The following is a 60,948-nucleotide window of genomic DNA, read 5'->3' on the forward strand; positions in this document are numbered from 1 at the left end:
AATGTTTACACATAGTATTGGTTATTGAGAAATATGCATACGTTTTCAGGGGGGATTTTTCTGGTACTGAGGGGGGGGGTGGTTTGTGGGTTACGTGGGAGGATCTGTCCATGGAGGAAGTTTTTAAGGGGGAAGGGACATTGCTGTGAAGGGGGTACCGGGGGGATGGGTTGTCATCCTTAAAGACCTAATTTCCAAAACTTTCAACTACGCTGAATAAAATGGCTATCTCAAAATTTTAATTTGATGTGTTTGGAGAAAAGGTGGGCGTGAGAGGGGGGTTAGTTGCTCTCAAATCCTTTTTGACTACTAAAAAGGGCACTAGCCCTTTGAATTTCCAATCGAATGAGCCCTTTTTCAAGTTTCTACGACAAAGATTCCAATAAAGACCTTATATACCCCAGGGCAAAATTTATAACCCTTGCACTGAAGACTGTGGGGGGAGTGTCCTGCTAAAAGATATAATTTCTTGAACTTTAAACTGCGTGGAACAAAATAGCTATCTAAAAATTTTGATTGGATATGCTTGGGGAAATGGTGGGCGACAGAGGGGGGCTAGTTGCCCTCAAATCCCTTTCAACTATTAAAAAGGACACTAGACCTTTGAATTCCCAATCGAATGAACCCTTTTTCAAGTTTCTACGACAAAGATTTCAATGAAAACTTACAACCTTTGCCCTGAAGACTGTAGGGGGAGTGTCCTGCTCAAAGGTATAATTTCCTGAAGTTTAACTGCGTGGAACAAAATGGCTATCTTAAAATTTTGATTGGAAGTGTTTGGGGAAATGGTACGCGTGGAAGGGGTGTTAGTTGCCTTTCAATTACTTTCGACTATTATAAAGGGCACTAGCCATTTTAATTTCTAATCGAATGAGCCCTTTTTGAAGTTTCTACGACAAGGCGTTCTATAAAAACCTTATATGCCCCCAGTGAATAATTTACAACCTTGCCCTGAATTCTATGGGGGAGGGTCCTCCTCAAAAAAATAATTTCTATCTGGAAATCAACTATGCTGAACAAAATGTCTATCTCAAAATAAAAAGGGCACTACCCCTTTAAATTTCCAATCGAATGAGCCTTTCTTGAAGTTTTTACGACAACGCCTTCTATAAAAACCTTATATGCTTCCAGGGCATAACTTACAACCCTTGCACTGAAGGCTTTGGGGGAGTGTCCTCCTCAGAAACATAATTTCTATCTGGAAATCAACTACGCTGAACAAAATGGGTATCTCAAAATTTGTATTGGATGTTTTTTTGGAAGTGGTGGGTGTTCAAGGGGTGTTAGTTGCCTTCCAATCACTTTCAACTTTTAAAAAGGGCACAAGCCACTCCAATTTCCAATTAAATGAACCCTTTTCGAAGTTTCTACGACAATTTCTTCGATACGACGTGCCCTGCTCTAAAGGAAAAAAAAATAATAAATGACACTTTGTGCCAACATCGTTCTTATATGCCCTCAGGGCATAACTTAAAACTCTTGCCCCGAGGGTTTTGGGGGAGTATCCTCCCCGAAAACATAATTTTTATCTGGAAATCAACTACGCTGAATAAAATGGCTATTTCAAAATTTTGATTGGATGTGTTTGGGAGAATGATGGGCCTGGGGGGGGGGGGAGCTAGTTGCCCTCCATTAACTTTTGACTATTAAAAACGGCATTATCCATTTCAATTTCTAACCGAATGAGCCATTTTTTAAGTTTCTACGACAATGCGTTCTATAAAAACCTTGTATGCCCCCAGGGCATAACTTACAACCCTTGGCCTGAAGGCTATGGAGGCGTGTCCTCCTCAAAAAAATTATATCTTTAGATCAACTACGCTGAACAAAATGGCTATCGTTAGTTACCTTCCAATCACTTTCGACTATTAAAAAGGGCACAAGCCACTCCCATTTCCAATTGAATGAGCTCTTTTCGAAGTTTCTACTACAACTTCTTCGATAGGAAGTGCCCTGCTCTAAGGGGAAAAAAATAATAAATGATACATTGTGCCAACACCATTCTTATATGCCCTCAGGGCATAATTTAAAACCCTTGCCCCGAGGGTTGTGGGGGGGGGTGTCTTCTTCAAAAACATATTGTCTATCTGGAAATCAACTACGCTGAACAAAGGGGCTATCTCAAAATTGTATTTGCATATATTTGGGAAACTGATAGGAGTGGGGGGGGGCTATTCGCCCTCCAATAACTTTCGACGATTAAAGAAGGCACTAGCTCTTTGAATTTCAAATCGAATGAGCATTTTTTGAAGTTTCTACGACAACGCCTTTTGTAAAAACCTTATATGCCCCCAGGGTATAACTGAAAACCCTTGCCCTGAGGGCTGTGGTGAAGTGTCCTCCTCAAAAAATAATATCTATGTAAAAATCAACTACGCTGAATAACATGGCTCTCTCAAAATTTTTATTGGATGTGTTTCGGGAAATGGTGGGCGTGGAAGGGGTGTTAGTTGCCTCGCAATCACTTTCGACTATTATAAAGGGCACAAGCCACTCCAGTTTCCAATTGAATGACCCCTTTTCGAAGTTTCTACGACAATTTCTTCGATACGAAGTGCCCTGCTCTAAAGGAAAAAAATAATATAAATGATACATTATGCCAAGATCGTTCTTATATTCCCTCAGGGCATAACTTAAAACCCTTGCCCCGAGGTTTTGGGAGAGTTTCCTCTCCAAAAACGAAATTTTTTATCTGGAAATCAACTACGCTGAACAAAATAGCTATCTCAAAGTTTTGATTGGATGTGTTTGGGAGAATGATGGGCGTGGGGGGGGGGCTAGTTGCCCTCCAATCAATTTTTACTATTAAAAAGGGCACGAGTCACTCCAATTTCCAATCTAATGAGCCCTTTTCGAAGTTTCTACGACAACTCCTTTGATACGAAGTGCCCGGGTATGGAGAAAGAAGAAGAAGAAGAAAAAAATAATAATAGATTGTGCCCACATCGTTCTTTACTTAGGCAGCGCTATCGCGCAGCCTATGATTCTTGATGAAATACTTTATATAATTCTGAAACGTTGATATCACATAACAAAATTGGGGGTTTTAACAAAAACTAGATCGACTCAAAATCTTCTGCCTCAGTCGATTTTCTTTCAGTCGCACTCACCGCAGGAGCTCTACCAAGTGCAACCATCCCTACTCGTTTAACTAGTGTTACAACGTCTCAACTTAGCAGTAGCAACCGTCCCTACTCGTTTAACTACTGTTACAGTGTCTCGTTTATCAAAATTTCGGTTTCTAGAATTTTGGTTGCTACGAGCTATTGAGTCGCGTTGGTTCCTTCTTACAGTTTGTTACTATGAACTGTTTGATGAGTATAATAAGCAATTTTTTTGTGATGAGTATAATAAGCAATCTATTGATATCAAAATTGCGTTTTTTAGAATTTCGGTTACTATTGAGTCGAGTCACTCCTTACTTTAAGATTAATGGGGAAAAAATTGGAATTTCACCCCACGGAAGCGTATTCTTTTTCAATATTTTCTCAAATTCAATAATTTTTGATGATGTAAAAGCCTCGGTAGCTCAATCGGTAGAGCGTAGGTTTCATAATCGTAGAATCATGAGTTCGATCCTAAAATAAAGCATATGAGGATTTAATTTACTGTGGGCTAGAATTCTTTCTTAATTATTAAGTACAGTTATGTTGCCTATACATGTTAGTATAGGCAAGAGTTCGTTCTTTATTTTAAAATTATAATTAAACAGATTATATTGTTCATTTTATATCTTTTATAATAGACCCCCCCCCAGCGTCGTATTTTCCACAAATGCATCCGGTAGAAATTTTAATATAGCTATTTGTTCAAAAATGATCCAAAGATCATATGGTCTCTGGGGTTGACAGAATCCCCCAGAGTCTGGGGGTAAGGGTCGTAAATTATGCCAAAGGGGCATATAAGATTTTTATGAAAGGAGTGGTTGTTTGAACTTTAGAAGAGGCTCATTTGATTGTAAATAAATAGTTCTGGTTCTCTTTTAAGAGTCAAGTGCTATGGAGAGCAACTAGCCCCCCTCCCTGAAATCCTCTTTTTCCGAAACGCATTCAATTGAAATTGTGAGATAGCCATTTTTTTGTTACCAATACTCCAAAAATCATATAACAATGTCTTTAGGGTAGGCACAATCCCCCAGAGCCCATGGGCAAGGGTTGTATGTTTTTCACCGGGGTATATAAGGTTCTTATGGAATGGTTGGTCATACAAGCTTTTGATCGGATGGAGCTCATTTCATTGAAAGTTGGAAGTTGTAGTGCCCTTTTTGAGAGCAAAAAATGAATGGATGCCAATCAGTCCCCCCCCCCAAACCTATCATTCCCCAAAACATATCCGATCAAAATACTACAAGGGCTATTCAGCCTTGTTGAAAGGTCCAGTAATTATGTCTTTGGGGACATCAACCTCCCCCCAGTCCTCAGGACAAGGGCTATAGGCTAGGCAATTCGTGCAATGTTTACACATAGTATTATGTTATTGAGAAAGACATGCATGTTTGAACTTTACTTTCCAAGAAGACGAAGGGCATTCAGCTGAGCCTTTCAGAGAATGTTGAGAGGTGTATTGAACTAAATCAAAACACGTTATGTGTATAAGGATTGTCAAAAGTTTATAACGCAGAAATAACTGAGTACATTAATTTGGAAAATTCAGGAAATGATAAGGGATATGATAAAAAAGACAATATTTGCATTCTACCAAAACTACTGCAACTACCACCAATAATACTACCAGACTACTCCATTTACAGTACAGAGGTGAAATTCCATCTATACTGGTATATGTATTTGAACTTTACTTCTCAAGAAGACAAAGGGCATTCAGGTGAGACTTTCAGAGAATGTTGAGGGGAGTTTTGAGCTAAATCCAAAAACGTTATGTGTATACGGAATGTCAAAAGGGTGCAACACAAGAATAACTGAATGTATAATAATTTTGAAAATTCAGGAAATAATAAGGGAGATGATTAAAAAGGCAATATTTGCATGCTACCACTACTACTACCAAACTACTCCATTTACAGTAATAAGGGACAATTTGAACTAAACCAAAAGACGCTATGTGCATGCACATCGTCTACATAGCGTATCTCAAGAATTGATTTGGGGTTTAAGTTGGAACTTTCAGAGAATACTTAAAGGGCAAGATTATCTCACCGAAAGGCAGTATTTGCACACTACTGCTAATACTACTGTTACTGCAACATTTACTACAACTACTACTGCTACTTCAATTGCAACTACTTGTTGCAGGGCTAAGAGCATTTACAGGAACATTTCCAGAAAATTTCGAGTGCGGGGAGGGGTCGTCATCCTCAAAGAAATAATTTTCGGACCTTTCAATTACATTGAACAAAATTACTATCTCAAAATTTTGATCGGATGTGTTTGGGGAAATAGTGGGTGTAGGACCCTTTCTATATATATACCTTATATGCCTCCAGGGTATAACTTCCAACCCTTGCACTGAGGGCTGTGGGGAGGGGGGGTTGCCTTACTCAAAGAGATAATTTCCAGACCTTTCAACTACGTTGAACAAAATAATTTCGGACACCACACTGCCTTTCCATAACACTAAATAAAAGTTCAAATAGGGATAAAATCCTTTTAATAGACAGTGATGGTGATAACAGTGTTGAAATTCACAAAAATACCAGATATTTCGTTAACATATGCAGTGACCGTCATCAGTTTTATTACTCATCACGGTTACTGCATATGTGACCGAAATAGCCGGTATTTTTGAGAATTTCTATCACTGTTATCATCATCACTGTCTATTAAAAGGATTTTATCCCTATTTGAACGTTTATTTACGTTGAACAAAATGGCTATCTCAAAATTTTGATTGAATGTGTTTGGGGAAATGGTGGGTGTGGAAGGGGTGTTATTTGTTATTTGCCCTCCAATCACTTTCAACTATTACAAAGGGACTAACCCATTCAATTTACAATCAAATGAGCCCTTTTTTTAGTTTATACGATACCTCCTTCTATACGAACCCTGGTCTAAAAAAAAAAATTAATATATTGTGCCCACATCGCTCTACTGTGCTGCCTATGATTATATTAGGCTGCGAAATATAGTTTTGTGGATGGATATAAAACCATCGGAATGAACAAGTTCATTGTATGAACTTGTTCATACAATGGGGCAACAAATGGGGCGTTAAATGGGGCTTAGAAAAGTTTCTCTAGTGTCTCTATTCAGGGTGATCTTTAGGTGAATGCGCTTTTCTATTTCAACTGCCTCCCTGAAAACTTGCATGAGACCTTGAAAAGGGGCAACAATAAAGATTATAAAACAAAATCAAATGATGTGGGTTGTCATAGGCGTATCGAGCCTAGGCCGAACCAAAAGTCTCAGGCCTTTAGCTTAGCCGCATGGCTTTGTCGATTGAGGACCTTGTTCCAATAACCTTTCCCCCAATTGCTGTTGGGTTCTCCTAACGCAGAAAGTGTCATAAGAATAGGAAATTCTATAAACTCTTCTTTGCGATTTTTTTTGTTTTGTCATGATTAGCCAGTATAGTCTCAGAAAATATTTGTTACTATCGACCTGAGTCACTCTGACTCCAAGTTTCTTTAAAACGAACTGTTTTATTATTATATGCCTTCACTTCTGCTCGTGTCAAGTTTTAATAAGGCTCTCCACTTTTTTTGAAAAATTTCTGTTCTGAGAAGTTTTTTTTTAATTATTCACAAAAAAAAAGTCCGGGTGACAAAGGAAAATGGGCAATGGGGGAAATGGGCAAAAAACCTTGATCTTGGCCCTTTTTTCACAAAACCAAAACCTTGCTGGCCCAGTCATGTTTCGTTTCGAATCACGTTTCATTTCCCAGTAACATTTTTATCACCCCATTTGCACACATAGAGTTTTATCATCCTGTTTGCCCACATATATCCCTGTCACCTTGTTTTGTGCAAATATAAATTTATCACCCTTTGATACCCTGTTTGTTTTCAGTTTGATTTGGTGTAACGACCACTTCTATGTAATTTCCTTTATTATGAAACGATACAAATACGAATGTTGAACCTAGTGTTTGTTTTTAGTCTTAATTAAGTATTGAAGCTGTTAAGAGCAGTGTCCAACTGGTTCAGTTATATTTCCTATGTACAAATCAAGGCTTTACCCAGAGGGAGGGGGATTAGCGTTGTTTGACCCCCCCGCCCGAAATGTTTGTCTGACTCGTAAAAAAGTACCATAAATGGATATAAACAAATTTTTTATGCGTTTTTTTATTTTTTTTTGTGTACCCCCCCCCTGAAAAAAAATCTCTGAGTGCCCCCCCCCCCCGGGATAATCCTGGGTACATCCTTAGTAAAAATAAACATCCTGTCTTTACACTTATTATGGACTTGAGTATTTTGGCCTGCGAACTGGTATGCCTACTTATATTGTAAGCACCATTTTTTTTTTTTTTTTTTTTTTTTTTTTTTTTCTATCTTTCCCCCAAGGTTATACGATTTTGGTAAAAAAAAAATGGTCTTCAGATAAACCTCCCCCCACTAACAACATTTTTTTTTTTTTTTTGTAAGCACCATTGGGTCATCTGGCCAACCATAAAAAAAAGCTTACAGATAATTAAGTTGTAATCTGACTGAAATTCGAAAAAACTGAGGTTAATAAAAGTTTAAATTCTTCAGATGTATATGCTCCAAATTTCAAAAAGAGGTAAAAGTGGGACACATTAGTCTTAGAGGTATATGTGGTAACTTCGGTTCGTTTAAAGTTCGACTTGATTATTCATTTTTATTTGTTCGTTTTGGAATTCATTTGTTCCTTCATAGTAATTCGATTTGATTATTTGACTTTAATTTTTGTTCAGATAAGGCTTGATTGATTTGTTCACATTAATGCCAGTTCCTTTTACCCTTCACTTATTATAAGACCTTATTTCTGCTCAATTTAAATTTTAATGCGAAGTTTAATTTCCACTAATTTTTTTTAGTGAACTAATACCAACGGTAACAACAGTAACACATCCCCTGAGAAATGATGTGTCCGAATAGCTATCCTTGATAAAAGTAATAATTATAACCTTAAGGTCCTTTTTTTTACTTTTAAGACCGCCCTAACACTACCCAAAATAAATGTTAAGGAATGAATTTTTCAGGACACTTATCATTGCCAAAGACTTTTTATACAACAATAAATTTGAACATATACAACAAGGGTTTAAGACTATGGCACCCCCCTGCACTTTAGAGAAGCTTTTGTAAAGAGCAATTCTTTGTCAATTGAACCCAAAACAATAAAAAAATGACAAGATGAGAAAAAACTCGAAAAGAAGAAAAACAAGAATATTTCCTGCTAGTGAAAATACAATGCAAATATTTCGGCCTAGACCTCGACTCAACCTCAGTGCAAAAACAGTGCAAACGCGATTAGCTTTTAAAAAGACATTAAATAAAAAAAACAAGTTTTTAATTAAAAGTAAGGAGCGACATTAAAACTTGAAACGAACAGAAATTATTCCGTATATGAAAGGGGCTGTCCCTTACTCAACGCCTCGCTCTTTACGCTAAAGTTTTTATTGCTTTAAAAAATAAAGTTGTGTGACAGAGTCAAACTTTAGCATAAAGAGCGAGGTGTTGAGGAGGGGACAGCCCCCTTCATATACGGAATAATTTCTGTTCGTTTTAAGTTTTAATGTCGCTCGTTACTTTCAGTTTAAAAAAAACTAATTTTTTTTATTTAATTTCTGAACGTTTTTGAATTAACGCAGCTTTGATTTTGGCTCACCGTACATGATTAAAACAAAATTTGCATATTAATTTTACTTTTTTGGGTAAATAGCTTTCTCGAAATTTTGTTCTGACGTAACTTACGAATAAACTTATGTAACGAACTCCTATGTTCGTGGGTTTTTATTACGTATACTAGGGAGTTTGCCTCCTAGTCAATACCTCGCTCTTTACGCTAAAGTTCAAACTTTGTTCGAATCACAAACCCCTGAATCACAAAGGTCGGTTAATTAAAATTGTCGACCGTAACCTCGACCGTAACCCCCTCCTCCGAGCCCCCTACCAGAAAAAACCCTCCTGAAACGTCTGTATACTTCCCATTGACCAATACTATATGTAAACAATGGGCAACGTTCATAACTTGCAGCCCTTCCCCTGGGAACTGTGGGGGATTAAATCCTCCTCAAAGACATATTTCTATGATTTTTGACTACGCTGAACAAAATATTTATCTCAAAATTTTGATTGGATGACTTCGGGGAAAAAATGATCGTGAGAGGGGGCCAAGTTGCCCTCCGATTTTTTGGTCACTTAAAAAGGGCACTAGAAATTTTAATTTCCGTTTGAATGAGTTCTCTCAAGATATTCTAGGAATATTGGATCGATGCGATTACCCCTGAAAAAAAAAAAAAAAAAAAAAAAAAAAAAAAAAAAACACGCATCCGTGATCTTTCTTCTGGCAAAAAAACACAACATTCCATATATTTGCAGATAGGTGCTTGAAACTTCTATAGTAGGGTTCTCAGATACGCCGAATCTGATGATGTGAACTTCATTAAAGTTCTATGACTTTTAGGGGTTGTTTCCCCCTTTTTTCGAAAACAAGGCAAATTTTCTCAGGCGTGTAACATTTGATGGGTAAGACTAAAATTAATGAAACTTATATATTTGAAATCAGAATAAAAATCTGATTCTATTTATGTATCTATTGGTATCAAAATTCCGATTTTTAGAGTTTTGGTTACTATTGAGCAGGGTCGCTCCTTACTAACAGTTCGTTACCATAACGAACTGTTTGATTAAATAAGATCTACTCTGACTTAATGTTATGAATTGCCATATAATAACAAATTTTTTATTCAGTTAGCTTTTCAAAGGTAAATATAAAAGGTCTACTTTTATTTTAGTGGTTGTTTTTTTACGCTTTGTTTTATTTACTTTAGTGGTTTTTATGTTTTTTTCATTTTCATGTTTTTTCACTAAAGACAGTATAGCGGAGGTTTTGACTGAAATATTTGCCTTGTATTTTCATTATACACCGGCTGGAAATACCTTCCTTTTTCGTATTTTCGAGTTTTTTCTCATTATATCATGCTTAGTCAGTGTGGTCTCAAAAATTACTTACACAAAAAAAAGGGATTTCAATAATAAATAATTAAATCCTTACTCAAATTCCGAATATGTAAACTTTATTAATTTTAAGTGTAACCATCAAAAGCTATTAGTGTAAGAATACATGCAGAATTTTGGGAAAAAGGGGAAAACAGCCCAAATGACAACTCATCAATTTATCACAAAGGAGGGGGGGGGGTCATTTTTCCTATACGTAGGGGCGTACCAACCATGCTCGAAATTAAAGTTTTAATTAATCTCATATATTTCACCAGAAAGGGAAACTTTTAAGGAGTTCCAACTGTTTTCGAGAATCCAACATTTGCCTCAATTAACATCATTAATATGCTCATGGGCTAAGAAACTATAGCGAGAGGTAATTACAATGCAATAACTGTATTTGCTCCAATTATCTTATAAAATGTGAAATAAATTAGGTCCATAATAGTCGTTCCTTCCAGTTACAGGAATTCAGTTTAAGCCACAGGGTTTGTCAAGAAGGTAGTAACTGAGCGACGAGCCTGAAAAAATAAGTTCAAAGTGAAAAATCACCAACAAATTAACATAAAAAAGCTAATTTATTTAATTAAATAATTTATTTAATGCTCGGCTAATTTATAAATAGTCTAATAAACTTACAGAAATGAATTGTAAAAAAAATTAAGAAAATAATTGTAAGCCATGTAGAATTTTCAAAAGAAAAATATACAGTAGAGTGTTCAGTATAACTATACAATCATTAAAGTATTCTCAGTACAAGTAGAAAGAAAAGGAAAAATCAAAACAACTTGAAACTAAAAACAATATAAGTGTAAATGAAACAAAAACAAAACAAGGAGACTAAAACCTAATAATAAGCAGGAAAATTATAATCAAGAGAAATAAATTTCCATAATATGGTTAACCAGAAAGTAGTCAAAATAAAGTGAAAATCCAATTATAATTCAGATACTTTGGACAAATCCAGAATATATATTCAGATTTGACTTGAGTAACTCATTGGTATATTGGATTTTGCTTAGTTTTGGTTACTTATTGCACTGAACAGAAGTAATTCTTATTCCTATTAAATTTTGTTTTATTTTGATCATTTTCTAACAGTGGCGTCAGTTCACGAAATCTTTTGGGGTTGGGGGGAGGGAGTATTTTTCAATATCTGAGGGGGGCTGTTTTGTAGTTTTCCCAATGGCAATACCAAAGAAAAGCATTTTCAGTGAAAATACCCCCCCCTCTCAGTTTTCTTCAAATCTAGAGGAGACTAAAAATCTAGGGGGTCGAGTCTCCATACGCCCCTCCCATTTGATGCCACTGCTTTCTATATTGTTTTTTTTAGCTTGTTTTTAATTTTTCCTTTAGATATTTGTTTAATATCTATTTTTGTTTTATTCTCTTTTAGCTCATATTTTTTTTTTGTTAAAAGTCATTTTAATCTACGTTTAACTTCTTCATTTTTACTTTGGATGAATGGCTCGGTCTACAAGCAAAATAATAGCATCCTGTTTTTTTGTTATAGTAAATCTAATATTCAAGTAAATCTTTTTTCTAATATTAGATTTTAAATTAAATGAAAATCCCATATCAATTCAGGTACTTCGGGTAAATCCAGAATATAGATTCAAACATGACTTGAGTAACTCATTGGTATATTGCATTTTGTTTAGTCATGGTTACTTATTGCATTGAAGAGAAGTAATCCTTATCCCCATAGGTAGGTTTTGTTTTCAATTTTGATTTATTTTCATCGTTTTCTACCAGTGGCGTCAGTTCATAAAAACTTGCGAAGGGGGAGGGAATTACTTTTAAATACCTAGGGCCCCTCCCATCTCCACCCCAATTTTTAGGCTAAATATAAGGGGACTAAAAATCTAGAGGAAACAGCCCTTCACACTCTCCTTTCATTTGACGTCACTGCTTTCTGCGATGAGCATTTTAGCTTGATTTTAATTTTCCTTCATACATTTGGCTTTTACCTCTTTTTTTAAATTTATTCTATTTTAGTTCACATTGTTTTTATTTAAAAGTTTTTATTTACATTTTTATTCACTGAGGTTGAAAATGGCAGGATCTACAGGCAAAATAATTGCATCCTGTTTTTTTTCTAGTATTTCATCCGACCTAAGATTTTTTATATCTTATTCTAGATTTTTTATTATGTTAATAGATTTTTATTATGTTAATATGTTAATAGATTTTTTATTATGTTATTTCCTTGTACTCTAATGTGACTTTGTAAAAATCAAATTTATTATTAGCTTTTCAAATTCATTACTGTACTTACTGAATTAAGATGTATGGTTATTATCATTTATTAAGTAAAGATATTTGTGCTACTGAAACTGCACTGTAGCTCAGAAAAAAGAAAACAACAAAAAATAACTTAATTTTAATTTATTTTATGTCGGACCTTAATTGTAGTTCAAAAATTATTGCATACAACCAGGAATTTGCTGAAAATATTTTTCCTTTCTTAAAGCGCTTCTTATTGATTATAAAATATTTAGAGCTATTGTATGCAAGTACGGATCACATAATAAAATAAAGACATATATACCTATTGTATTCTTCTGATAAAGTAGGTCTTTTAGTTTCGATCCAATGCAAAGCAAAATAATAAAAAAGACGAAAACATGAATACAATTAATATTCCTTTTAAAAATTTATAATAAAACTAATTATTTTTACGAATATTGCTATATGGCATTAGTGTATTTTTTCTTTGAGACAACTCGAAATTCAATATTAACTTTCAAACAATCAGAAGTGATTCCTTTTCCATGTATTTAATTTAAATTTTTGATCAGCAGAATCTTTAAATTACTTGTCAAAATAATTGACGTAAATAATACTTAAAAAACTCATGAAGAACCTACCCTCTGTCCTTGCTCAATGGTGGCAATCATTACATCGAAGGCCTTTTTCCAAGCTGATTCAGCCAATGGAGTAAATTCGGCACCAAGATCGGCTTTCATGAGTGGAATAAAGTGCTCAGCGAAATCCTATTGAGAATAAACAAACTATTCAATTTATCCATTGTCAAATTAAGGAACAAAAGTGGTGTTAAAATCAATTTAAATTATTTATTAAATTAAAAATTATCTTTTATCATAAATATTATCTTATATAATAAATATAATAAAAATTATCTGAGATAATAAAAATTATCTTACCTATTAAATATGAACAAACTATACTCTTTATCTATCATCAAATTAATAAACGTAAATGATGTTAAAATAAATCAAAATAATTTATTCATATCAACTGAATAAACTGATTAGTTCAAACCAGCCAAAATTAAAATTAACTAAAATTAAACTATCATACAAATAGATCAATGATCAAGTTGATAATTTTTAATTGGTAAACATACAATCAAGTGAATTAACAAAGACTAACCGATTGAATCATTGTTTTTGTTTCTGATAGTTTTTTTTGCTTACCGCTATAACTCGGCAATTAACACTTTTACCATAAATGTTAATCAATACAAAACTATTATTTAAATTAGCAAGCAGAAAGCAACAAGTCTCTAAATGACCAAAAATCCTAGAAATAATCAAAGTAATCATCACTAATGACCCAAATCACTAAATAAATGCTTGCAATTTTAATATAATTTCTAAAAAATTTTGGATCTGACGGTAGCGCCGTCAATCTGCAAAAATTTAAGAAGGGAGGCTCAATCTGTTTTAATGTCTGAAAATAGGCTGAAATTGCCGTTTTTGGCATTTCTTTTGATAATAATACCAAAAACGACGTTTATATTTAAAATAACGGGAACAAAAGTATATTAAAGATTATGGGAGAGCGAAAAAATATTGAAGATATTTAACTACTAATAACTAAATTATTTGAAACACAAGATCTGACAGCATTGGCTTATATTCACGAAAGTTTATGGAGGGGGGGGGGTCAAATGTGTTTTTAAATGTCTGAAAACTGGCTAAAACTATCGTTCTTTTCATTTTTTTCAATAAAATACCAAGGAGTAAATTAAAATAACTTAAAATACCTTTTTGATTTAAAATACCCTAAACAAAGGTACTTCTCAAAATCTAGGGCGAGGTGAAAAGTCTAGGGGGTACAAGGCCCCCTATCCCCCTCAATTTATGCCACTGTGTAACAGATCGTGGAAGCAAACTTGGTCTTAAAAGCGACACATAGTATGACAAGCACACCCTCTAGAACAGGAAGAATTCTATTCAAACAGAATTCCTAAGGTTTGGATCTTCGATGCTCTAACATCGAAAGATGGGGTGCAAACACTCCAAGTGTCACTGACAGTGTATAGTGCTAAGCGACTTGATTAAAAGGCAGATGCATGATAAAATAGGATAATTGATTTAATTCGCCTTCAAAACTATATGACTAATGCTGAAATTTCTCTATTAGAGATGATTAATCAGTACTTTTGTATTTTAAAGCATCACTTTCCAATCTGTATGAAAAAGTTCTTGCTGTGGAAAATCTTTTCAGATTAATAACGCTAGTTTAATTTTAGCTGGTAGATCCTCTGGTAACATAACTCTACTCTGTTTACCATCCCCTCTACTATATGATGTCGGAAAAGACAAGTCTGCAGGAGTTTAGAGTAGGCTAAAAAAGGAGCAAAACCATCAAGTTCTAGATGGCGATATTGATCTTTGTTTTTGACACAAGAACAATTTCTCAATTTTAAAACTTTGCCATAGTCTCTGGTTTGTCCAAAAATGTTATACCTACCAGGCTTAGATACAAAAGTTTTTAATTTATGAGTTTTTTCTATGGCTTAATCTACTGATAACATAACTCTACTTTGTTTACCATCCCCTCTACTATAAGGTGTCAGAAAAGACAAGTCTGCAGGAGTTTAGAGTAGGCTAAAAAAGGAGCAAAACCATCAAGTTCTAGATGGCGTTATTGATATTTGTTTTCGACACTAGCGCAATTTTTCAATTTTAAAAGTTTGCCACAGTCTCTGTATTCTCCAAAAATATTATACCTACCAGGCTTAGATACAAAAGTTTTTTAATTAATGAATTTTTTTCTATGGCTTTTTTATAATGAATTTTTTATTGCTATTAAGTAATTAAAATTACTTAAATGATGCATCGTCTTTTTGTTTTTATTTTCATTGCGTTATCAAATATTTCCATCCATATTTTTTTCTTTTCTTCAGAATAACGAATGCTTGCTTACTTACTTTTTATCATTTGGTTTTCATGGAGATATAAAAACATACTAATTAGTAGAAATATAACGAAGATCTAAGGGAAATGTCAAAGAAATATCAAGGCCTGTATTTCCTTGCATGTCAAAATAATATTCAAAAAATTTAACTAGGAAAAAATGACAAATAATGGTACGATTCTTCCTAATTCAACCTAATTCTTTTTGAATTTTCTAAATTAGAATTCTTTCAAACATTCTTTCAAACTTTTTACCCTATGCAACTTTTTGTAATTTAGCATATCGCAACGTTAACGTGTTTAACATCATAATTTAACATATATGCTTAACGCATGTAATTATAAGGTCCATTGAACTATTAACGTCCTATTCCGCATTTTGAAGCAATTTTTTTCATTTTAAATTATTTATTTATTTATTTTCTAACCCGTCCCTACAAAAAAAGCAAGAAGACGGAGTGTAACATAATACACAAAAAAAGAAAAGAGGAAAAAAAGACATAACAACACAGAACAAATACTTAAAAGCACAACATCGACACTACTGCCGCAGGAGGGACGACCACTCGTGCGACAGCCTTGCATTAAAATTACCAATCTGTTTTATAACGGCCTGACATAGTTCTGTAGCTTTATAATGAAGGCTAATATATGAGTTACACGTCATCAAAGGTAGTCTCAACAGATACTTTGCATAACGAAAGTAAGTAGTACCGAATTTGCTTAATGTTTGATTTCTGAAGCATTCTCCAAAGAGGTGCAATATACAGAATTTGCGGCAGCGCAGTAGCGTTATATAACCTAGCTAAAATCACGCGATTAAAGCGGAGTTAATTTGCCACAATGTTACCATATGACGCCAAAATACGCTTTTGAAGGTGGCTAACTATGAGCAATCGGGTAGTTCGCACGGAAGCCCTGACAGGAAGGCCCAAATAAGTTAATAAAGACACTGGCTTAACGGTAATATCACCAAGTCTAATAGATACATCAGTCGAATCTTTCCAATTAAAAAGAACAGTCTCAGACTTAGCTGCATTGAAACTAAGACCAATTTTCCGGTATTCATCATTTAACATTTTAAAATTCTCCTCGAGGCGCGCAATGGTCCGACAAGGCATAAACACGTCATCAGCACAACGAACTACACTTAGATTCAAACCGCGGGTTATGCGTGAACATTCAATTTGCGATTGTGGCTCTATTATTGCATTATTGAAAAAATCAGGTGAAACAATAGATCCCTGTATCATTCCCATATAAACCGGTAAGACAAAATAAATATCACTCATACCAGGAAAATAAATACGGACCACGAAATTACCATATAAATCCCGATACTCACCATCACCAAAGGGTTGACCCAGCTCCTATCGCCAAAGGGTTGACCTCCCTCTTATATGCCGAATGCAAAATATATTCGTGAACGAGCGAATCAAATGTACGGTGCACATCGCAGCTACCAAGAACTAGAGATTCACCAGCTGCTTCAGCATCCAAAAGTTTAGCACATAGAGCTGACAGGACATGACCCCACCCTAGTCCCTTCTGAAAGCCAAATTGTCCCGAAGGAACGTAACATTTTGACCGAATTTCATCGTAAGTTAGCAACTCAAATAACTTATAAAAACATTCGACACAGTAATGGGTCTATACGAACTGCAAAGGTGGGGAGGTTTACCTCGCTTTAACACGGGGATCAGTTTACCTTCGCAAATAGATTTTGGCACTATTCCAGAGGAGAATATTATTTGGTACAGTAAGCTCAGGTGGTCATTCAGAAGATCACTACTAAAATCAAGAGCAGCCCCGCAGATACCATCAGTACCCTTACTGAATTTCTTCTTCAAGTTCATTACAGCAGAGATAACCATACTTCGTGTTACAACAAAACCACTATTTGTATAGCATTGTAAACTGCAGTTAAGCTTTTCAGCTTAACTGCAGTCAAGCTTTTCAGCTTAACTGCAGTTTACAATGCTATACAAATAGTGGTTTTGTTGTGACACGAAGTATGGTTATCTCTGCTGTAATAAACTTGAAGAAGAAATTCAGTAAGGGTACTGATGGTATCTGCGGGGCTGCTCTTGATTTTAGTAGTGATCTTCTGAATGACCACCTGAGCTTACTGTACCAAATAATATTCTCCTCTAGAATAGTACCAAAATCTTTTTGCGAAGGTAAACTGATCCCCGTGTTAAAGCGAGGTAAATCTCCCCACCTTTGCAGTTCGTATAGACCCATTACTGTGTCGAATGTTTTTATAAGTTATTTGAGTTGCTAACTTACGTTGAAATTCGGTCAAAATGTTACGTTCCTTCGGGACAATTTGGCTTTCAGAAGGGACTAGGGTGTGGTCATGTCCTGTCAGCTCTATTTGCTTGAGATTGGAAAAGGGAGGTGCAAACTCTCAGTGGTAATGGTCTTCCTAGAGATCTTCACCAGGAACATAATCCGGCGTAGCATAACGTTTGGGTTGCAGGGCATGTTTCCACAAGGCATCAGGATTTTGGTTCACGCTTTCAGAAAAATTTGTTATGTAATCGCTCCTGTGCTTGTTTAGAGCTATGGCAAATACACGGTTTGCGTGTTTCCAGACACAGTTAACCCACCCTGTTCGTGGTCTGTCACAATCAAGCCAGACTTGGAACCAAAACTTAGATTTCATGACACGCAGATTTCAGTTCGGAGTTCCGGGACCAACCTTGAATTCGCGTTACACGCCTGATTTTCACTGTCGGCACAGCAGCTTTTATGCCGAATTTAGTGGCATGGAAAATAAGAGCACAATAAATGTCCATAAGCACACGAGTAACATCACGAGAAATAACTTCAGAATTTTTTAAAAGAATGAAAGGGATCTTAATCATGCGAAGAATTGTATCACAGACCAATTGGAAAGATGATGCGTCTGTCTTTTCCGACTCTTCTTTGAAAACCAAACTGGAATATTGGCTGTTGGGGCAGCAGCAGAAATTTTACGTTGACAGTTATCAGAAAATGGTCAGAAATGTATGTTGAAGACAGGACTTTCACTTGGTTTTGGGACAGATTTCCTGATGGTAAAACGTGATTGATATTGGTAGTGGCCCCAGTATGATGAAGATAAGTTGCGTCACGATTTTTCATTAGAACTTCCAGATCACTGATAAGCTGCAGGATAACATTTGATCGACTTGAGGTCAAGTCACAATTAAAATCACCGATCATGAGCCTTTTGGGCATAGCATTGCGGGTAACACATTTTGCAAGACGTTTGGCCGCGAGAGCAAAGCATTTTTCAGATTTTTTGGACTTGTAATCAGTCGGAAGGTAAGTGTTAAAAACGGTTAGATTCGCAATTTGAATAGCGATATGATTGGTTGAAGTGATTTCTAAGTTTACAATGCTGACTAAACATCTTGTATGTTTAGTCTTTGGATAAATTGACTAAACATCTTGGATTTAAGACCTCAAGAGATCTTAAATACAAATACGGATCAAAATCCACTAAAGGCATTTGGAACTTTGGAAATCCTCACAAAAATAACAAGAGTTGATTCTCCAGCTAGCAAAAATCGTAAGACAGCCATGGAAACAATAAGTCATATAATAGAGAAATGTCCAGTCCAGATTAGGCGTCAGTTGGAGATCATACACTGGATATTAAGCTGGGGGACTTAGCTAAGGACGGTAATGTCTGACGGCTGTCAAAATTTATGCTAAGAATGCTAAAATTGTATGGTATCCCCCCTAACAATCTCTAAATACTTAATTACTCTTCATCTACGTCAAATTTGTTAGCTTGCATATAGGCGTTATCTATGGATGGAATGATAAACATCACACCAACCGATTCCTAAATTTACTTCGTTTCAAGAAACAATGAAAGATTGAAGAATGTAAATTACAAAAAATGAAAGTCTTGCTTTTCCATATTAAAATTTCAATTGGAACGAAAACATACCTTAAAGTGCACCCTGTTAACTTTGCGAGGTACATGATCTTTGCCAAGCTGAGCAAGTGACTGCCCAAGCTCAATGGAATTTCTGAGGCTTCCAACCAGAGTATCAAGTTGAGCCATAACATTCCTGGCGTGAGTGTTTAATTCAGGAGATCCTTCAAGGCCAGTGATTTCATATTCAGCAAGATTGCTGAATAGTGGTTGGTAACCGTGGTCAGTGAACAGCCTAAAAGAAGTAAAACACTGTATTTGGGTAGATCGTCACTTTTTAGATATGACGGCGTTTTACCAAATGTGCTACTACCTCGTACTGTGTATAAAATTGGATTTGCGACTGTACTCATAAAAATGACGGACGTTTGAGAGGGGGCAAGATCTACGGTGATTTAGTCTAATATGGGTGCTAAATTATTTGTCAGGTACTGTTAAACTAAACAATGGTTTAGTTTGTTAAAAATGTCAAAGGTTTCAAATGTTAAATGAAACCTTTCATTAAATGAAAGGTTTCAAACATTAAATTAAATACAAAGGTGTCAAACATTTAGTGTATAGTCCAGGCAGTGGTGGTTCGGGCCTCTCTTGACAAAATCTTGATTAGCGCTTGCGCCGTCCCCGATGTCTCTTAAAATTGTCAGACCAAATTTTAACAAAATCTAAAATTAATTTGTCTGTGGTTATACAGAAGAAAAAGTTTAAATAAATGGAATTGTAAATGGAAAAATAGATTTTAAAACGAATAGATTTATAAATCTAAATTTTTATAAAAATAATGAATAAAATCTTGGACTTACTGTTTGAAAACCATTGCTCCTTTTCCCATAAGATCAGGCTTGGCAAGAGCCCAAGTTCCCTGAATAGCTTGGATGTCGGCAGCAGAGAAAGCAATCTGTGGATTTACCTCCTTAAGGCCGAGTAGACCTTGGTCAATTACACCAATAATACGGTCGAGTCCCTTCCTCCAGGCTGCGACGGCTTCAGGCCTCAATTGAGCTTTTAGCTCATGCTGCATAACTGGAATCAGAGCTTCTGAGAAGGCCTAGAATTAACAAAGTTTTATTAGTTTTATAAATGAAGAAATAATACTACGTCAAATGGCAATGGTAACTGAGTGCCACAATTATGGGAACCCCTTGATCTAGTTATAACGGTATTCGGTCATATTATGGGTTCTAAGGTTCTAAGGTATGGGTCCATAGCCATATATATCATGATATTGTAAATCAAATGCTGGAAGGATTGTTACAAGATACTAAGACATATAGGAGTTATGTTATTGATGTTAAAAGTAAAAATCACCATTCGATGGTCTCTTCAGTTAATTCAATGATGACATTCAGGAAGGGTAATTACCTTCCCAGCTGCTGCAATGTTACTAGATTCAAGAATAAATTCAAAAGAAACTTTCAAAGAACAAATGGATATGAGACAGGAGAATTGGGCAATGTAGGAAATGGACGTTCCAATTTAGAAAAATGGTTTGGCAAGTAGCAGAATATGTCTTAAGGAATAAAGTTATAAGCACAGCTAAGAATATTAGTGAAAAAGCTTAAAGCTTGGTAGAAGACAGAGGAATTTGTTTAAGATGTCTCTTAGGGTTTAGATGTTACGTAATTAAGTGGAAAGTAAGGGAAACAGAGAAGCCATTAAAGTATGAATTAATTAGACGTTTCATAGAGGTCATGGAAAAAGTCACCAGGATCTGAATGATGCAGCCCGACTGCACAATAGTAAGATATTCTTTGGACTTGTTAAAGATTTGAGAGAAAATAGCTATTTTGGATATATCTAAATTAAAAACAGGAACTGGGCTTCAATTAGTGATAAAGAAATTGTTGACAAGAGATTGGTAGAACATTTTAAGAATATCTTTGATAAAACTATAGTAAATAACGTAGACAATAATAATATATGTTTGATAATTTGAAAGTAAAGGAAGATTTATATTGCAAGGAGGAGTTAGTGACCGGTCGTAAAGGATCGAAAGAGCATAAGGCTTTGGGTGATGATTACCCTGTAATTAGTTTCTGGAATATGGAGTTTCGAAGTTATGGGCAAGTTCATATGCATTATGAATATAGTTTAAGAAAAAGGTGAAACGCCCAGTGATTTTAGGAAAATTTTGACTAAAAACCTTTACAAGAAAGATACAAAGAGTGATTGCTGTTATTACGGAGGCATTATAAGTAAAAATTGCTCTCCTAGACTTTGATTACACGGATGATTTGAGTTACCTAGACAAATTGGTTTTCGAATAGTTTTTAAGTTGGAGTTTTTGAGAGTCCAGGGCTCAAGAATAGGCCTGGTAATAATGTTAAGAAGACTAAGTCACTAGGAATAGAGGAGGTTAAGTCACTAGGAAAGGCTAGAAATAGATTTCAATTAACGAGAAAATCAAGTGGATAGCTTCACTTACATGGGTAGAATTATCGGTAAATATGGTGGATGCGGTTAAGATGTGAAATTTAGAATAGCCGAGGCGAAGGGTGTTTCTTCCCATTTCAGAATATTTTGGAAGAATAGGATGACAAGTCCTTGAACTAAAGTTAGAAAATGGGAAGCTATTGAAATGAAAGTGGTTAAGTAGGGTTCTGGAACCAGAGTGCTTTGAAAGGCTGAGGAAGTATTGATCAAGAAAAATTTTGGAAGAATGGGAATAATTTGAAGAATTATACTAAAATCCTCATTATGCAGAATCCATGCAATGATAAATTAATGTGTTTCTGAATCGTAATGTGAAATATGGAAAAAAATTTAGAAACATTTGCATTGAATCTTCAGCACCTTTAATCAAAATACAATCAAGGAGGTGATAAATACGAACAAGACAAAATATAAACAAAAATTTTCAATGTGAATATTAATAAAATAAAAATCAAATTATGGGGTGTTTTTTTTTCGTGAGAGTAAGCTATAAAAGTTAATTCCTACCTGGAAATGACGGCGCTCAACATTTCTAGCAATATGATCAGCACCAACGTTCCTCAAGTAGGCCATAAGGGTCTTTGGTTTGCCCAGTATTTGAATGACGTGGTCAAATGCCCTCATAACTTTAATTATGTGTGTACCAAAGGCAGGGCTGTCATCCAACTTAGTAAGTGGAGTATCTCCGAAGCCAGTACGGGTGAAGAGGATTTGATAATCTGGGTGCTTGGTAAATACCCTGCAAAAATATATTTTGTTTTATGTTTTTTTTCATAATCAAACAATTCGTGGTAACGAACTGCAAGTAAGAAGCGACCCGGCTCAATAATAACCGAAACTCTAAAAAAAGGAATTTTGATACAAATAGATACATCAAAAGAATCAGATTTTCATGCTGATTGCAAATATATAAGTTTCATCAGTTTAGTCTATAATCAAATAATTAAAATTAAAAAATTCAAGTTTTTTTTAATTGAAAGTAAGGAGCGACATTAAAACTTTAAACGAACAGAAATTATTCCGTATATTAAAGGGACTGTCCCCTCCTTAATGCCTCACTCTTTACGCTAAATTTTGACTCTTTCTCACAACTCTATTTTTTAAAACAATAAAAAACTTTAGCGTAAAGAGTGAGGCGTTGAGGAGGGGACAGACCCTTTCATATATGGAATAATTTCTGTTCGTTTTAAGTTTTAATGTTGCTCCTTACTTTCAGTAAAAAAAACAACTATTTTTTATTTAATTATTTTTATGTAGCCAACCGTGCAGAAATCATAAAGATTTAAGCTACAAGCCTGACTTTCAAGTGAGATTTGAAGCGATCTGAGGTATTCAGCGAGAGTGACTTAAAGCCACAGCATGTCAAAATAGGCATTAGGGGTATAATTTTATGGAAGTGGGTCCTTTCGAAGCAAGGTAGGGGGATCCATCTCTCCCCGTTTTGGGAAGTATGATCAAACTCACTTCCTAAAGGCTCCGTTATCTTAGGGTTTATTATTAAATTTGAAAGATCATTTACTGGTATTTATTTTTTACTAGTATCTGGAAAGAATCAGGGTCACCTGATTTTAGAGCAGTTTCGACATTGGGCCAAAGCTATCCAATGCCACAATGATACTTTTTTTTATATTTTGGTGTCATGTTTTAAATTAAAATATTTCTTGTTGCTTTAAATGGTTTAGGAGAGACAAAAAGATTGCAAATTAAATAATCAAGAATATTTTTTATGCAAATTTTCATTTTAAAACCAAAACAATGCCACTGAAATCTTTCTTAGCAATAAAAAACTTTTGGTCGTGTTATTGGGAAAAGGGGTAGCTGTGTGATTTCATTTTGAGTTACATAAATAGTGAATATTTCCAATTATTGCGGACAATTTTTCCCACTTCAGGAGAGACAGTGTAAACATGGAACCCCACTGGGAACGGTCTCAATCCATATTAGCTCTACTTTTGAGACTACCTGATTAAAACATACTTATATTTTATCTGCTATCTTTGCTAATTTGTACACTTCTCCCAGTCCTAATAAAAAGACACTATGTAAATTTTTAATTATGTTTAGTTTTGACACACTTCTTCAAGAATTAGAATTTAGTAGTCCATGATCTGTCAAATGAATATTCCCGCAATTACAAATTGTATGTAAAATTAAAGAATATTTCTGCAGTAGGCTCAATATGACTAAACTATTTTATAGTTTAACACCAAAACTTTCTAGTGACATTTAAAAACTATTTCTACAGATAACGGAACTTAGACATAATTTATTTTTGTTTAATTATTCTCTGAGATGTTTGATTTTGCGGCTAAAATTACAATCTTCTTGTCTGGAGTATTAACTGGGTCAGAATTAAAAGAACTTTTATTTTCTAGAAGATATAGAACTAGAATAATTACAGGAATTTGAAGAATCAAAATATTGGGAAAGCTAATAAACTATTTGTCTTTTGTAGAAACACTCAGTAGAAGCAACTATTTCAAATCCTAATCAACTGCATTCAGGTTTGATACCAATATGCCGCATACTTTATAATTATATATAAAATAATTTAATGCTTTTATAGTTTATACTTATATCTCGTACTTTATAATTATACCTGGTCTTATACTTTAATAAAGTAATTGCTTAAAATTAAAATTGCATACATTCTCATTGTCACAATATTGAAAAGCTAGCATAAGCATCTTACACAAATAAAAATGAACATAAGCAGACCAGAGAAAAACGAGGAAGGTAAACATTTGTCAATATTATAAGTCACCATAAAAAAGCTAACGAAAAAAAATAATTACAGCCATAAGAAAATAGCTTAAAAGGGTTAAAAAAAAAAATCAAATCAGTCGCTATAAAAATTAGCAACGAAGCAGAGTGCAAAAAAGCTTACGCCCCTAATCGTCAACATTATTGGGCTAGAATACGGTTTAAACTCACAGTTCCCTGTGTCCCCAGCTCCATGTATTAGAAAGGAAGGGGAGATTGTCCTTAAGTGGAGGGAGGAAAAGGTGGTGAAGATTAAAATTCAGACATTAAGACATGAAGGATGACAGATTGCCCAAGATCGCCTTTGTCTGGCAACCATCTATAGCCAAATAAAAGCAAGTCACCACCAAATGGGATGGGGGGATGTCATAAAGAGAGATATAAGGGAATCGGTAACTTTTTGGGAGTGTGTAAGGAGGGAGGCTTTGATAAGTTGGGATGGAGGAGGAGCATGCCAAGCTGTGTCGGCTTCAGGTGGCTTGGTGTTGTACTGAGTTGTTAGTAGTAGTATTTTTAAGTTAGTTGCTTTGTCTTTCCTGACTGTTATACACCGGACTGCTAGAAAAAGTTTTTATTCTTTGTTGATCCTCATTAATATTTTCATTTTGTAGTTGCTATAGTTTCAATCTATAGTCTATCCAAAAAAGCTTACTTTGTGAAAATTTTTCGGCCAAGGCCCAGAAGATCTGGTTTCAAGAGATCCCAAGATTCCTGTACAAGTACTTTCTCTGCATCAGTGATGCCAGTGACAGGATCCTGTTTGTAGCTCTGTTGAAGTCCTTCCTCAATGTATTCCACGATGACATCATAAGCTTTATGCCATGACTTGGAGGCGAAGCTTGAGAACCTTTGACCTAGGTCATTCTCGAGGAGACGGACGAGAACATTTCCGAAGCTCTAAAAATATAAGTTTAACATGGGAAATATTGTAAATTCATTAGAATTAGCTTGACGTTCATTGTGATCAAATTAAACATATCCTGATAAAAATATAAAGCCATTATATCTTAGGGTCAAGGACTACGGCCACGGCCCTTAGGTATTAGGTCCATGGATTGGAGGTAAATCTTGAGAAACTTGGACAGAAGCTGTTCTTCAGTAGACGGACGAGAGCTTTTCCGAAATTAAAAAAATATAATACCAACATGGAAAACATGATAAATTCATAAGAATAATCTTGACGTTCATCTGAGTAAAAGGCTTTGTTTTATCTTAATTTTAGAAAAGTTTGTTTTGCAACTTTGTCAGGAAACCAAAACAGCTTGTGATGATGAGAAATCGAAATGGTGAGAAAACTCAAAATTTATTGTCTGAATCCTTATTCAGAGAAAACGGGATACACTTTTCTTCAGAAATTTGCTTAGAAAAAGCCTGACAAAAATGGCTTATTAGATTTTTTTCAGTTATATAATATGAATGAAAATAAATTCAGATTTCTTCCAGATCATAGGGTAGTATATTTGACGACACTTTGCTGCTATCAATGTACTAGCAGTGTACTATCAATTCATTTCAATACCATTCAATACCAATACAATTCAATTCAATACCATTCCAGATGGTAAATATTTTACCACCAGGTAATGGTATATTCATATGACAAATGTTAGAAAAATTAATATTTACCTTGAACATGGGCTTGTTCACTTTTAAGACAATGTGATCTTCACCCAGTTGTCGGGCAAGGAGGGCGAGGTTTGCTGGCTCATCAAGCGTTTGAACGAGCTCATCGAGCTTAGTAGTTACAGAGATGGCATGCTTGCCAACAGCTGGGGTGTCCTCCAGTTTATCAAGAGGAACATCACTGAACTTGGGGAAGACTGCCTGATAAGCTGGGAAGGCTTCGAAAAGGCTGAAAAATTAAATTTAAAACTTTAGCTTTACAGTAAGATACACCCCAACCCACCCTCTTCCTCTCTTATTGCCTTTCTTCTCTTTTATATTAATTATTTAAAGGTTATAATTTAAATTAAATAATTATTTAACTTGATTTAAATTATTTAAATTAATTTAATCTTACTATTTCAATATCTAAAAAGGAATTGTTTAACCTCACCATTTATAATCAATTTTTCTACAAGAATACTGGTTTTTGGAAATGAGAAGCTCAACAACAGCAACTAGAAGGATAACGCTCAAGTCATTTTTACCACGCATAGTTACTCATTTTTACCATTCATATTCACCCCGCAAAGTCCTGTAGTTACTTTTAGCAAAGTAAAATTCAACTTGTTAGGGTTTTTCTATTTTTTCTGGACAAACAGAGTCTAAAACACTTCCGAAGCTTTGATATAAAGCATCGTCACTGTTTCGGTTCTGTTTTCAAAGTACTTGTTGCTCTTCTTTTTATAAAAAAACACTATGTATGTTAGGTATACACATAAAATATAATATATACAACATAGCAAATATGCTAAATGTTATACAAATGTTCTGCTTATACAAAAAAGCCCAACTGTCAGTGGGACTAGCAGCTTAAATTCCTATTCACCCCCACCCCTTAGGGTTTAAAGCTTGGGGGTACTGTTATACCCGCCCCCCTAAGCTTACTCTTTTTAGAACTTCATATACAATTTGATTACCACCCTCGGAAGTACCCCTTTGAATTGGATTCGGAACTTTACAGAAGTAAGATTCAGGATGTTTAGCTCAATTTTTGATGTTTTTTTCGAGTTAAAAATAATTTCGAAATATGCGGTAGCCTAATTGTAGCAAGAATGCTATCATCTTTTCTTCGCAACGGTTCTTCAAGTTAGTTTGTAATACTAATAGTGTACCAAGTTGCTTAGCTAGTATTATTATTTTTCCAACTAATTAGTTTATTTTCGCTGTGACGTTTATCAACCAGGATCCGACGGAGATCAAATTTTATAGTTGATGGCAAAGAGCCAAAAAGAAAAAAACAACAAAACAATAACTTTAATTAAAAATCCAAAACGTTTACTTAAATGCTTTAGAATTTTCGGCTTTAATATAATTTTATGTTTTATCTATTGTAAAAAATTTATTTGTAAGAAATCCATATATCAAGAAAATAAATGTGTATGAAGTCAAATTTGTTTGAAAATTACTGCCTACTCTTCCATTAACTAATTAAGGTAACTAATTAACTAATTAAGGTAATAACTAATTCAGTAGCTTCACATGTATCATTATAGTTTGAGTTTTTATCATTGTCCTTCATACTGCTCATGGGCTAGATAGACAAACAGCGATATCTTGACGGTGACATCGACATTTTGATGTCGGCAGGCGTTATTACAGTCTACATTTTCATCCCTATTCTTAATGCCATTAATTGGCTAAATATATAGACCGCCCCTTCTTGAGAGTGACATTGGCATCTAGAAACCCCAAAGTTTTTGATTTACGAAGTATATTATGTATTAAATTTTAGATTTGCTTGCTTACCTTTTGAAAATGCGCATACCGACTCCCATGAGGTCAGGTTTAACCAGATTCCAAGTTTGCTTAACAACTGCAACTTCTCTAGCTGAAAGACCTATAAGAAAGAAATTTTGAAATCATATCCGACTTCAGCAGTCACCATAACATCGCTTAACAATCGGATCCCTATTACTTACAAATCCTCCTGGATATCCCCCCTTACTCGAGGCATATCCTTTGGCTACTTCCCAAGAAAACTGCGAAATTTAATATTCTTTTTATAATATATTCTTAACCTTTGCTTGCGTCACGTATTCTTTTTTATTTCAACCTATCAATTATTTTGTTTTTGTTTTTTCCAGAAAAGTTATTTTGTTTTGCTAGTTGAGCGTAATTGCAATTAGGAAGTTATTTTCTAAAGGTACATAGCCTAACATTCTTAATATCAGAAGGTCGATGTGTTTGGTTTGATTTACTTAACACCCAACACCTTTGAAAAAAAACTCTATTTGAGGCATTCAACCTTTTCACCCCTTAGATAGATGGGCAGAAATTGTTGCTGGAATATACAGTAGAATTATTCTAATGATGAAATATTTCTTGATTCGGAAATTTGCTCGAAATACGCGATCCACTCATTTCATGGTAGACGCAGTGATCAGGATTGAGATAACTCATGATTCATGGTAGGTACTTAATCACCAAGACAAAGGTTCTAATTTCTTAATTTAGGTGGTTACTGGGATGATTCTACTTTCTTAGGTTAAACTATTGCAGTTCCTCCTTTTATACGTTCCTAGATTGAACTTTGTGCTTCTACTATCCACAGTATAGCTACATTTTTGCAACAACATTAAGCAAAAACTCAAATCTCCTATGATTTTGTCAAGAAGGGTGAATCCTAATCCCCCCTTTTTCAAAAACATCCTTAAAAAAACTATTTAAAATAGTATTGACTCGCTGATATTTTCGTCATAGAGCAGTCATCTCAAAAATTGTTATAACGTTTGAAAATATTTTGTCATAAAAAAATAAAAGAAAAGAACTATCTCGTTACCAGCTACTGTAAACATAGGCAATAGCCCCACTTTTTAGAATAAGAACTGAGACTTAAGAATAAGACTTAAAATTGGTTCTCCTGGACAGCGCAGTGCATAGGACATCGACAAAGCCTCTGTACACATCTCACATGCTTGTTACGGCGAGGAAAAATTCCACCTGTGGTTGGAGTGACGGCTGCGCACATCGGAAATCATGGTCGTAAGTGCGTCTAAGCGTATTTTCTGGTTCCCCTTTCTGTCGACTTCAACATGGCTGCCATTGCTGCAGGATCCTTGGCTCCTTAAAGTGAAGGACGTCTCCACGATAGCCAATGTCTTTGGAATCACAGCCTAATTTTTGCCGAGAAACAAATTGGTCACACCACTTTCCACTGAGAATGAATGCTAGTGGAAGGTTGAAAGGCTTTCACTATCCAAATCGGGAATGTTACCCTTAAAATAAAACAAGATTAATAATTCATATTATTATTATCATTAATACCATTACATCCTTTTATTATCAGGCGAAAAACGTGTCCACGATAACCGCTGTCTTTGGAATCACGGCCTAATTTTTGCCGATTATTTTCGTTTTTTTCATTTCATTTTTCCAAATATTTACCAAAAAGAAAAAAAAAAGGCTGAAACACTTTGAACTTACCAGTAATGGGGTTAATCCTTTCGAGCTGTAGAAGACCTTCTTCAATGACACCATGCATCAACTTGAAACCCTTATTCAAAGATTCGCGACCAAGAACGGTTAACTGATTCGGTGCAATGTCTTCAGCAACGGACAAAAAGGCAGTGGCGAAGTTATCGAAGTGAGCACGAGTCATACCAAGACGGGTGTGGAAAAGACCAAGGTCCTAGACAAATTGAAATAGTCAGACGAGATTAGTATATATACATATATATATATATATATATATATATATATATATATATATATATATATATATATATATATATATATATATATATATATATATATATATATATATATATATATATATATATATATATATATATATATATATATATATATATATATATATGTATATATATATTTACCAGCAACATAAACCGTGTGAATATTTACCTATTTTAAAAATATAAATGATGGCTGTATCCAATATATACAATATAAACAAGTAAATGATCACTATTAATGGTTTCTATAGAGAATGGGAGGAGGCCTGGAAGACCTAAGATCTTAAAAAAAACATATTTGTTCAGAAGAGATTTAAAAGTTTTCTTGTAAAACAACTTAGTTCCCTACATCCACTTCCAGAATAAATTATGAAAGCGTCTTTTGCCATGCTCTTTAGAATAGTCTTTTTGGAAGCTTTTGTATGCTGCAGTGATATGATACAAATTTGTGATCAAATTAAAACTTTTAGGATTCAAGATCAAGTAAATTTGATAATTTAATTTTTACCTATCCCTGAAAAAATTCAGGTATTGGGTTCAATCCTCGTACCTCATCCGAAATATCTAAGCCTAAGTTTGCTAAGACTTGTTAGGTAATTGTTGCCCGGCAAACTATGCAACTAAATGGGGGGGGGGGGGGGTGAGGCAGGGGAGGCTAATGTCTAAATGTATTTTTATGCCCCTCTACCTAGATTACGTAATTTTTTTGTGTGTGTTTAAAAAATGAAAAACCTGACCAATTTCCCTACCTTCTAGAAATTGAAAATAAATTCACCCCCTCATAGTTTTGCGAATAAGCACCACTGCCAAATACCAATGTAAATCGTGTCTAGTAATTATTTAAGATAAAAAAAAATATACCTTTAGTTGACGGATAAGATGTTCGTTATCATCAAGAGTACTAATGACGATATCGAAAGCTGAAAGCACTCTGTGAAGATGGGCTTTAAATGGGGCGTTCTCGTTAATATTGTCTACGTTGCCAAATCGTCCGGTGAACAAAAGCTTGTACTCTGGGTGAGCAGTGAAAAGTCTAGAAGCAAATGATTGTTTAAATACCGTTTATGGTGTGAGTATGTGTACATTTACATTTTTGAGGATGGCTGGGGTTCCTCCAAACTTTAAAAATGGTACCAAACATACCCTGTACAAGGTAAAATAAAGAAAACTAACTTCGCAATATAGTCTTAAGTTAATTTAAACCAAATTAAAGTTAAATTAAAGTTAAAATTAATTAAAGTTATAACGAGCTAATCTTTATTAGTCCTTTTAAAACTCTGTAGTATTCAATCAGACAAAAATAAAACAAGCATTGTTGATAAATTTATGTGATTTATCAACTTTTATAAATTTAATCGTAAAAAAACCCTCCTTTACAATATAACGAATGTAACGATAAAATATAATAGTCTACATTTGTTTATAATTATATTTACAAGTATTTGTCTTTTCTCATATCTTATCGCATATTAGTCCTGATGAGAAAGAGAGATATGATTTTTTTTTTCTGGACAACAATATTTCCAAAGATATAATAATAAAAAGAAAATAAAGACATGATTGAAAAAATATATCATTTAACAAATGTTTAAAAAACATACTTTTAAATATTACCAAAAAGGAAAATTCTCACATTTGGGTGGTAAAAAAAAAGAAAAGGAACTCAAATCAGCCACATTAGTAGTGCAAAGGATTCACTGCACTATTTATTTATTATTTACTTATTATTTATTTATTATTTATTTACTTATTATACATATTACATTATGATTCGCAGTCTGATTTAATAAACAAACCTATTAGAAAACTAAATGTCAAAAAAGGGAAGTACAATGTTTATTGTACTTCTATACAAGATGAATCAGATATTCCCATCCTAAATGAAAGTGAAAAAAATACTTTGACTAGAAGAATCATCAAAACAAAAAATATACGTCATTCAGAAGGAAATATACAGCTGTTTAACTTGCCTATCAAATCAAAAAAAGGAGAAAAATAAATAAGCCTTTGAAACAAAACATACCTATTATAGTTGAACAACTAACTAAAGTCTTTGGCAAGACATGAAAAAACACGCAAATGTTTTTTTTCTAATCATCAGAATTACATTGGAGAAGAAGAATTTAACTCAGGTTAATTTAGAAAAAAATTAAGTAATTTCTCTAGTCCGTGCAAACCCATTCTTTTTTCTCTTTCAAATTTCAAAAGTTGGTATATTGAAATATTTTTTACTCCGATTAAAGGAATCACTTTGACGGGAAAAAATTTCGTCATCTAAAAAGAAATTTATTGTTTGTTAACGGTTCTATCAAATTAAAAATAAAATAAATACTTATCCCTTTGATACCAAACAAGTTTTTTATAGGTATGTCAGAAAAAAATAAGTACATTCTCTAGTCCATGCAAACGGAATTGAAATATTTTTTTTTTACTCCGATTAAAGGAATCACTTGACGGGAAAAAATTTCGTCATCTAAAAAGAAATTTATTGTTTGTTAACGGTTCTATCAAATTAAAAATAAAATAAATACTTATCCCTTTGATACCAAACAGGTTTTTTATAGGTATGTCAGAAAAAAATAAGTACATTCTCTAGTCCATGCAAACGGAATTGAAATATTTTTTTTTTACTCCGATTAAAGGAATCACTTTCACGGGAAAAAATGTCGTCATCTAAAAAGAAATTTATTGTTTGTTAACGGTTCTATCAAATTAAAAATAAAATAAATACTTATCCCTTTGATACCAAACAGGTTTTTTATAGGTATGTCAGAAAAAAAAAGTACATTCTCTAGTCCATGCAAACGGAATTGAAATATTTTTTTTTACTCCGATTAAAGGAATCACTTGACGGGAAAAAATGTCGTCATCTAAAAAGAAATTTATTGTTTGTTAACGGTTCTATCAAATTAAAAATAAAATAAATACTTATCCCTTTGATACCAAACAGGTTTTTTATAGGTATGTCAGAAAAAAATAAGTACATTCTCTAGTCCATGCAAACGGAATTGAAATATTTTTTTTACTCCGATTAAAGGAATCACTTTGACGGGAAAAAATGTCGTTATCTAAAAAGAAATTTATTGTTTGTTAACGGTTCTATCAAATTAAAAATAAAATAAATACTTATCCCCAAACAGGTCTTTATAGGTATACCAGTAGCAAAAATTCTTCATAAAGACATGTTGATATAAGTTGGAGACAGGGATTTAATTGCGCTTAAGATTTATTTACTAGCTTCTAGATTCTGAAAAATACCTTATTTTGGCATTTTGTAAAATACGATTTTCGGGTATTTTCATTGAAAAAGAAATTGCCCATTTATCAAAAGTTGGTATAATGAAACAGTTGTTACCCCGATTAAAGGAATCACTTAGACAAAAAAAATCTCTTCATCTCAAAAAATAAAATAAATTAGAGTTAATTAATAGTCCTATTAAATCAAAAATAAAATAAATACATAGCCCTTTGATGCCAGGCAGGTTTTTTATAAGTATATCAATAGCGAAAAGTCTTCAGTAGGACACAGTGATGCCGATTGAGGGCAGAGGGATAATCACTCCCTAAGTTTATTGACTACCCCCTAGATTTTGAAAAATATCTTTTAAATATCTTATCTTATATCTAAAAATATCTTAGATTTTGAAAATACCTTATTTTGGCATTTTTTAAATACGATTTTTGAGTATTTTCATTGAAAAAGAAATTGCCCATTTATCAAAAGTTGGTATAATGAAACAGTTGTTACGCCGATTAAAGGAATCACTTAGACAAAAAAAATCTCTTCATCTAAAAAAAATAAAATAAATTAGAGTTAATTAATAGTCCTATTAAATCAAAAATAAAATAAATACATAGCCCTTTGATACCAAGCAGGTTTTTTATAAGTACATCAATAGCGAGAAGTCTTCAGTAGGACACAGTGATGCCGATTGAGGGCAAGGGGATAATCACTCCCTAAGTTTATTGACTACCCCCTAGATTTTGAAAAATATCTTATTTTTGCATTTTCGAAAATACATATTTGGATTTTTAATTAATGAAAGAAGAAAAATAATTGTTCCTCTGAATTTTTGAAAAATGCATTTTGCTTCGCAAATCCTCCCTGTATTTTCGTTAATTTCGTCTACCGGTAAGACAAAAAAAAAAAAAAAAAAAAAAAAAAAAAAAAAAAAAAAAAACCTTGTGAAAATTTTGACTGCAAGGTTTTGAAGTCCAGTAGAGCGAAGGTTGCTCCAAATATCCTGAACGGACTGTTTTTCCAATGCGCTTAGGGTGTTAGAGTCGACTTGACCAAGTTGGAAGAGTCCTTGCTCGATGACACCAGTGGCGAAGTTCAAAACTTTCTCCAAACCATTTCTACCAGTTTCGCTCAATTCGGACGAAATTTCGGCAATGTATAGCTCAACAAATTGCTGTAAAGTAAATGCGTAAATTTAAACTAAAAACTAAATAGTGACTGTGGCATATTTATTTGTTCCTTTCAGATTATTTTAAAGCATATAGTTCATTTTACTCGTTCCCGCCAACCCTCTTTCTATGTTTATCTGAATGCTCATGAGCGTTAAGAAATTTTGGTGTAAAAACGTACTTTTTGAGATCCAATCACACTCCCCCACCTTCACAAATAGCCCCCGGCCTTCTTCGACAAATTTTTATGTGTAATTAAACAACAATGTAAATAATTCTATCACGGCTTAAATATTTAAACTTAGTTAATGGTGCTTTAAAATAAATGTCTATGCAAGCCTACTATGGACTACATGTACCTTTAACAACGAATGACCCACCATGCGGCATGGTGGGTCATTATAGATATCCCTTGCTTGGCTGCGACTACCCCTGTGAAAGTAAACAAACATCCGTGATATTTCTTTTTAGAAAAAATTCCAAATTGTTTCAGTTAGGAATTTGAAACCTCTGCACCTTGAAATATGCACCTCTTCACCTCTGAAATATGCTATATTTGTTGGTGTAATTTTCATCAAGATTACTTGCCTAATTAGGGGAGTTTTGCCCCTTTTACAAAAATAGAGCAAACGTTCTGAGGCTCGTAGTTTTCAGTGGGCAACCTCAAACTTAATAAATGTTCATCAACATCATTTCTTGGATTCCTCAGAGTTTTCATCATCATAAAAAGCTAATTATTTTAATATATATTTTTTTATCATCGAAACCCCTTTTCAGAGTTTTCGGTTACTATTAGCGTGAGTTGCTCTATACATACCGCTCTTTATCAAAAACTGTTAGCTAGTTGGATTTACCAACTAAATGTAATTGCACAATATTTGCACAACGATATTATATTAATATTACAATTTTACTAGTTATAAATTATCAACTAAAATTGCACCAGCTTTTAGGGAGATATTGAATGTTCTTGTTATTTATGGTTGAGTTGGTGGTAGTCCCTTTTTATTTAAGATGGCCCTGGATAGGATATGAAAATTAAACAGAAGTCAAAATTAAAAATATCCTTTTTTAAAATCAAAGTAAAGAAAATATTTAAAGTTAAAATCAACTGTATATTTAAGCAGATTGCCTCTAAATCGTCACTATTTAGACTAAAAATTCAGCATAACTTAAACATCAATCGTACTTTAAATAAAATGTAAGGTAAACTAAAGCATAAAGAACTGGGATCTTAGGGGATGGTATACCCTCCGACATGTAAAGTAATCTTTGTTTCTTTTAATCTTTAACATTTCTCTTAATTTCATTAGAAGAAAAAATCCATTTGAATCTTCGGGGATCATCAATCAATTTTTTTTTCCTTTGACAATACTTCCACATTAGCATTCCTATATATAGTGAAATTCAAATTCACTATTCATAAACGAGGTACAGTGTCTTACCTCGTTAACTGATGATACCGTTTTAACTGTGTTTGCCTCATCTGTGAAGAACCTGGTGTTCTCACCAGGTTCTCGCATTGGAAAGGCTGGAGATTTTCACTTCATTAAAATTGTGTGTAAATGTTCGCAAGACATTTTTAATTACGTTTTGTAGAGTTGGAATACCACTGGATGTGTCTGGCCAGGTAACTTTATGTGGTAATCTAGTTCAGCAAGTTGATCATCTCCGCTACCTTGGTTTTTATCTTGATTGCCATCTGGCATGGAAGTGTCACGGTGATGCAATTTCATCAAAAATTGCCCGTGGGATAGGAATACTTCGACGTCTGCAGCACTTTCTCCCTCAAAGAATACTTTTAACTATATATTATTCGTTGGTTTATCCATATATCTCCTACGGTTGCCTCCTATGGAGCAGTAACTTCTTATGGAACTATAGAAGAGTGCAAGTTCTACAAAATAAAGCTGTCGATTTCAGAACAATCGGTAGGTATGTCCAGGATGTACATGACACATGTGCTTGTTTTAGGTCCCGGAAGCTCTTTAATGTAGGTCAGATAAGAGATTACCAAGCTGCAGTATTTGTGTTTCAGTGTAAGAATGGTTTAACCCCTGATGTTTTTAAGAGTTTTTACCAAATTAATAGTGACCTGCATAATTATGGAACTAGGGAAAGTGAAAATATAGTTGTTGATTTGTGTCGTGGTACCCGGTCTTCATTTTCAATGAAACACCTGGGTCCATCAGTCTGGAATGAGCTACCATTGAAGATTAGAGTGGCGGAACATGTACCTCAATTTAAAAAGAATTTAAAAGATTATTTTTGGGGGGAATTTGTTAAATTTTATTATGGCTGGTAGGTTGGGTAGGGGATGAAGAGGAGCTGGAGAGGTAAGTGTGAGTGGGGGCTAAGGTAAGGTTGGAAGGGCAGGGGAGAGGGAGTTGAGTATAATGAGTGATGGAGACTGGATTTGTTATTGTTATTTTTCGTATATATTTTATTTATCTATTATTATTTTTAATTCAGTTATTTATTTATTTTTCTATATTTTTTTTATTATTTATTTTTTTATATATATAGGTTGTAGTTTATCTATGTTTGGTTTATTTATAATAGTTTTAATTAAATAGTTGAGGTTTATGTAAATAGTTGAGTTGATGGGTAAGTAGTTACGTGGACTTTCGCGCGATCGCAAACCTTCATAGGTTTTCTCCAGCGTGAAAGTGTTGTTTAAATTATTTATTTGTTTATGAACGTGGACTAATAAACTTATGAACTTAACTTAACATATGAACTTAAAGATAGACGTCTGCTTTCAAATACGAAGCACGTCGAAAATACAACTTACATCGAACTGCTTCCTTGAAAGACCACGTTTAATATGTTCCCTTCCAAGTTTCTTTAGCAAATAGACAAAAGAAACGTTGTCATCAATGACTTTGCCAATACTGCTAAACCGGTTCATAACTAAGGAAATATGGTAGTTAAAAGCATCGGTAGATGGCAGCTCTTCAACAGAATACTGTTCAAACTTCTTGAAAAGATTTTTGTACTCGGGGTGGGCAGCAAACAATCTAAAAAAAAAACAGGCACAATTAGAACAAAGAGGGACTAGAATAGAACAAAATATCAAAAATATTTTGAATTAGTTTGAATTAGTTGAATTAGTTTTTGGTAACCGCCCAGTGCCAGTGCATTTATATTTTACCATGGGTGGTTACCTGTGGATCACGTTTAACTAGATCATTTTTGTAATAAATTAATCTAATCTAATCTAATCTAATGATAATCTCCCTCTCCTCATTTCTTCTACGGCTCCAAAGTTTGCAAAATATATATGTCAAAACAACACAAAGACTTTCATAAAATATAAAAGAAGGAATTTAAGAAAGGCTGATTCGTTATATTGTTAGAATTATTGTATAATATATTTTTTAAATCGACATTATTACAAAGGAAAAGGACTTGTTCAAGATTCAAGAAATACTGAGTGGCTGGTTAAGCGTGGGAAAATTCAAACTTCAAAGGATCGGGTAGAGTGAAAGGTGGTAAGAGGGGTAGCCCCCCATTGGTGTTGAGAGGGGGGCTATAATGCTTACAAAATACTTCGTTAAGATTGAATATTGGGATTTGTGTGATTAAATATCAATTGACGCCACTGGGTAGTTTACTTGACAGTTTGCGACACTGGCAATTTACACCACTGGGCAGTTTACTTGGCAGTTACATATGGGTCAAAAAGGTGCTTTGATTAGACCAAATTAGTGATTTGTGTTTCTGTGTTATGGTGGGATTCTCACATTGCTTGGGATAATACCACGAGCTTGCATTGCCGAAATTTTCAGTGGGAATTACAAAAAAGAATCGAGAATGTGCCAAGACGTAACTCTTTACGGAAAAAGCAGTTTAACCCCACTCAGTATGTGTATAGCCACCGATGCGGTAAGACAAAGGCTTTAAACTGTAAACCTATGTTGAGATTTAGGCTCTTTGATATTTCGGGATCTATTTGGAGGTCACAAAAGCCGACTCAAGACTACCAAAACTAAGATGTATATTATCGATAATTATACATACAGTCTAAGGCCTTGGCCAAAATGAATCCAAATTTCGGCAAAAAATGATTTTAAAAAATTGGATTAAGTTTCTGTTTTTACTATTCAAAGAAGTGGGAAATCCTTACTTGGCGAAAACACGTTTGCCAATTTCAACATTACGAGGGGTGACAGCAGCAAAAGCCTGACGAAGGGCTACAACTTCTTTGCCATAAAGTCCGGTGACTGGGTCTGCCTCTTCGGATGTGGCCACCTATAAATTAATACCTATTTAGGAATTTTGACGTTCGAGAAGGGGTAATATTAAAATATGATATGTGACAAATTAATTTATAAGAAATATAGTCTCTAGATTAATACATTTTTAGTTATTTTCCAAATCTATTAAGATGTTACTCAACAAAATGGAAAAAGGGAATAATACGAAATACACTATGAAAAACAATAAAAAAACTGAAAACCTCAATTTTCTGATGGTTATCTTATTAGAGCGAAATAATTACATGTTAAGAATATGATCAACGAGGTAGCCCGTGTAGCAAGAAAGTAATATATTAAGTAATATCACGCGTAATTACATATTTTAAATACTTTCAATGGAGAACATTTGGAGTTGTTCCAATGAGTGGCTTAATTTCATTAGTACGAAACTAGTGGCCACATTTCTTATTATTTCCGAATTAGTTGTAGTAATTACTAAACTAGAAAATAATTATTGAAACTTGGCAGAAGAAAGATCAGTAAATGAAAAAAAAAGAAAGAAAAGATAAAAGCGATGTAGATCATAAAAATTATTAAACGTAAAAAAAGCTAATGTTTTCATCATCGCGGAATTCAAAAACCGTCACTCCATTCTTATTTCCATGTCCGTTTCCATGTCCATTCTTAGCGCATTTGTTACTTCGTAATTGCGTGCATTTTTTTTGTCTAATTATCTTAATGTATTTAGAAGTAATTTTGTCTCATTTTTCTTTAAAAGTTTGTTATTTTTTTTAAATCTATTTCAGACAGAAGAGTAGTTTTAATATTGTCTATTCAGAGTTTGGCTGCTTATAATATTCATTTCATTTATTTGAACAATGAAAATTTGAAAAAAAAGTACTAATTCTAAACTGTTTGCCCATTACGGAGAAGCAAACTTATTGTTTTGTTAGTTTTTTTGTCGTTAATTTTTTAAACAACAATAAGATGTCACTGCACTTTTAGGCTTCCATCTTTGAATCCCTCTGTTGTAGAAATGAAAAGAATGCAAAATAAACAAAACAACAAATAAATGACGTCCAATTGTAGCAATGAAAAGGAAAATAATATAACTAGAAAGGGATACTATACAAAAAAAAAAATTCAAAAAATGTAATTTCTAGTCAGTAATTAAAAATAACTGCTTACCTTGAGACCTTGGGCAATAACACCAATGGAAACATCGAAGAATTTTTTCCATGCCTCCACTCCAGCGGCATCTAGACCTTGAGATTCTTGGAGGTAGGGAATTAAGATTGCTTCGAAGCTTCTGCAAAAACAAATCATTGTTGTCTAACTCAATTTCATTGACACTAAAATTTTTGAAGTGTTGTTCTGTCAGTGTCCTAGAGAGTTGGAGGGGGGGAGATGTTTGAAGCATGGAAAGAAGCTAAATCCACTATCTGATGTTTTCTAACGAAGAGAGTACATTTTGATTAGTTTTGGATTTTTTATGTGATGATTTTTAACAAGCCGCTCTCCCAAAATGTCTTATTAATAGGGAAATAAACAAAAGCTATTTTTAAATTTTCATCGAAAAGGTATAAATATGCTAGTTTGACTAAAATGTTAACAATCTAATGCTGCAAGTAACGACGAAGACCACAGTGCCTTCCACTGTGGTCAACAAAAACACTAAAAACAACAAAAAGTAAAACAATAGGGAGTTTATCTAAGACAGTAAAATTTACTTAAACCATTATTTCGGTTTAAACAAATGAATATTTCGGCTCTATATCCATGAGCTGTCCTCAGTAAACCAAATATATAAATAAAATAACGAGAAATCTAGGAAGCTAGGAGAGTTCAAGGCAAAAAAAAAAAAAAAAAAACAAGTCTGAATATTTTACTCCATTTTTCATCTTTTCATTTTTTTTTTCACTGTACCTGTTTTTTTCACTGTCTAAATAAGTGGATTTATCCCCATTTGAAAGTTTATTTGTTCGTCTTAGAACGGCAGTGTGGTCTGAGAAAACAACACCTTATTTAAAGGTGTTACGTCGAAAATACGTCGTATATATGGGGAAATGAGACTAACCCAGTTAACATCTAAAAACTCAACATTTGGTTTGCAATTAGAAGACACGGAAGGCTTTACCACTTTCATTGGAAATTTGTTTTATATTTGAGCAAGATTGAAGAAGAAAATTTACATCAAGAACTTTGAATGAACTTTGTCAATGAACTATCTCTGAAAATAATCCAGTGAATAATCCGGAAGTTCATTATTTTGTGAATGAACCCGAAAAGTTATTTATTTTGTTATATATAAATATGCTAGTTTCAATTTTATTATTTTAGTATTTCTACTGAAGACGGTCGCTGTATATGTGACCGAAATATCTGGACTTTTGTACCTGTTTTTTTTCACTGTCTAAATAAATGGATTTATCCCCATTTGAAAGTTTATTTGTTCGTCTTAGAATGGCAGTGTGGTCTAAGAAAACAACACCTAATTTAAAGGTGTTACATCGAAAACTGATCACTGTGGCTTCTAATATACTAATCTTAATTCGCGAACTAACCCAACCCGTTGAATTCTTATAATTCTTTGCTATGTCATTTCATGCAACCCTATGACCCTCCCTAAGAAGCTAAACTCTAAGAAAACGCTTCCCAAAAAGGGCAGCTCCCAAAGAAGCTGTACTTCTAACTTTCCTCCCGAAGACACTTTCTGCTATTTCGCAAAAAAAATTCTAAGATTATACCATCCAACTTCTATATTGTCAAGTTTTAAACTCTCTAGTCTCATGTCTATCTTTTCTCGGAAAGTTCATCTCGTCTCTGGATCCCATCAATGTCATATATGCCTGAAAGTTAGTAGCCCTTCCTAAATTTCAACTTTAGATTAACTCTAGAAACTACTAGATAACGATCTTTAATTTCAATATCAATAATGGCACTCATACCGTAGTGTCATGTATCGATCCTGACAGTCGTCCATTAGCCATCTTACCATCATATGAGTACCATGTGAACTTGTGGGTCATTCCCTAGCCAAATACCGTATCGACTGTAAACAGATAATTTTGTCTAAAAATAGTAGCGCTCTATTACTGTTGTTATTTTCTTACCTAAAGTGTTCAGTTCCTGCTTTACGCTGGATGTGAGCATCACCAAGATTACGTAGAGAATAGATGAAGTAGGAAGATTCATCGAGATTCTGGAGTAGTGTATCAAATCCACCGAGAACGTTGGCCATATGAGATATGAAACGCTCGTCCTCACGGAGGCTCACGAGAGGAACATCAGCGAACCCTTTGTTAACAAACAATGATTGGTATTCAGGGTGAGCCTTGAACATCCTCATGAAGAGCTCTTGTCCAAGGGAGCGGAGGTTTGTACGAGCTTTAGACCACGAAGCCTTAATCATTTCCTTCTGACGGCCAGTAAGATGTGTAACTGGGTCAACAATGTCAGCCTAAAAGAGTACACAAGCTTAGGTTATTGCTTCAGGAAATTAGGGGAAGCAATATTACAGCGTTCTTACAAGCTGATTCACGATTAAGTTTTTGATACGGTTAAGTGTGTCAAAAATCCTTTAAAAAGGCTTAGGATGCCTTATGAAAGAGGATGTTTAAGCTACGCAGTTATCCTATTTCAAATCTTCTCATGAAAAATTCCATTTTGAGAGATTGAATAATGCTTTTCTAAACTGTTATGATCTGTAGTTTCTATTCTTAAGGTACAATTCAAAATTAAAACTTTGCAGTGAAAAGTCTTTAAGAAGTCTCTTGTATGTTTTTCTCAGTTAATGAGGAAGATCAATTTTAAGTATTACTATTACTTTTTGACTATTACGTCAACTATTACTTATAATATAAGTTTTGACTATACTAATTTGTTCAATTGACCTTTAATAAGAAGAAGCAGTGTAAGTATGTTATGGTATGTCACGCACGCTACATCAAACAAATCGCGTTAATACTAAAGCATTTCAACGATACGCGGTATACTACAACCCTCTACCTGATATCTGTCTCAAACACCTCCTACCAGAAAGGGTCCTCCGTACCAAAATTCATTCTAATAGGTCTAGTCGTTCCCTACAGCACCATATCTATATAAATTCAAAGAAATGATTCCATCACACGTGCTCATTGGTGCGCTGTGAAAGCATAAATATCGGCATGTCCATTGAGATGTGACTTATAATTGAAATTCAAAATTGATCAACTTGCGTCCCCCCTCGTACTATAGACCCAGCCTCACACCACTTTTAACCTTATCCTGCATACAACAGATTTTAAACATAGCTAATAACTGCATTACAAGTAAAGTCACACATAATATAAATTGTTAAACAGCACTCCTGACACGCTGCAGTCCTTATAACTCATCTCTAGACAAATAGGATTATACATATTCTGAGAGTTATAAAAGGGGAGCAATATATTACAATATATATATGAGAAAGACGAAAACAAAAACGATATTGGTGGTTGACAATCTCGTACGATTATCTCCAGGACAAAATTTATATACAGGATTTCTGCAGAGGAATTATATACAGGAGTTCTGTACATTAATCTATAATAAATATCTACAGGAGAAAACTCTTTAAACCGGAGTAGACTAATTGAGAAACAACTCTGTTCATCTCCTTTTTTCATCAAGCTGAAAAAATGATATTGGGCTGTCAAAAAATACCGTACGTGTCGGTGCTATGCTAAAAATACTGGATTTATTAACCATTTTATTAAAAAGAATAATATTAAAGTATATTATTCTTCTCACCTGTCTAAGACCTTCGTTCAAAAAGCTGATGATGACTTCAAACGCATGATTGAAAGATCTGACGGTGAATTCGTCCATACTCTCTCCGAGAGTTTCTTTGAGGTATTCAACAAAAACAACTTGATAGTTCTCGAAGTGACTTCTGTCAGTGCCTCGGTTGATATGGTCCAAACCCAATTCTTTAAATAAAGAAATTGATTATGGGTATATGAAATCTATTGAAAATCGAACTAAACACGTAAATAGTAAAGTTGATATTTTTTACTTTTCGAAGTTTTTGTGATCCATACCCAACTATCCTAATTTATAGTAAATTGTCATTTTTTTCATACGCAATATCCTATCGTTCAATCACGGACACAACTAGGAATTTTACTTAGGATATGAGGAGGGGGACAACAAACAGGAAGGATAAAAAATTATATTCCCAAAAAACTTAATTTGACATTCAGTTTTGAGGAATCTTATCCCTGTAGGTAAGACCCTATAGCGGGGGATGGACAATAAACTTCTGAGACGATTACTACCTTACTTCTCCCCCTATTACTATATTATATTACTTATATTACTATATTACAATCTTACTATCCATTGCCTTCCATGCAAGCCTTTCAATGTTCAGTAACATACTCAATTTTCGATAGTAGCAGCAATATGATTTATTTTGCATTTAATTTACTAATTTAATGTTTTACATAATAAAAACGACCCAAAAAGTCTCAAAAGATTTTAAATTTAAACTGAATTAATCAAATTGAAACTGATATTTTGGCATAAAAGAAGTAGCTGTACACTCCCCCCACTCTCTCTCGTAAATGCAGAACAAAATACAGAATTCAAAACAGCAATAACCAAAAATAAGAAATATTTTAATTCCTAAATTTGAAACAAAAATGTTTGCCTTTGGAAAAACATTCACTTATGTAGTTGGAATTATTGTCGTTTTTTCTTATAAAATTTTTGATAAATGAATAAAACATGCACCGAATATATGCACCCAAACTTATCTTGCACCAAATACACTGATTACAGGTAGCCTTCAACTTCTCTGAATCACTGAATAAATTTGTTTTTCTCTTAGGTTCTTAAGTTAGAAGAAGATACAATGTTTTACGATAAAAGCCCAGCCAGATTTAAATTGAACGAGCAGATATTTTGGCGTATAAGAGGTAGCTGTACACTCTCCCCACTCTCTCTCGTAAGTACAGAACAAAAATACAGATTTCAAAACAACAATATCCAAATATTAGATGTATTTTAATTAATAAATTTGAAACAAAAATTTTTGTCAGTGAAATACTTTCCTTTTTTTAGTTGGAATTATTGTCGTGTTTTAATAAAATTACTGATAAATGAATAAAACAAATCTTGTACCGAATACATGAACCCAAAAATATCTTGCACCCTAACATATCTTGCCCCCAAACATATCTTGCACCAAATACACTGATTACAGGTAGTCTTCATGTTTCAGAGAATACATATTAAAATATCCGATGTTTGGACCGCGTCTGAATGCCAATCCCTCAAGTTTTACGGTCCGTGTGTTATCTATATATATAACTAAATAAGTGAACACATGGTCATGTTAACCCTTAATCATCTTTTATTGTCAGGTATTTTGTGTTTTTTCTAAGGATTTTCCGCAATAGAAATGATTGTTTACCTTTGATCATGTACACAAAGTCAGATGGTCTGTTCAAAGCCAAGAGAGTTTGGTCAAGGGCTGACACTACACGCTGGGTGTGGGCAGCAAACTTAGGAGATTCTACAAGATCAGCCAATTGCATGCCCTGGAAGAAGCGGAACATCTGCTGGTATTCTGGGTGAGCAGTGAACAGCCTGAAAAATATTTATAAATTAGTTGGTAGGTACTATTTAACTGTTTTTAAAACTGATGTTTCATTTTTTTTAAGAATTCACTATAGCAAAGAATTTTATAGATTCAAAAATCAAGTGCAAGGTTTTGACTGTTTTTTTTTTCGATTACTAAATATTTATTTTTATGAGTTGCCAAAAATGGGAATTATGAAACAATTTAAAACATGTTTAATAGTGCATTAACCATCACAGTATACGTGCGTATCACAGTCCAGGATTAATCTTGGATTTTTGTTCGGGATGGGGGGGGGGAGGTATTTTTGTTTGGGAGGTGTGTATTTTTCTTTAGGGAGATGGGGGGCTACAATAACATCAAAATATGCTTATATGCATTTTGGTACTTTACTACGAGTCGGACAAAAATTTTAGGGGTGTGTGCGTTCAAACCCGGTAAACCCTCACTTCTCCTCTTCCCCCTGAAACAAAATTCTGCATGCTTGTGTGTGAAAAATATATAAGATGGCTTGGAGATATTAATGAGATCCACAAGGACCTTATGCCTTCAGTGGATTTACTAAATATTTCATGAGGGGAAAGGAGAATTGCTGGGTGCGAACAAACAAAAATGGCCTAAAAACTTGTAAGTTTACTGAGAGCTGGCGAAACCAGAGGTTCCAGAAAGTAGAAAAACTAGAAAGTGGATTATATGAAAAATATATGGGGAGAATCGTAAGAATCTAGATATTTCAATGGATTAAAGGCTTCCATTTGTATAAATATTACTTTAGGAGTCCTACTCAGTGAAATAGATTATGAAAAAGGCTTTTTATGGAAGGACTATAACAAGGCACATGCCCTGAAATGCTGGCCCTTTTCTGCCTGAAATTGTAAAAACAAGCATAATAAGCAAACCAACGTCACATAAACAAACAAAACTTTTCGAATGCATGTGGTCACTTTTTTGTGAATCTGAGACAGGGCCACCATCTTTCCCAGGGGTGCCCTCAATGAATTTTTTTTTATGAAGAAATTTCGGAATTTTTCGGCTAATATATAAATTCCCTTGTTATTTTAACAGCTTAATTGTGTTATTTTTGGATATTACGCTGCACTTCAAATTGAACGGAAGTGCACATCCCAGTGCACTTCAAGGAGAGATTTAATTCAAGAACCACACGCCTCCCAACGGATGTGAATCTAAACGACGCTGCGCTTCAATTTGGAAGGATCTTCTGAAAAAAAATGATTCTTGAAGACACGATTGAGAATCTTAGAATCGAATCTCCCGATCTACCGATAAACACAATACACCAAATCCAAAAAATATTGGTTAAGGAAACTATTTTGTAATTTGATACAATTTGTTTTAGTTTTTAATTCTTTTTAGACTTTATTACACTTAACCGAATCAAATTAAATCACTTAGCTGTCAGAAAATAAACCTTTAACTTCGAATTAAAGATTCTCCAGTTGAATAAGTGGCATGCTTCGTGGCACTTGGCATTTTATTCCGTTTCTAAATACACAGATGACATACATAAAAATGAGAAAAAGTACCACTTGCCTAGTTTTCTTAGAAGTAAAGGGTATAATGACTTTTTCAATTTATTGAAAAATTTTATTCTTAAATTTCAGCGGGGTTGTGTATGCTATAAAAAGGACATAATAACTCATTTCTGTTATTAAAGCCGATGACGAAACCCCATTGCGGGTAACAATACTCGAGTGAGAGCTGGCCCAAATGTTTTGTTTTTTCCTAATGGCTCTTCGAATCATGTGGGTAAAACATCCACGTTTCCTGTACGGCTTTGTTAATTAAAGTCAACTACAAATGTATTAGCAACGAAATGCATTCGAATAAAGCTATAAAATGGTCGACCGAATTCGGGATAATACCCCACCATCTATTATTGTCAAATGATTGACAGCCCGTAAATATTAGTCAGTAATGAAATGGTTATTCAATGTTATGTCGAAGCCACCTTAAATGATAAAACGGGTCATATAAAATTTATCATTATTATACAAGTAACTTACTTTCCAAAAGTAGCTTTTCCAACTTCTTGAAGGTTTACACGGACTTTGCTCCATGTGCTAAGGATGGCGTTCTTTTCTAACCCTGACAATCCAGTGATAGGGTCTACTCTTTCCAAGGAATTGAGACCTATTGAAATGTATTTTTCAAATGCGTCAAATGCCTTATTCCATGATGCCTTTTGAGCTCCATTCATGCCGTTCTCCGTGAGATATTCCAATAGGGTGACACGGAAATTCTAATGGAAAACAAAAAGAATATGCTAAAGACTCTTTAAAGAATTTAAAATGCTCAAGACTCAAAGTATTTTAAGTTTTAAGCCGCATTCACACTACGCATGTAATTTTCTGTGCAAAGTGGTTAAGTTATGTTACGTTAAGCGTAACCTTTCGCACTTAAAAGACTCTTTTTACACAAGGCTAATGTGATAATCCAAAGAGTATTGGTAATTTAAAGAGTGGGAGCTGGCGCTAGTGTTGGCAAAAACATTAACGCCATCTAGCATTTGGTGACGCTTGGCATTTTTCAAGCTTTGTAATCATTTTTCTGTCTGGAACTGAGATCAGACTCTTATTATTACACTAATTTTACCAACTACACAAATATAATTAATTATTCTTATTATTACATTTAAAAAATGCCAAGCGTCACCAAACGCTATATGGTGTTGAGTTTTTTTGTCGACGCTGGTACGAATTCCCACTCTGGTAAGTTACCCTTACTATTTGGTAATTATCCATAAAATCATCACGGTCATCTAAGCAAACTATTGAAAAATTGAGAATGGGGAATAGAAATGGAGACACAAGCCGTGGAAAACCGTGAAAGGGTGTCTAGGATAAGTCTAATAATTTTTTTTCCAAATTTATTAATTTTACATCCAGGAGTTCCAATTTTGGTACTGCTATGTTGAATTTTCCATAACATAATATAAGCTTACGTGACGTAAAATTCTATGCAGAGCATGATCCTATTTGCACTGCTTATGCTATTAATTAAATTTATTCGGTGAGATTACATAACAAAACGCAGAATTTTAAGTTTTGCTAGCGTAAAAGGTTTTACTGCATAGTGTGAAAGCATCATTGTAAAAAGGAAATGCAATTTGTATGATTTCATTTTCCCCCAACAGAAAGCACCGTTTTTCAATGAGTTCCAAAGAATAAATAGTTTCCGGTGATAAAATATAATTAAATATAAAGTTAGTACATACTCTATACAGTATAATACATAGTAATACAGTTTACAAGTTAAGAAGGATCAATAAATACCCCACTACCTTTCCATCATACAGAAAACAAAAAGGTATATCGAATACGATTCTTCCAGCGATTAAAATTAAACCCTAAGCATATCAAACAGTTCGTGGTAACGAACTGTAAGGAAGGAGCGACCTGGCTCAATGGTAACCGAAACTCTAGAAAACGACACCAACAGATACATCAAAAGAATCAGATTTTAATGCTGATTTCAAATATATAAGTTTCATCAAGTTTAGTCCTACCCATTTAAAGATACACGCCCAAGAAAATTTGACTGATTTTCGAAAAAAGGGAGAAAGATCCCCTAAAAGTTATAGAACCTTAATGAAAATCCCACCATCATATTCAGCGTATCAGAGAACCCTACTGTAGAGGTTTCAAGCTCCTATCTACAAAAAAGTGGAATTTTGTATCTTTTGCCAGAAGAAAGATCTTTTTGGATGACTTAATCCCCCGAAGGCCTCGGGGGGAGGGCTGAAAGTTATGAATTTTACCCAATGTTAACATATAGTATTGGTTATTGGGAAATATACAGATGTTTTCAGGGGGATTTTATCTGGTAGTGGGGGGGGGGTCGAGGGTTATGTGGGAGTATCTTTCCATGAAGGAAGTTTTTATGGGGGAAGGGACATTGGTATGAAGGGGACGCCGGATTTCCCAACATTATTTAAAAAAAAAGATTAGAAATTAAATAAAAAAAACAAGTTTTTCAACTGAAAGTAAGCAGCAACATCAAAACTTAAAACGAACAGAAAATATTACGTATATGATTGGGTTCACCCCCTAGTCAATACCTCGCTTTTTAAGCCAAAGATTTTTTAGTACTTTCATAATAGCTATTTATTATGATTACCAACCTATGTGATTAAGGGGTCATTTTAAAGAAATGAGACAAAATTCGAACTTAAGCGGAAAGAACAAGGTATTGACTAAGGGTCGAATCCCCTAATATACGTATTAAAAATATATGAATATAGAAGTTCGTTACGTAAGTTAATTCGTAAGTTACGTATATTTATTACTAATAAAACGTTCGTAAATAAAATTAAACAAGTTTCGAGAAAGCGATTTAACCAAATAAAAGTAAAATTAATATGGAAATTTTTTTTAATTATTCATATGCGGTGAACCAAAATCAAAACCTGCATTAATTCAAAAACGTTCAAAAATTAAATTAAAATAACAAGTTTTTTTAACTGAAAGTAAGAAACGACGTAAAAACTTAAAACGAACAGAAATTATTCCGTATATGAAAGGTCTGTCCCCTCTTCAATACCTCGCTCTTTACGCTAAAGTTTGACTTTCTCACAACTCAATTTTTTTTAACAATAAAAAACTTTAGCGTAAAGAGCGAGGCGTTAAGTAGGGGACAGCCCCTTTCATATACGGAATTATTTCTGTTCGTTTTAAGTTTTAACGTCGTTCCTTACTTTCAGTTGAAAAAACTTGTTTTTTTTAATTTAATTTAAAAATAGATCCAAATTTTACTCGTTTTGAATAATGATAAAATCAGTAAAATATGCTCCTGAGTCTGTATGCAGAAATCGTAGAAGGTTCAAGGTTAGCAAAAAAGAAAAGCTCGGAGCTTTTATGAACAGATAAAGCTAAGGCACTCACATTTTTTCCTTATGGATAACCTTTTTGTCTTTTATTTGTTTCTTTTTTAGTCTTTGTCCTATTTTAATGGGGATGGCTTTTGATCATATAACCAGAATATCCCTGTCTTTGGAAAAATTCCACATTCTACACAACTTATTACTTTCTTGTATAAACACGTTTAAGTCATAATTATACATTATAAATAAATTTAATCAATTTGTTTTAAAATTTATAGTATCATGTTTAATCGTTAATATTTATAATGCAATTGAAAACAAGTTATGATTCCAGTCCCTGTAAACTTAAGTTCTGGATATAATTTTATTCTCCACTGATTCATCCCTGGGGACGTCAATTAGTGGCGGGCTTTCCCCCTATATATTTCCCCCTCCCCCAAGAATTTAAAAATATATCTTTTTTGGGTGTTTTCATTGGCAAATGCCCTTTCTTTGCATTTTCACTGAAAAAATTGCCTCCTCCCTAAATTTGAAAAAAATGCCCCCTCCCACTATATTTTATGGAATTGAAGCCACTATTTCACCCTTAGTAGTTCCAGTGTTTCTAAATACAAAGAAAAGGTTATCGTAGTGTATGTTAATGGTTAATGAGCCACTGACCCCCAAAACACTAGTGGAAAACATCTAGTGGAAATTTTTAAGGAATCATTGATCAGGAAATTCAACTATTTGGTGGAAAATGACTTTCCCTCCAAAAATCCCTACATATTACAGCTAAGAAATTTACATGGAATCCATGTTTGAAACATTTTGGCGAAGATATGGTTTTGTGAAAGCAAATATTTTAGAATATTTGAATATAGAGTTCTTATTAGGATGTAAAGGTATAACACACATTTTTGATTCTCTAATTTAAAGCGTATTAAATGAATGAAACGTATAAAACATTAAAGACTAGCTAAATAATTACAAAGTAGCTAAATATTGGAATGTCATTGAACAGTAATCATTGACAATTACTGACGTTGACAATAAACATTACAGTTAATTGTCTTGAACAGTAAGTGAATAGCATTGGGTGAATTCTATTCAGTGTTAATGTAATATTCAGATTTATCCAATAAAACCTGATTCACTCCTTTTTGCCTTTGTCCTTTTTGATGTTTTTGTACCCTTTCAACCCCTCCCCTTCTCCTTCAGCGGTACTAACTTCTTTGCTTTGTAAAACTAATACCTACATATGCTGTTTTTGGGGGATTTTTGAAGAAGTCTGGGTATTCTTGCAAGGATTTCGCACACATTTTTGAATAGGATTTGATTTACATGTTTAGAATCATGTCTAAAGAAAGAATTAGACATGAAAAAAAGAATAAATGTTTGGTGAGAATGACCATATTTCACGTGAATTTACCGCAGTATTGAATAGGTAAATTTGAAAACTTAAATAAGCTGGATTAAATATACGTTTACTCCTTCTTACGATGTGTTCCCATTTCTTTTCTTTCTCTCCACCGAGTTGATCGATATCACCAAGGAACACATTATTATTCGAAGTTTCAACATTTACGTATTTTACAAGCTTTTAAATGATAAGTGATAATCAGCTTCTGAAAAGAATTTTACAAATTATTACCTGGAAATGGCTGATATCAGTGCCGCGAGCAATGTGCTGCTCACCAAGCCTCTTAAGAGTAGAAACAATGAATTGGTTGTTATCCAGTTCGTGGATGATACCATCGAAAGCAGCAATGACGCGGAAAACATGAGCGACGAATGAATTACTTTCACCTAACTTGGCAAGTTCTACATCACGGAATTGTCTGAAGAGCTGCTGGTATTCTGGGTGACCATTGATCATTCTGAAAAAAGGCATAAATTACTGGTGAATTTTATATTACTTAATCCTCTTTTCAAAAAAAAAAGTCTCTTTGGTTTTAAGGTGATAGAGAATCATTAAATTAAGCAAACAACATAGTTTTATTTATAAATAGATTTAAATCACAAAGTATTTCCCAGATAATGGCCACATGGCCTTTAACAGTGGGGAAGTAAAAATATATCATCTAACTATTAATTCAAAATCTACAAAAAAGAAAGGAAAAATAACCAAGTAAAATAACTGAAAAATGTCGAAACTTAACAACCTGGGGAAAAAATTAACAATACTAAAAATTTATAAATACTAAAGATATAAATTTTGAAAATTCTCTATATTTTTCTATTAATCTTTTTTAAGGTTTTACGGCTGCATAGACTGATAGTTTCTCGTTAGGTTTTGACCAATTTAAAAAGGGGAAAAAGAAAAAAAAAACGAAAAAAAACTGAGAAGTTTGATTTAAGTACTATTGGCCTAAAACCTCTTTAACATCATTTTATTCAAAAGGGTTTATAGAGAGACACTGACTCTTTGAAAGATAGAAACAGTTTTTTATCGAAATTATTGTTATAGCTAACTTTCAACTCGCTTGAATTTGTTGGTTTCAGATCAATAAAGACAATTTTTGACAAATTTATTTATGCAGACAAACTTAATTATATCAATTGATATTACTCTGATCAATCTGTTCATTTATTTTTAGTATCTTTGTCTACAACTGTTACACAGATTTTCAAACATTAGGATCAGCTGAGAAGTTCAATATTAAAACGAACTTAGCCCCCTTTTCACCATGTTCAAAGCTAAACCTACTTAATTATAATAATTTGTGAAATCTAATCTAGTTTTGAATGTTCGGTCTAAATTATAATTTATTCATTTGAAAAGCATTTTCATTTGAAGAACATTTTCATTTGAAGTAAACTTTCTTTTGAGGAACATTTTCATTGGAAGAACAATAGTGCTTTGAAATTAGTCTACCTTATTTTCTTCCAGAATAACTTTGACAGAAACCCAGTTTTCTTTGTTTTTGCTGATAACTCTCAGATTTGATCAAATTAGATTTAAATTCTTGTACAGTTTATGTTAAACCGTTTTGAACTGTTAACCTGCTATACAATTTTAGTTAAACTGTTATGCAGTTTAGCTAAAGTAGATTTATCTTGCAAAGAAAGATCTACTTATTAAAATAGAGATAAATTAGATTTATCTTGCGAAGATTTTCTTGCTTTACTGTACAGCTTTTCTGTAGAGATTTTCTTGTACAGTTTATATTAAACCGTTTTGAACTGTTAACCTGTTATACAGTTTTAGTTAAACTGTTATGCAGTTTAGCTAAAGTAGATTTATTTTGCAAAGAAAGATCTAGTTATTAAGATGAAAATGAATTAGATTTATCTTGCGAAGATTTTCTTGCTTTACTGTACAGATTTTCTTGTACAGTTTATGTTAAACCGTTTTGAACTGTTAACCTGTTATACAGTTTTAGTTAAACTGTTATGCAGTTCGGCTAAAGTAGATTTATCTTTCAAAGAGAGATCTACTTATTAAGATAAAGATAAATTAGATTTATCTTGTGAAGGTTTTCTTGCTTTACACAACTATAACCGAAAGAAGAATTGAAAGTAAACTGAGGACAAATTGCTGAAACAATTTTGCAGGGCCAGATAATGCAGTGCAAAATATAATGTTAAATAATACAATACCGAACTAACTAATGTATTATTTTTGCCACCAAATTTGCTTCAAGTAATTTATTCAAATTGAGGCACTTGATACTGTAATCTATATCCAGGCGATTTTCTTGCCTTGGAATTATTATCCAGTCCCAAATAATGCGTTGCAAAATAACGTAAAATAAAACATCCAGTACAAATTAAAATATTGTTTTTTCTATTAATAAGTGTAGCTTCTAAGCTAAATCGAATCTTTTATATATTTTCATGATACTCCCAATTGTTTATTTTCAATAAATACAACATCTTACTGTCTGGGTGTAGCAAATTTTAGTTTTTTTTTCTTTGTTTGATATTATTAATTGCGATCGGAGCCTACTCTGATCTACTACCCTCATTGAAATGGCTTGTGTCTTGCTTGCCTTATTATTGAAATAATCTTTGTAACTGATAGATCTTTGCAGTTAGATGTTATTTTGTTTTACAATTTATGCCAGTCAGTATCAAATCCACCAAATTGTGGGTTCACTCTCTCGTTTTTTTTTTTTTTAACTTTTTTCTACAATGACAATTACTTAGCTCCTTTTGGGTTTTCTAATCATCCCCATCATTTTTTTCCGATTATATTACATGATGGATAATTTGTTTCGGCCAGATATCTAAGGCTGCTGAATCATTATGTTTAAATTACAGACTGAAATACAATTATTGAGGTAACGAAGCCCACTACTACCCAGATGTTAGCATTAAAGTTTTATTTTAAGCTTTTTGAAAGTTTTTTTTAATATGCAGTAAAGTACCTTTGGAAAATAACTGAACCGGTGGTTTTGAGATCTCCACTGACTTTTGTCCAGCTTTCCTGAATATTTGCAACATCCACACAGCTAAGCCCAGTCACTTCAAGGTCGATCTGACGTTTCAAGAGTCCAGCCTCAAGAACATTGATAATGTTGTCCCAGCCCCTTCTCCAAGCAGCAAGATCAGCAGATTCAACCCCTCTTTGCTTCAATTCGTCAATGAAGGCATAAGAAAATGCCTAGAAAATGAATTGGCATTAGAGGTATTAAGATAAGAGAGGAGTAATGTGACTCTTTGGAGTACTGAGAGAAAAGGCCAAGTTTAGTCAATGCCGGGCTTAATCTATAAACAGTGAAGGGTTGGGTTGATCAGAGAGAAGTTTTATGCGTCGGAATTATCTTATAAATCATTAATCATTATCATTACATATATATGATTGGGCTGCACCAGTTGCGTCCATTCGCAAAAATTTAGAGGGGGGATTTGTTCTCCAAATTATAGGGAGGGGTCACTGTTTTCAATTTTTCAATGAAAATACCAATGCACGTATTTTGAAAAGTTTACCGGGGGATGGAGCCTGACAAAAAATCTACCCTAGTTGACGGCCTTGTGTATTTCCGCCAATTTCAATTCTACGCGTATTTTGGTAAGACATTGAACCGAGGTTGTCACTGGTCTAAGAAGAAGCTTTCATCCGACATTCTGTCTAAAAATTCGACTAAAAATTCTGTCTAAAAATTCGACTTTCTGTCTAGAAAAAAAAACACCATTTAAAACGAAAACCTGTAAACGCTTTTCATTATTTAGCCTTTTCCTAAAAAACTACCAAACTCTATTTTATTTTTCTACTGGGTAACTTTTTTCCTTTTCCAATCCAATTCTTATTTTTTCATACTTGTTTTATTTTTTTAGTCTAATTCTTTTTTTTCAATCGTAAAAGCAAATTTACATCTGCAATATTCCAGATATAATCAGCAAATCCAGCAATAATCCATCAGATCTGCAATAAGAGCAGATTTACAGACTACAATATTCAAACCTTCAAGAAGAATTTTTACACACGAAAAATCTATTTAGAAATAATGTCACTAGGTGAAGAAAACAATCGCTGAAATAGAGATAAATGCCAACGAAGAAGAATCGTGACAAAATGTTTGAGATTATTAAAAAACGCTAACACCTACCAGCCTGTTACTATTGACAAACTGCAAGGACCCTGCATAGCAGCCTGTTACTATCTTCAGATGAACTCTAGGATTACTCTTGACAAATTTTAGTTATACTAGCAAGGAGTTTTGCAACAAAAACCACCAAATGTTTGGTTTCCCCTTAATTTCTTGTTGCTTGCTGTTTCTTTTAGTGAGACAATTATTATATTTTTGAAAAATAATTTTTGAATTATTTTTGAAAAATAATTCTTCAGCTCTGCAATTATTTTAGAAATAATTTAGCTAAAATTATAAAGCTAAAATTAAAGTATTATGAAGTTCAAAGTATTATAAAGTATTATTCTGTTATAAGTCCTCCAAATACAAGTGCACACATCCTAGGAGTTATGATTGATAGAGGAGTGGTCCAGTCCCTGATGCAAATCTATTTTTATGCGCAAATTTCTGCCTGATTGTGTATTTCAATATTTCATGCAACACTTTTTCAAGGGATTGTATACTATGGCCGTTCTCAGGAGGTTAATTTACAGTAATCTTTATGTGCACACGCTTCTCAAAAGATTTTCAAATTCACCAAATTCTGAATATAAAATATGGGTTATAATATTCAAACTCCCGTTGGAAACTATTTATAAGCAAAGCTATATTTTTTACTGCCTCGAATATACCCCCTGTTTCTTAATTCTTTTACTCACTATACTCTCTTATTACTCTCTTTACTCTATACTATACTCTCTTAACACTATACTATTACCCTTTATACTATAATATACTATATACTATATTATTGCTCTCTTAAGTCTCTTATTCACTTTTGTTCCGTATCAATTTAAATATACTAGGGTGGTTTTTTAAAGACTTTTTCCCTGTACCTCTTGTGTTCACTGTACCACCTACTTCTTAAAATCGCTAACAATAGGCATGTATGATTACATTTTAGGTGTTTTGAAATATTCGTATTCGCCAAATTTAGAGGTATTGGGTATATACCACCAGTTTTAAATTATTATTTTTTATCTGTGGAAGAACTTTGTACATTATTGCTTTTATCTATGTGTTCCTTCTGTCTTCGAAATATATTACTTATTAGACATAGGTTTCTTCTTTTTTCTGTGCAGGAATTAAACATAATTCTTACCTCAAAATGTCTTCTTACAGTGCCTCTGCTGATATGTCTTTCGCCAAGAGCGAGGAGTGTCTTTATAGCACGGTCTGGTGTATCTATTCCAGCGATGGCCTCATCGATGGAAGACAAAACACGACCACCATGATAGAGGAGGCGCTCGCTGTTGGCTAACTCAGAAGTAGGGATGTTACGGAATTCAACAAACAGGTTCTTGTATTCGGGTTTTGCAGCAAAAACACTAAAACAGATTTTTGATTAGCTATTGTTGAGAAAACTTTTATTTAAAGTTCTGTTTATTGAGTAGAGGGAGAAATTAAATTTATTATCAAAGGAAAAATTTGTCTGACGGCAGTAGTAATGGAAAAAAACTCCTTGGGAAATTTAAGACTTTACATCTAATTTTTCTGTAATATCAAGAACCAAAAGTGACCGGCTGTGGCTACACTGTAAAACTGGTCCAAGTCACCGGTTCTCGGAAGCTGCAGTAGCCGAGGGACCGTCCACTTTCCACAATTTGGTGTACATCTTGGAGTGCCCACTCTGCCGCTAAAATATCCACGTGTTGCACAGTTACGTCTCGTATGATACAGTCCCTGCTTGGCGCGTATCCGCCATGAAAGGCCTGCGCCACCTGGTGTCAGTGGTTTGTAAGAGTCAGTAACCCCTAGGCTGTAACCTTTGCTCTGCAGCATTTTTGGAAATATATAAGGTAAACGGAGGTCAATGAAACATGATGAAAATTATGTTTAGAAGGGGAGGGGGCTTGAAAACAAAAAAACAAGGTGATTTAAAAATAAAAGCTAAAAGAAATAAGGAGATTGCGGGAGTCCAAGCCCAGAGATCCTCCCGATACGACGCTGATGCATGTACTTTTAATTTGGAACGAATTTGGAAAGAACTTCAAAAGAATAGCATAATATATAAAAACATAAGCCCTTAGCCATGGTTTCATGTATCAAGTTACATTTACACTCTTATTTACGCCAGCCACTACTTTATAATTGTGCAATTCAATATTATATTTTACACTTAAAAGCTGTCCTATGAGGCATAGAACAATTTAGTTGCTGCTCAACAGAAATAAGACTAACCTAAATATTTTTTTTAAATTATATTTTGTTTTCAATATTGAAAGCCATGCCTTTGGTTCTAATGAATAGCTATATAAAGTAGTATAGATAGGGTATTTTTAAAATTATGTTCAGGTATTTCAATATGGACTTTAATTATAAAAAACAATTGAAAGTTACCTAAGGAACACGTTACGTCCAAAAGATGGCAAATCTGTAACAGTGGTCCATGTTCGTTTAATAGTTGCTTTGTCACTGCAAAGGATTCCACTAATTTCAGCTGCAGAAGTGACTGAAAAAGAAGATATATAAATTTGATTATAATATATATATATATATATATATATATATATATATATATATATATATATATATATATATATATATATATATATATATATATATATATATATATATATATATATATATATATATATATATATATATATATATAATAACAACATCAATAACAAAAGAAATTACTTTTCTAAACTTTATTTCACGGACATACTATTAAATTATGTTTCTTCTCTTTACCAGGCATAAGCCTCTTTCTCTTTTACTATCTCTGTTACTCCTTCTCCCTCCCTCTCTAGGCATAATAGGGAGACAGAAAAAGTTGAAAAGAGAGAGAGAGAGAGAGAGAGAGAGAGAGAGAGAGAGAGAAAGAGAAAGAGAGAGGAAGATAGATATACATGTATATATTATATATAATATATATATATATATATATATATATATATATATATATATATATATATATATATATATATATATATATAATAATATGTAATATATATATATTATAGAAAGAGAAAGAATGAGAAAGAGAAAGAGAGAGGAAGAAGATATACATGTATAATATATATATATATATATATATTTTTATTTATATATATATATATATATATATATATATATATATATATATATATATATATATATATATATATATATATATATATATATATATATATATATATATATATATATATATATATATATATATATATATATATATATATATATATATATATATATATATATATATATATATATATATATATATATATATATATATATATATATATTGCTTCTTTTTCCAACCAGATTGCTTCCGGAGACGACCGGAGCGCACTAGCTTACTCAAGTGAAAGTCGCAAAAAAGAGATGTTACTGTTCAGGAAGTGGGATTAGTATGTTGAAATATATTTATAAGCTTAAACAGAGAGATGGTGAAGCTGCCTTGGCAGAGAAAGATATACCAGATGCTCTGAACAGGTTGATGAATTTAACCTATATACTGAAGAAAATTGCCAGAAAAAAAAGGGTAGAGAAAGGGGTGTTAGAACCTATTATATTCTGCTTGATTATGTAGGTCTAGTCATAATTTAATCAGGTATCTCGGACTGTCATGTCTAACTAATAGGAATAAAATTCCTATTAGTTAGAGAATTCATGGCGAAATTTTTTAATTACGGCAGAAAACAGAAAGGTGTAGTGCATCCTACCGCGGTGTAACCCATTGAAAATAAAGAGGGGGCTAAATAAGGCATAAAAAAGCAAATAAACACAAATTCACTTACAGGCGGCAAGGCCTAAGAGTATAAATGCGTAGTTCTTCATCCTGTGTTGAGACGCTGCTCTCTACAGGCATTCTGAAGATTCCCCCCAAGTATGTTTGTTTATATACAATTGTTCTTATCACAATTTGCAGCGATAACGAATTTCCAGAGAAAAAGAAAAAAAAAGATTGTAATTTTGCGTGTCACGTTGCATGTGACCACTCGTTGTGTGTTTGGCTTGAAATCAAATTGACACACGACTTGAGCATCTGGTAGAAGTTTGAGCATTTGTAACATAATGCATTTCCTATTGATAAGCTTTGGAGGAATTCAAGCTATTTAGTTTTTGAAAATCAATATGAAATCACATTATTTGGATACTTTATTATCAATTTGACAACAACCCTCGCTCCTTCATCCCCCCTTATCACTCAGACAATTGAATAAGTGTTTTAGTCAAGCACTGATTCCACTGGATGGTGTACTGCTGTGATTTAGACAGTCTTTGACCTCTGTTGTGCCCACGACCCCTACTGCAGTTTCACTCAGGAGAGTTACTTGTGCTTTCGGGTGGGTCTAACTCATTCGGGGCAGGGAGATTTTTGAAGACAATTATATTCTAGCCAAAATAAAAGATACTTTCTTTATGTGTCTGCATTTTTAGTAGAAATGAGAGTTCAAAATTGCAAAAATCTACACCGATGACTGTTCGTGCTCGTTCCAAACCTGTCTCTATGCGTTAATAGGAGAATTTTATGGTTTATATAGATTTAAATTTGGAAAATTTCCTTGTCAGACACCGGAAATTAGGCTTAGCAGTGAAGGGAATTCTAACAGGAAAACTAACACTCTAGGACAAGAGAGACATCTGTGTTAGGCATCATGGAACAGCTTTCCAAATGAGCCTTACCAAACAAGGAGGGCTACATTCCCTCTCAATCATGCCTACGGAGAAAAATAATAAATTTCGATTGGTGCGACGATGTAACAATTCATTTAGAATTTAAATTCATTAAAATTCAGTCAAATTGAATTCAGGTTGAGTATGTTTCTGAATTTTATGGGGTTATAATTCTGGTAATATTTTACAACTTTGCTTAGGGAATTTGCAAGAGAATTTCTGGGAAACACTTCGAACCCCTGTCCTGACGGACAAAAGTTTTCAAGTCTAGCGTGATAAAGAATCGGTTAGCACGCTAGACTTGGTTGGAAAACTCTCTGTTTTCGAACATTATCTTTATAACAGTGTGTTGGATTTATTATTTTTATTTTTGAAAATAATAGTTGAAGTTGTGTTTCTTCAAAGTTTTCTTCTGGCTTTACAGCAAAATATGTACGGTTTGCATTTTGATAGAAAGGTTTGAACTAGTTTAAAGATTAAGAGTATAATTGTATATATAGTATAGTTTATAAGAGTATAAGCTTTTGGTTTTCTTTTTTAAGGTTTTTGAATTGTGCTAATCCCTTGTTAAAATATATATATATAAATATGTTTGCAATTACCAGCAGCCAGGCCCCGGTGCTCGACACGCGCCAGGCTTCTATATACAGATTCTGATATATATATATATATATATATATATATATATATATATATATATATATATATATATATATATATATATATATATATATATATACGTATATATATATGTGTGTGTATATATATATGTAATAGTTTGTTTTTTTCAAATTTAATATTTATAAAATAATGTCTCGAAAATGATCATTAACCCTGAGAAAAAAATTCTACAAATATTTATTTGAATGGGAGTCTGAAATATCAAAATTTAACAATGGCTCGTAATTTCTACTGTTTTTAATTCAAATCCTTTTTAATGTTTTTAATTCAAATACTCTTTAAAGTATTTTT

At 33.5% G+C, this 60,948-nt stretch overlaps 1 protein-coding gene across 1 annotated transcript; it reads right to left on the bottom strand.

The window, feature by feature from the left end:
* Positions 1-10,461: 10,461 nt before the first annotated feature.
* Positions 10,462-59,153, bottom strand: LOC148949968 (uncharacterized). Its single transcript, XM_089092037.1, has 23 exons — positions 59,097-59,153; positions 57,691-57,802; positions 56,453-56,678; positions 54,148-54,383; positions 51,429-51,654; positions 46,980-47,215; positions 44,788-44,963; positions 43,122-43,300; positions 41,459-41,805; positions 39,534-39,654; positions 38,273-38,397; positions 36,938-37,163; positions 33,916-34,148; positions 30,595-30,766; positions 29,465-29,669; positions 27,788-27,878; positions 26,003-26,228; positions 25,029-25,273; positions 22,121-22,352; positions 19,984-20,228; positions 19,196-19,418; positions 12,952-13,077; positions 10,462-10,602 (listed from the first exon to the last, which is right to left on the bottom strand). Exons 1-23 carry the CDS (start codon positions 59,134-59,136, stop codon positions 10,558-10,560), a joined length of 4,293 nt encoding a protein of 1,430 aa, XP_088948163.1. The 5' UTR covers positions 59,137-59,153; the 3' UTR covers positions 10,462-10,557.
* Positions 59,154-60,948: the final 1,795 nt, after the last annotated feature.

The sequence above is a fragment of the Artemia sp. Qi Xiang Cuo genome, chromosome 7 (genome assembly GCF_049724085.1).
Source record: "Artemia sp. Qi Xiang Cuo chromosome 7, ASM4972408v1, whole genome shotgun sequence".
Classification (NCBI taxonomy): Eukaryota; Metazoa; Arthropoda; class Branchiopoda; order Anostraca; family Artemiidae; genus Artemia; species Artemia sp. Qi Xiang Cuo.

What these genes read in the sequence shown, in the direction of transcription:
- LOC148949968 (XM_089092037.1), bottom strand. Translation starts at nt 59,136, where the DNA reads ATGAAGAACTACGCATTTATACTCTTAGGCCTTGCCGCCT. An exon ending in CTGTAAGAAGACATTTTGAG is followed by an intron (nt 54,384 to 56,452) that starts GTAAGAATTATG and finishes TTCATTTTCTAG; the next exon opens with GCATTTTCTTATGCCTTCAT. An exon ending in AAGGATTAACCCCATTACTG is followed by an intron (nt 27,879 to 29,464) that starts GTAAGTTCAAAG and finishes TCTTTCTTATAG; the next exon opens with GTCTTTCAGCTAGAGAAGTT.